Source organism: Tetrao urogallus (genome assembly GCF_951394365.1).
Source record: "Tetrao urogallus genome assembly, chromosome: Z".
Lineage (NCBI taxonomy): Eukaryota > Metazoa > Chordata > Aves > Galliformes > Phasianidae > Tetrao > Tetrao urogallus.
The window spans coordinates 66,110,525-66,170,256 of NC_136816.1; the positions used below are offsets into that span (position 1 = coordinate 66,110,525).

The following is a 59,732-nucleotide window of genomic DNA, read 5'->3' on the forward strand; positions in this document are numbered from 1 at the left end:
CCACCACAGCCCAGAGCACGCTAGCAGCACGGGTCTGTGCTGCCCTCCCGGCCAAATTCGGGGACGCCGGAGGTGCCGTCCTGCGGAAGAAAGGCTGAGGCACCGCCGCCATGTGGCCGCCGGACGCGTCCTGCAGCCGCGCAGCGGGCGCCCATTGCGCTCCGTGCTGGGAATTGCGCTGCCGCTGGGTGGGGAGGGCAGAGCGCCGCCTGGCGGCAGAAGCGAGCAGCGCTGTGTCCCACGACAGCCCTGCGGCGTTCAGCGCGGACTCCTGATCCGCGAGCACCGGCTGCTGGAGACTGGGGGGAGCGGAGCGGCTGTCGGAGCTCCAGGGCCCGACCGGAACACAGCTGCGGACGTAGTGGCCGGGTGCGGCTGCTTGCGCGCCGCACCTTTGAGTCCGTTTAGGAATGTGGCGTTCGGGAATCCTGCTTTTCACAGGTCGCTCTTTGCGGCATGGAGAGCGGCCTGGACACTCGTTGAGTGGTGTCCAGGGCTAAGGGCCATTCTGGAGCCCGGCTTGTTCCTGCACACGCCCTGCCGCCCCGCAGCTCGCACTGGGACCAGCGTCAGAGCGCACGGTGGCTCCCAGCACGCCGGCCGTGCTCACCTTGCTGGGGGCCGTGGGGCCGAGGCCGAGCAGAAGGCAGCATGGAGGTGCTCCGTGGCCGAGCTGCACTCTGCCTGCTGTTGCAGTCCTGCTTGGGCCTGTTTATAAGCAGTGGGGGCTGCACGGGGCCCCTGGAGTCCTGCCAAGGGAAATCTGCATTCTGTGCTCCCTTTTCTTCCCCGAAGTGCCTGCGTACCGTGACACACAGTGTGGGGAATGAACAGGAAGAGTCCGAGATCCATGGATGGTCGTAGGGCCGTGATATCACTGCGATCAGCACAGGGATGTGGTGGGAAAGCACATGACTAGAATGCTCTCAGGGATGGCTGTGTACTTTTTAGGACAGACAGCAGTGCGAGGTGGTGGATTTGCTGACTATGTGAGACATCAACACATGGAATGTACAGAGCTCTGCCAAGGGATGCATGATGAAGTGCCAGGTCCAGTGCTTTTTGAGCAGAGCCCCAGAGCCCCATGCCCCTGGCCCCAGAGCCACTGTGGTGTCTGCTCCCAGCACTGCTGGCAGCACCACCCTTTGCTTTGCTTGCGGATCACTCAAAGGGATTTGGGGTAGAGCTGGGCCAGCACCAGGGGCTGCAGGTAGCATCGGTGGCACATGGCAGAGAAGCAGAAGGAGCGTGCTATTTCTGCAGGCTTCTGGCAGAGCTGTTCCTGACAGCTTTCCTTGCATGCCGTGGGGATTGGAGCCCACCCACATGCACTGTGTGCCAGTGCACACCCCACTCCTGCACTTGGTATGCAATACGGCCCATCTTCTCTTTCTCTTCCCTTTTGGCTTCCTAAACTTCCTTCCCAACCGCTTCCCAAATGTGTGCAGTCTCAAAGGCATTGAGCAGTGCCTGTGGTGGCACAGGGGACATTGTGACGCAAGTGTCATTGCTGGCACTGCCACGCCATGGGGTGGGGGATAGGCAGAGGGGACAGGTGGGGGAGAGGAATTGGCATGTGACGGGGGGATATGGGAGCCAAAAGTGCAGCCTGAAGGGACGTGGCACGAGGCAAAGCTTTATTGGGAGGAATGTCACAAGCAGAGTCAGCACTCCAGCATTGTTGCTGACGTGGGACTTGTGGGGCCATCCACGTTCTTCTCTGTGTGCAGGCGAGTGAATCTGTTGTGGCCAATCCTGTGGGGGACAGAGGGGACATGTAAGGTGGTACAGTGCACAGCCTCTAGGTCACTGCCTGGGACACTGTGCCTCTGCTCTCGGCTCACCTGGTGGCATTCCAGTCATCGCCAATGTTCCTAACATTTGACCGCAGCAGCCATATGGTCTTCAGGACCTCCTCGCCATTCTCGTCTATGAAGCACTGACCCGTGAAGACAGTGGTGGTCTCTGTAGGAAGAGGGGCAGATGAGGGGAGTGGGGTCATGAGCTCCACACAGAGCAGGGCAGTGCCAGAGCCATGGTCCCTCTGCCCTGGGGACAACTCATCTGAGCTCTCCCTGCCCCTTGGGGACATCCCCAGCACCTCCCCTGATCCTGGGGACGAGGATGGTGACAGCAGTCCACAGTTCTGGGAGAAGAAAGGGCTGCTGGGAACACAGCAGGGATGGAGCAGCACTGGGGCCATGAGAGGCAGGGCATGACTGGGGGGAATACGGGTATGGGTAGGAAATCGTCACGGGCATCACAGAGAGGAGGAGAGATCATCAGGGTCACCATATAGAACTGGAGGAGACCAGTGGGGACATCGTGGGGAAGGGCAGGAGAGCAAAGGCGATGTCACAGGGAAGGGCAGCAGAAAAACAGGGACAAGGCAGGGAGGATGGGAAAGAAGCACCTATAAAAGTCCATCCGACCGTGAAGCCAAAGGTGGGCTGGCAGACCGTCATGTTTTGGATTCCAAGCAGCGGTGACCTCCTGATCTTATTTGGCATGTCTGCTACAGCTGTGAGGTAGGTGCCTCTGAACTCGCCCTTGTCATTCACAGTCTCGATGGTCATGTTGGAGCCCAGGTCGTTGGTCCAGTTCCCGGTCAGCGAGCACTGGGATGAAGGGGAGGACTCAGTGCCGGGCAGGAGGCAGGGGTGGGCACCTAGGGGCACCCTCTCCCAGCCCCATCCCATTACCTTTTTGGCAGAGTGTCCGGGAGCCAGCAGAGCCAGGCTGAGCAGCAGCAGCAGCAGGGAGGAGGTTGCGTGCACCATCTCTGCAGCAGGTGGACAGCCGGGTGTGCTGCTGGCAGGACTTATTCCTCCTGCACGCTCTCTCGCCTTTTTATTGCTCCCATCTCTGACTCTGCCCAGTGTTATGCAATCGGGGTGAGCCCACATCCAAATTTTCCAGTTGTGGGCACAACCCCAAAATTATGCTGGCAGGTCTTTTAGGAAGCTTGCAGGGATGGGGTCAGGAAGCCCAAGACCCGGCTGGAACTTTGGAATATCGCCTGAGGACGAGGTGATGCATGCTGAACGGTCCCCACTGTGCAATAAAGTATTGGAGATAAGAAATACGCCGTGCTCACTGAGGGCTCCTGTCGTAGGTCGTGCAGGCACTGAAGACGCAGGGCTGCTGGGTAGAGTCCTATGTGACGACTTGCAGAAACTGCTGAAGAGAAGGTGAAATGGGACAGGGTGCAGAAGTGGAGGCCACCCAACTGGCTTTAGGCATTGCTGAAAATGAGAAGAGGCCAGAGCTCTACCTCCGCACTGACTCCTGTTTGGTGGCCAGCAGCCTTTTGGAGCGGCTAAGCAATGCAAGCAAAACAACAGCCTGCACAGAGGCAAACCCATCTGGGCTGCTGCAGTGTGGAAAGACACTGCTGCCCCGGGAGAGAACAAGGCTGTTTTTCAGTTGGACCACTGTAGAATAGCAAAATAAGCGGCATGGTTTAAACACCCGCCCTCACCTTTGCACCTTCACACTTGAATATAGCACTTGATAATAAGCCTTAAGTAGCTCCTGAGTGGGGGGAAGCTAGCTGTGACCAGGAGTCACATCAGGTGAGAAACCATTGTTTCTGCTCATTGAGAAAGGGGAGGTTCTGCGAGCAAGCACAGCCCACGCTTCCCATAGGGCACTACATCTGTGCGTGTGGGAGCTGGGTCCAGTGGTGAGAACTGTGAGCTCTGCTCCCTCAGGAGATCGGCTTTCCTTGGCAATCTCTGAGACCACAGGCTGAAACATGGTCTCCTCTAGACAGCGGGCTCATTCTAAGAAGACCGTGGCGACCCAGACGGAAAGCTTACAGAGAAATGTTGCTGTTCAGGCCTCTGGCTGGCGGGAGTGCTGGAGCCTACTTCTGCCCGGGGAGAGTGGCAGGGACTTCACCTGAGCGAGGTGTGAGCAGGTGGACGAGCTGCTCAGCCTGGTGGTGGAGCTCAAGGATGAGGTGCAGAGACTTAGGACCGTCAGGGAGTGTGAGCGGGAGATCGACTGGTGGAGTGGCTCACTGGCTTACCAGAGGGAAGGGCCCCTGGAACAAAACCCCAGACAGGTGGTGGACCCCTGCCCTGTCACAGTTGGACAGACTTCACTGATGAGGAAGGTTGGAAAAGAGTCCCGACTCGGTGTCACAAGAGACATCCCTGCCTGCCTAGCCCGCCTCCACAACTCCCTCTAAGGAACAGGTTGCAGATGCTGGAAGCTGAAGGGGAGGTGACTGGAGAGCTGATGCAGGATCAGCCTAGGAGAGAGCCCAGGTTTACAGTTAAGAAAGAATGGTGGTCATGGTGGGTGACTCCCTTCTCAGAGGAACGGAGGGCTCCATATGCAGACCTGACCCGGGCTGTCGGGAAGTGTGCTGCCTTCCTGGGGCTCCGGTCAGGGACGTAACCAGGCAACTCCCCAAGCTGGTTGGGTCATCTGGCTCCTTTCCGCTACTCGTAGTTCAGGTGGGCAGTGATGAAAATCACTCAGACAAGCCTACGCACCATGAAAAAAGATTCAGGGGTTTAGGGCGTTTAGTCCAAGGAGAGGGAGCTCAAGTGATCTTCTGCTCTTTACCTTCAGGGCCAATGAGGGACTCCGAGCGGGAGAGAAAAGCACAAGCAATGAATAATTGGCTTGGAGGCTGGTGTCGAGCCAGAAACTTTGGGTTCTTTGATCACGGGGCAGTTTACTCGGCCCCTGGCCTGCTGTCTGCCTGTGGAACCCACCTATCTCAAAAGGGGCATGGATTACTAGCGAAGGAACTAGCAGGGCTTATTGAAAGAGCTTTAAACTAGCTATGAAGGGGGAAGGGGACAAAACAGGCCTCTCAAGAGATGAGCCTAGGGGAATGATGCTTGAGCAGGGACTGAGGCAGATGACTCGTCTGAAATGTGTCTATACCAATGCACGCAGCATGAGCAACAAGCAGGAAGAGTTGGAAATGACTGTGAGTCAGGCTAATTATGACCTTGTTGCTATTTCCGAAACGTGGTGGGACTACTGCCATGACTGGAGTGCTGAGATAGATGGCTACAAGCTCTTCAGAAGGGATAGAGGAGGAAAGAAGGGTGGTGGTGTGGCCCTTTATATTAAAGACTGTTTCAGGTAGAAGAGCTTGGGGCTGGGAATGATAGAGTGGAGTGTTTATGGGTAAGGACCAGGGGGAAGGCCTGTGGGGCGGCATCTTGGTGGGGGTCTGTTATAGACCGCCTAATCAGGACGAAGAGTTGGATGAGGCATTCTATGAGCAGCTCGCGGAAGTCACGCGATCGCCAGCACTTGTTCTGATGGAAGACTTCAACTTCCCTGATATATGTTGGAAATATAATATAGTGCAGAGGAAGCAGTCCAGGAGGTTTCTAGACTGCGGAAGATTGCTTCCTTACGCAACTGGTAGGAGAGCCTACCAGGGGCAGTGCCCTGCTGGACCTGGTCTTCGCTAACAGAGAAGGACTGGTGGGAGAGGTGAAGGCTGGGGACTGTCTTGGGCAGAGTGACCACAGAATTGTAGAATACTCCATTCTTGGGGATGTCAAAAGAGTGACCAGCAAAACTACCTTCTTGAACTTCCAGAAAGCAGACTTTGACCTGTTCAGGGCGCTTGTAGCGCGGGTCCCTTGGGAGTCGCTTCTCAAGGGTAAAGGGGTCCAGGAAGCCTGGACGCTCCTCAAGACCAGAATCTTAAAGGTCCTGGAGCGTGTGCAGAGAAGGGCAACAAAACTGGTGAGGGGTCTGGAGCACAGGGCTGATGAGGAGCGGCTGAGGGAGCTGGGATTGTTCAGTCTGGAGAAGAGGAGGTTCAGGGGAGACCTCATTGCACTCTACAACTTCCTGAAGGGAGGCTGTGGTGAACAGGGATCTGGCCTCTTCTCCCAGGCAACAAGCAGGACACGGGGCAATGGCCACAAGTTGTATCAGAGGAGGTTTAGGTTGGACATAAAGAAGAACTGTTTAGGTTGGACATGAGGAAGAACTTTTTCTCTCAGAGAGTGGTCAGGCAGTGCAATGGCTGCCCAGGGAGGTGGTGGAGTGGCCGTCCCTGGCAGTGCTCAAGAGGCATCTGGACGACGTGCTGCGTGAGGTGGTTTAGTGCTAGTGGTGGCAATGGTGATGAGGAGACAGTTGGACTAGATGATCTTATAGGTCGTTTCCAACCTTGTGATTCTTTGATCCTATGATAACTAGCAGATGGATTGGGCCTCCAGAATTCAAGGGTTTCAGGTAGGTCTGGACTGGTGAAAAAGACTGAACTACTTGTAGCTCAGTGGGCTCCTGACATGTCAGGCCATCTAGGAAGAGATGCAACATACAGATGGGCGTGGGATCGAGGGGTGGGCTCATCCATGGACACTGTTCCTCAGGCTTTCTGTGAATGTGAATGACGTGTGGCAATTATGGAAGTCAAGTGCATAAAGCCTCTTTTGCACGGTGGGTGATGGCTGAGATCTACGGTGGATGATGGCTGAGATCTACGTATGGGGAGGTCTGGCAGCTGGATTTTATCACATTTCCAGAAGCCTGTCATGGCAGGCACCACGTGCTTACAGTGGTGGGAGCAATGATGGGATGGCTGGTAATGCATCCTGTGCTCCGTGCCACTGCCCAAAGCACCATCCTGGGTCTTGAAAAGCAAGTCTTGTGGCAACATGGCACCCGAGAAAGAACTGAATCAGATAATGAATCATTTTCAAAACAACATCATGAACACCTGGGCCAGAAAGCACGGCATCCACACATCCCTTATCATGTACAGCCTCTGGGAATGATTTGATGGACTGTTAAAGACTACCCAGAGAGCAATGGGTGCTGGGACACTCATACATTAGCATACACGCTTAGCAAAACCCACTCGCTTAGTGGATCCATCTGCCAGCCGAGCTGGTCCTGCCCAATCAAATGTCTTACGTACTGCAGAAGGAGATGAAGTCCTGCAGTGCAGGTGAGGGCTCACACCTGCCCCAGGACCCCCTGCACTGCAGGAGGCTGCGAAGGGCGCAAAGCCCACCTGCACATGGGCTCCTTTTGCTCAGGGCTGGCGTGCGGGTTTATTGTAGAATAGCAGATTGGCTTTTCCTGGAGGAAACAATATTGTTTACAGAAAAAGAAAAAATCCCCAAATATCTTGGGTGTCATATTTTAATGCCGATGAATATCAGGAGTTGTCCTGGGGCTCTACAATCCCTATCATTGTGAATTTTCACACTTTCCTTCCATAACATTGGACCAAGGAGGTGGATGTAACTCGGTTTGCAGTGCGTTTTCTCATAGGTTCAATGTAGTTCCCTGAAACAAGTGTGTTTTATTTCTGTGGCCATCAGCCTATGGCCTCATGGTGACCCATGTACCAGGAAGCACTCCCTTTCTTGTAAGGGAGAAAAGGCAGCAGTGGTCTGTCTTTCCCTTCAGCCTCACTTCTGAGCTCCGATTGCAAACCTGATCCCAACTGTAGGAGTCTAAGCTGCTACACAGACTGGGGCATTTCAGAGGCCGCAGCAGTACCACGGGGGGAGGGGGCTTTCAACTCAAAAAAATGACCGTGCCTTCTTACCAGATTTACATAAGATCTCTCCTACCAGAAGGAAATATCCCTCCATTCACAGTCACGCCTCATTCACATCTTTGCTTTTTGGCTGCCACACATTAGAGAAAAACCACTTTCAGAGATAAAGAACAGGAAGAGTAAAATGGCTGTAAAACCATCAACAAGGCAAATAGCAACCCCAGTAATGAGGGCCAAGCTATATTATATAGCAATTAGCATCACACTGCTCAAAGCATTGGCTGTTCTCACCCAACATGAAGTCCCCTTGAGGCACACACAGGATGTTCCCATCCTTCCACATCACCCACCACGTGCACTCAATGCCTTGAGCAAAAGCAGCCCCACCGGTGGCAGGAATAACCCAGGCTGTCCTGCCCGGCACGTTTTTCAGGTGCACTGCAGGGACTTCATCTTCTTCTACGATCCATAGCATGTTTGATTGGGCAGGACCAGCTCGGCTGGCTGGTGGATCCACGAGCGTTGACTGAACAGGTGGGTTTTGGGAAACATCTGGGGAGGGACACTGCAGGGATGCTGCACGAATAACCCCAGCCTTCCGCAGGCTGTGATGGAGACAGAGCTGAAGCTCATTGAGAACAGGGGCATTGCTGACCACAGACATGATACGTGAGTGGTGAGCGGGGTCAGGAGCGCAGGACAGGAGTGTGGACTCGGTGGTGAGGGGCAGAGGAGGTAGGTCAGAGCATGAGATATATTCGCCAGGTGTCAGTGGAATTCTGAATATCTCCAGAGAATGACAGTCCACATCCTCTCTGGGCAGCCTGTTTCAGTGCTGTGTCACCCCTGAAGTAAAGAAGGATTTGCTCGTGTTCTGATGGAACTTTCTGTGTTCCAGTTTGCGACCACTGAACCTTGGTCTGTCCCTGGACAATGCGGAAAAAGCCTGGCCCTATCCACTTGACTCCCACACTACGTATTTGTAGGCATTGATAAGATTCCCCTCAGCCTTCTCCACACTACATGGCCCCAGGTCTCCCAACCGTGCCTCCTACAGGAAATGCTTCAGGCCCCTCATTATCTCTAAGGCCCTCTGCTGGACTCTCTGCAGTAGTTCTCAGTCTTTCTTGAACTGGGAAGCCCAGAACTTGACTTGGTATTCCAGACGTAGCCTCGCCGGGGCAGAGGAGAGAGGAAGGATCACCTCCCTCGACCTGCTGGCCACGTTCTTTTTAATAAACCTCAGGATACCATTGGCTTCCTCGGTCCGAAGGCACACTGCTGGCTCATGGCCCACGGCTTGGCCTCCAGGACCCACAGGTCCTTCTCTGTAGAGTTCTTCTCAAGCAGGACAGCCCCCAACCTGTACTGATGTGTGCGGTTATTCCCCACCCAATGCAAGACTCTACACTTGCCGTTGTTAAATATCAGAAGCTTCCTCTCCACCCTGCTCTCTAGTGTGCACAGGTCTTGCTGAATGGCAGCACAGCCTTCTGCTATGCCAGCTGCTTCTCCCAGCTTCATATCGTCAAAAGATTTGCTCAGGGCACATACTAATATCTAATAGGCAATTAGATGGGTCAAAAGTGATTTCCCCTTGGTGAATTCATGGAGAATTCTGTTCTCGATAACCTTCTTCTCTTCTAATTGCTTAGAGATGGCATTCAGAACACGCTGTTCCACTACCTTCGAGGCACAGAGGTGAGGCTGACCGGCCTGTTGTTTCCCAGTTTTGCCTTCCTGCCCTTTTGAAAGACTGGAATGACATTGGCCTTTGGAGGAAACGGTCCTCAGGCACCTCTCCTGCTTCTCCCTGACCTTTGAAAGATGATCAAGAGCACCTTGACAGTCACTTCTGCCAGCTCCTTCAGCACTCATGTGTGCACCTCATTGGTGCCCATGGATCTGTGTTGAGTTAGCCTAGATGACCTCTGATCAGATCCTTCTTGACCAAGGGGAAGTCTTCCTTTGCCCATGCTCTTGTCTCCAGGCTCTGGGATTCCCAAGGGGCAGTCTTTGCAGGAAATAATGAAGTAAAGAAGTTGTGCAGCAACTCCGCTTTCTTGGTGCCCTCCATTACTAGGCCACCCACCTCATTCAGCAGCAGACGCACGTTCTCCCAGTCTTCCTTTTGCTACTGACATACTAAAGAAGCCCTTCTTGTTGTCCATGGCTGGGAGGTCACCCGACTTGCTTCCCAGTGGGCCTCAGCCATCCTTGTGGCATCCCTGCATGTCCTGGCAACATTCCTATTTTCTTTGCAAGTGGCCAGAGCCTTTTCCCACATTCCAGAGGCGTTGTTCTTCCATTAGTGCCTTTCCGTGAGCTTCTTGCTCACCTCTGCAGGCCTCATGCCACCTTTGCCTGATTGCTTAGTCTTAGAGATGCACTCATCCCGAATTTGGAAGAAGTGGTGCTTGAATGACAACCAGCTCTCCGGGTCCCTCTTGCTTGTCAGCGCTCCAACCCATGGGAGGCCTCCAAGCATGTCCTTGAAGAGGTCAAAGTCAGCTCCCTGTAGTCCTGATTGCAATCCCACAAACTGCCTGATTTCTCCCATTCGAGATCCTGAACTCCACAGTCTCACAATCACTGCACCCAAGGCTTCCCCCAGCCTTCACATCCCCAACCAGTCCTTCCTGGACTGACTGGGGAGGAACTGGTGTTTGGAGCAGTAAGATCCAGCAGCATACCTCTCCTCACTGGCTCCTCCACGATCTTTGCCAGAAAGTTTTCTTCCACACACTGCAGGGACCTCCTGGGCTGTGTGTGCCTGGCAGCGCTGCTTTTCAAGCAAATATCAGAGCGGTTGAAGTCCTTCAGTGAAGTCTTCACTGATGCATGCTCATTAAGAGAATGCCGATTATAAGTAATTTATAGGTACTAAAATCGCAACATTTGCTCACTCAGCAACCAGCCATTATTTCTCGACACCTGCTTGATCCTGGATAGAGATAAGCTTGGAAGAAAGATAGAGGGGAGTACCTTGATGCCTTCTTGTTGCATCCCAACCTACCCACAGAGTGAGACAATCCAGCCTTGTGTGGAGGCCCTGGTTTCTTTGAAGTTTGATAAGCCTTCTGTTCTTTTGCTAAGGCTCTCTTATCCAAACAAACTAGCTTTACAACATGCTGTCTAGTCCATGATACTATACCCATACTACATTCAAAACCCATTCACAACATTCAAAAACCACTGCAGCTTTGCAAGCGAGAATTAATCCCATAATTGAACAACTCTATTTCTAACGTACGCCCCGCGCGCCGCCAGCGTCACCTTGGAGGGGAGGGCAGAGCGCCGCCTGGCGGCAGAAGCGAGCAGCGCTGTGTCCCACGACAGCCCTGCGGCGTTCAGCGCGGACTCCTGATCCGCGAGCACCGGCTGCTGGAGACTGGGGGGAGCGGAGCGGCTGTCGGAGCTCCAGGGCCCGACCGGAACACAGCTGCGGACGTAGTGGCCGGGTGCGGCTGCTTGCGCGCCGCACCTTTGAGTCCGTTTAGGAATGTGGCGTTCGGGAATCCTGCTTTTCACAGGTCGCTCTTTGCGGCATGGAGAGCGGCCTGGACACTCGTTGAGTGGTGTCCAGGGCTAAGGGCCATTCTGGAGCCCGGCTTGTTCCTGCACACGCCCTGCCGCCCCGCAGCTCGCACTGGGACCAGCGTCAGAGCGCACGGTGGCTCCCAGCACGCCGGCCGTGCTCACCTTCCTGGGGGCCGTGGGGCCGAGGCCGAGCAGGAGGCAGCATGGAGGTGCTCCGTGGCCGAGCTGCACTCTGCCTGCTGTTGCAGTCCTGCTTGGACCTGTTTATAAGCAGTGGGGGCTGCACGGGGCCCCTGGAGTCCTGCCAAGGGAAATCTGCATTCTGTGCTCCCTTTTCTTCCCCGAAGTGCCTGCGTACCGTGACACACAGTGTGGGGAATGAACAGGAAGAGTCCGAGATCCATGGATGGTCGTAGGGCCGTGATATCTGTTAGAAACTCCGTTTCTATCACACGCCCCGCGCGCCGCCAGCGTCACCTTGGAGGGGAGGGCAGAGCGCCGCCTGGCGGCAGAAGCGAGCAGCGCTGTGTCCCACGACAGCCCTGCGGCGTTCAGCGCGGACTCCTGATCCGCGAGCACCGGCTGCTGGAGACTGGGGGGAGCGGAGCGGCTGTCGGAGCTCCAGGGCCCGACCGGAACACAGCTGCAAAGACGGTGTTTGCCTGTGGAAAGTGGCGGTGTGGTTTAAATCAGTTTGCTCGCAGGCACAATGCTGTGTGCCCGTGGCCCTGCAGCGCTGTGGGTCTTTGATGAGGGTTTTGTAAAGAGAACAGGATGTGGCCCAAAATCTGGGCTGTGCACTGTACTGCTGTAAACCGTGCTGTGCCAGGTAACCAAGGCAGGCACTGTGAGGTTGGAGTGGCCAGGTATTGGCACTGCTGCAGAATAAGGCAGGAGATGCTTCTGTTTGGATGTTAGTAAAATTTTCTTCTCAAGAAGTAGTGGCAGAACAGTCTGCCTGGGGAAGTGGTGGAGTCACCTTTCTGGAGATGCTGAAGAGCCCTGGAGTACTAAGGGACATGCTTAGTAGGCACGGTGGGGATGGGTTGCTCTAAATGACCTTGGTCTCCTTGGCAGGGGGAGCATGGATGTTGCATGGCAGGATGCTGCAGGTATAGCTCACAGGCAATGGGGCATAATAGCACAGCTTGGGTCTCAGAGGTGCAAGGATCAAGGGGGTGGCTACAGCCACAGCACACCATCATGGGGGGAGTGAAACCACATCCTCAGTGGAAGAGGATGGCACCCTTTCAAAGCTTCCCTTCACTGAGGTGCCCCAAAGCACCTTCTCATCTCCAATGCCCCAGCACTTAGAAGGCCATGCCATCTTGCTGTGCTGCTGCTGGGATCCCTTAAGGGTTAAGGCATCGTCACAGCCATCAGTGAGGGCTGTCCTGGTGGAGCACTTGCCCTGGAACCTACATTGTCTTCCAATGCCAGAATCTCATAGAATCCTGGAATCATTTGTCCCCTACCATGAACAGGGACACCTACAGCTCCATCTCAGAGTTGTCAGGTTCTCAGAGCCACTCCACCTTGACCTGGAATGTCTCCAGGGTTTGGGCATCCACCACCTCTCTGGGCAACCAGTTCTGGTGCCCTCACCACTGACTGTAAAAAAACTTCTTCCTTAAGTCCTATCTAAGTCTCCCCTCGTTTAGTTTGAAGCCATTTCTCACTGTCTTATCACAACAAAGCTTGTTCCCATCTTTCTTACAGACCCCCTAATGGGAGGTCTCAGGGCTGCTCTCAGTTCTGCCTCAGCCTCCTCTTCCCCAGGCTGCACAGCCCCAGCTCTCAGCCCGTCCTCACAGGGAGCTGCTCCATCCTGACCATTCGTGCGGCCCTCCTCTGGACGCTCTCCAGCAGGCCCCCGTCTCTGCTGTGCTGAGCACTCCAGCTGTGGACGCAGCGCTCCAGGTGCGGTGTCACAGCGCAGAGCAGAGGGGCAGGATCCCCTCCGTCGCCCCGCTGGCCGCGCTGCTTCGGATGCAGCCCAGGATCCGGCCGGCTGCCTGGGCCGCAGGGCACACTGCTGGCTCACGCCCGGCTGCCATCCACCGGCACCCCCAGGTCCTTTCCGGCAGGGCCGTGCTCTGTCCCTACGTCCCCCGGCTCGTACTGGCAGCGGGGGTTGCCACGACCCGGGTGCGACGCCTCGCGCTTGGATGTGTTGAGCCTCAGGAGGTTCCCCTGGGCGCACCGCTCAGCCTGGCCAGGTCTCTCTGGACGGCATCCCGTCCCTCGGCCGTGTCGACCGCACCGCACGGCTGGGTGTCATCCGCAAACTGCTCAGGGTGCGCTCCGTCCCACTGCCGTTCACTCGTGATGACGTTGAAGGGCGTCAGTCCCAGAGCTGAACCCTGAGGGACACCACAGACTGCAGTTTGTGTAGGATTCTCACCCTGGAACCCCTCTTGTCCACCAGTGCTATTTTCTTGCTATTTGCTTGACATTTTGTCCAGAATGATAGTGTGCAAAGCAGTATTGAAAGCTTTACTGAAATGCAGAAGGATTACATGAACTTGTTTCCCTACATCAACTAGGTGGGTGATCTTTTCCTAAAAGGAAATTTAGTTAAACAGGACTTTCCCCTCATGAACTCATGTTGGCTGTGACCCATGATTGCATTATCCTTCAGATGTTTTTCAGTAGCTCCCAGCATAATGCCTCCATAATTTTAGTAGGAGCTGAAGTGAGACTGACAGGCTGTAATTAGCAAGGTCTTCTTGCTTGCCTTTCTTGAACAAGAACAACATATTCTGGAACAATATTCCCCAGCTTTCAGCCAACTGGAACCTCTCCAGATTTTCAAGACTGTTGAAAAATAGTTGAGGTCTTGTGATGACATTGGCCAGCACTCTGAGTGCCCTGGCGTGGATCCCATTGGGTCTCATGGATTTAGAGGCATCTGTATGGAACAGCAAATTGCACACAAGTTGGGAGTTGGTTGGGAGCTGGTTGTTACTGCAGCCCCGGTCCTCCAGCTCCAGGGGTCCCAGAGCCCATCTTCGGTGTTGAAAACAGACACAAAGAAGCCATTAAAGGTCTCTGCTTTGTCTGTGTCCCTGTTTGCAAGGTGACCATTCTCATCGAGTAATGAACCAACTTTCTCTCTGGTCCTTCTTTCATTGTTAACATATTTAACATTTAGTATTTAAATTTCTTTTTGTCCTGCACAGCACTGGCCAGCTGCAACTCTGACTGAGCTTTGGCCACACCGTTTTTTTCCCTACAAAAGCAAACAGCATCCATGTATTCTTCTCATGTTTCCTGACCTTGCTTTCAGTGGCCTTTCCTTCTAAGCTATTGAAGAAGATCCCTGTTCAGCCAAACCGACGTTGTGGCCCAACTGCTTGGCTTGTGACATTTTGAAATTGCCCATCTCATGGTCTTAGGAGATGGTGCTTAAAAAGTGGCCAGCATTGATGCATCCCAGTGCTTCAAAGATAGCTTCCCAGGGGGCTTCAGTGACTAGTTCCCTGAGTAGCCTGAACTCTGCTTTCTTCATATCCAGGGCTGAAATTTTGGTATCCATTTTCCTCCTAACACCAAGGATTTTAAATTTGACTACTTCATGATCTGTGTGGCCAAGATGGTCATTCCATCCACAAGGCTTCTCAAGCTACGTATCTAGGAGGGAAGTTTTCCTCATTGGCTCCTCTAGTACCTGCACCAGGAAGTTGTCAACAAAGTGTTTTAGAAACCTCCTGAAACCGTGTGGTGTTCCCACTTAACATCTGGCAAGTTGAAGACTCCATAAGGACAACGTCAGTTGATCTAGAGGTCTCTCAGTTCCTGCACTTGTGGTCCTGAAATACCATCCCTGCTAGGAGTGAATCCTGTTTAGCAGAGCTGAGGACCAGGCCCAGGGGCTCCTCCGTCCTCCCAGGACTTGTCCTCTGCTCTTGGAGCCAGGGAGAGCAGCAGAGGAGCAGGACCAAGCAGCTGTTTGTCCCCCGGCTGAGGCTGGAAGTCCCTCACTTCATCTGCTCAGGAGAGATAACAGCTGGATGGAGATTGTGGGTATGGACATGTCAGATGCCAAAATGTTGTGCAGTGAGCTGCTGGGCTTTGAAATGTTGGAAACTGGGAAGCTGGATGCCAGGATGTTCAGTATTGAGACACGAATGGTTGGTAGGAACGATGCCTGCAGAAGGTGTTTTACAGGCCGCTAAGGTAGGGAGCGTCTCACTAACAGCCCTGTCAGCCCGTGCCCTATTTCCTAATTCATGTGAAGCAGATACTTGGACTAAATATTAACTGAAAATGCAAGGAGCTTGTTAAAAGGTAACTCCAGACAGAGCAGCCAAGAAGGGAAAAGGCTGCAGCAGAGCAGCAGTGTAAATGCACTCTGCTCAGAAAGGCTGAGAAGGAACTGCAAAAGCTCAAAAAACTCAAACCTGGGAGAAGGAAAGCATCAAGGATTTAGCAATGTGTCAGAAGAGGAATAGGAATCCAAAAGAGAATGCTTTATTGGCAGCTGCAGGCACTCAATGGAAAGTTTTGTCCCCCAGCCACTGCTGCTATCCCTGCCCTCCCAAAAACTGCCCTGAAATGCTGCCCTGCCCTGCCCACTGGCACTAAGGATTTACTGTGCTCTGAAAGACCATGCTGTGCTGCGAGCAATACTTGCTGGAGGACTGTGATACAGAAAAGGTGCTCATCCCCCAGTCAAGTGCATCCTAGTTGCTGGTCCCCTGCCTGTCCCTCTTCCAAGCTCAGCTGGAGGGGAATAAGAAGCACATGCGGTACAGCTCTGCTGTTGCTTGAGGGTTTATTTGGCTCGTGGTGCATAGGCACAGGGATGCAGCAGGTGGGCAGCAGGACACAGTGAGGAGGCAGCAGAGATCCCAGGTGCTGCAGACAGGATCTTGAGGAACAGGCAGTGCTCCCCATCACTTGACACGGGTGAAGACGTTGGTGCCAACCCTGCAGGAAGAGAGGTCAGTGGGGTGGGGTGGGCATTGCAGGGGTGGCAGCGAGAGCTGTGCTCACCTGACGGCCTTCCAGGTGTCCTTGCGGGAGGGAACCTCTTCCCGCAGCAGCCATGCCATCTCCAGCGTCTCCTTCCCACGGCGGTCCACGAAGCACTGTCCCACAAAGACAGTGGTGGAGTCTGGGGGTAAACCAAGGGCTGAAGCCAGGGGAATAAAGACTGCCTTCTCTGATAGAAGGACACCCTGGGTGCCTGGGCTGACAAATAGCTCTATCAGACCCTTAGACAGACAGACACCTTGGGCAGAGCTGTCTGGCTATCTACAGCCTTGCTGGTGCTGCCATACCTGCAAACTGCCACTGCACAGTGAAGCCAAATGTGGGCTGCTGCCCCTTGGTGCCGGCGGGCTGCTGGGCCCCTTGCAGCGGTGACACCAGGATCTGCTTGTTGGTGACTGCTACCGCTGTCTGGTAGGAGCCGGAAAAGGTCCCAGCCACATCCAGGGCTGAGATGGTCATGTTGGAGCCCAGCTCATTTCTCCACAGGCCCTGCAGATCACACTAGGACCAGGGGACACGGCAGCGTGTCAGATCACAGCATGGCCCAGCACAGCTCAGCATAGCAGCTAGCCCCCAGCACTCGGTTCCGGCTGCCCTCACCTTCCTGGAGGCTGCAGGGCCGAGGCCAAGCAGGACCAGGCCAAGCAGGAGGCAGTAGCGGCGGTGCTCCATGGCGAAGCTGTGCTCTGCTCCAGTCCTGCTCAGAGCTGTTTATAGCGGTGGGGGCTGTGTGCGGCCCCTGGGCAGCCTGCCAAGGGTCACCAGCAGGAGACGGGCCACCGCCTGCAGTGGCACGGGGGATGTGGTGACGCAGGCATTACTGCCACAGCACTGCGTGGGGGCACAGGAGAGGCACTGGGAGGCCATATGGGGGCACAGGAGCCAGAACTGCTGCCTGAAGGGATGTGACAAGAACTAGAGCGTGGCTGCAGTAAAGTACTATTAGGAGGAGAGGCAGGAGCAGTGTTGGCACCCTGGCGTTGTCACTGGCTCGGGAGCAGCAGGACTGCCCTCACCCCACAGGTTGGGGAAACTGGTAGCAACCAGGGGAGGACAAAGGTCAAGGTGAAGGTGTCCCACCTCAGTGCTGAGCAGCCTGCACAGGGAACCAGGTACGCTGTCGCCACTGGGCCACTGCTTTTGGCCTGAGCTTCCCCACAGCTCTCCAGTCATCATCAGTGCGTGACTGCAAGAGCCACAGGGCCCTCTGCCCTCTTTCCCGGCAGCTGGTGGCAGCCCCCTGCAAGGGCTGGTGGCATTTCAGAGCCCATGTTGGTTTCTTTGCCTTCCTGCAGACATAAGTGGAGAGCTGGCCGTCACCCCAACTCTGCACACAAATCCCCACCCCTGCACCTGCACACACACCAGGAAGCACAAGGAGAGTGATGGACAGCTGAACAATAGTTTATTAAGAACTTCAAACAATTAATTTTCTAAAACCCGCTCCCCTGCCTACCCCAGCTCACAGCACAGTGCCAGACCAGGCTGGGCACTGTTGGGGCTGGGATTGTCACCATCCCCCAGTGATTGTCCCAGCTGGGCCCCCCAGCTGCAGAGTCAGCCCAGGGAGCTACACACTACAGCACCCATGTGTCAGTGTGGGCCGCATCCTGTCCCTGTCACATTCTGCAGGCCACATACCCTAGGACACGTCTTGGGGAATGGGGGTCCTGCAGAAGCCCTGAGCACCAGGGAGGGGACAGTCACATATCCCCATCCAGTCCCCTCCTCTCACCACAATGATGACAGGACATAACACGTGCCTCTGGTCTCCTGTGCAGCACAGAGGCTGGGGATCCCCCAGAGCAAGGGGCAGAAATGTGGGAGCCAAAGAGGTAAGAAAGAAAACAGCAATTTGAGCATTCTCAAGAGAGGGAGGCACAGGATGAGATCCCTGCAACTCTGCTCGGTGCCACCCAGTCTCAGGGGTGCAGAGGATTCTTCTAGGGTGGTGTGGGTTTGGGGGTCTGGCGGGCTTTGCTCTCCAGGGCCAGCTGCATGCTCCAGATGCTGAGGGGCCGCATGTATGCCAGCGAGCGGAAGATTTTCTTCTCACAATAGGCTTCAGGGGTCTGGAAAGCCATGCCCAGTTTCTCCCACACCGTTCGGTAGCAGCCCTCTGCTGTGTGGAAGCCCTCCTGCACCAGACCCTGTGGGAAAAAAACAGGCTGCCATTGTCATCTCTGTGGCATGGAGATGACACATGCCAGCTCACCCCCTGGCACACCTGCTTACCTCCTGGATCATGGTGGCAGCCAGAGCATAGACAACACCAACCCACACCTCACTGGACTGCAAGCTAGAGGTGTCAGGCACACCATCAGGCCGCATGCCATTCACAGCACCCATGGTGCCACCCGCAAAGCTCATCACATTCTTCTCAAAGATGGTCTTCAGTGCGCTGACAATGTGGCTCTTGGGGAAGACCTGCATAGAGACAGTGCCAGCAACTTGGTGACATTTCTTGCTAGGAATAGGTCAACACTGCTTGCTGGTAAGTGGGCACCTTAGGAAAACACCAGAAGGCCTTTTCCCCCAGAAAAAGTCAGAAAGGAGAGGCAGACCTTTTTGCCACCTTTCCCGATGGTGCCTAGTGACTCCTCCACAACTGCATCTCACTCCTGCTTTGGGGTTTGCTTTGGGGACAGGCCAGCCACACTCCTCAAACTTGCCCTACTTGAATTCCCAGCCTGCACTTATGGTCACTGCTGATGTTTTTCAAGCTATTGCCAACTCATAACCCAAGCTTTCTGCTGGTTAAAACTGCTGTCTCACCCCCATCATAGCTACTTCATCTAGCTAGTGTAGCCTGCCACCATCTACAACAGACATTACAATGCTGAGAAAAGATGAGACACAGACCAGAGGTGGACAGGAGAACGGGTCAGAGATGCTGGAGGGGAAGGCTGTGGCACAGCCAGGGTAGTGACACGGGGATACATCCTGCAGCTGAAAAGTGGGACTATGAATACCACAAGGCTGATTACAGTGTGTGTTGGGAATCCTATCAAAAGAGCTGAACATCGAAAGTTACCTATCAAACAGGATGCTCAGCTTTTGCACAGTGGAATAAGAAAAACCGAGCGTGTTTTTGACAGATTTCAGAAGGACTTCAACTTCAACTTCCTTCAGGTTTGCCATTGGGTGGCAATGACTGTGTCCCTGACCAAGGGTTGAGGCAAGATATCTTCATGAGATAGCATGAAGATAAAAGGTTGGACTGTGACACATGGGACACCTTGTGATTTTCTGCTTATGGCAGAAGAGCCTTGAGACTTTTACCACTAGCAAAAGGTCTGTGAAAGGTCAGCAGCGCTCACTGAGCAAACAGTTGCTTCAAGAGAATACAGAAGGAAAAACAAGTTATTCAACAAGCCAAAGCCAAGAGCTCACAAGAACTACAAGAACAAACTGAAGCACCATGCTGACTAAGCCCTCAGAAAACAAAACCAAACCAGAACAACCCAAGCATGAAAATGCCTGCCAATCAAACAGCAAGGAGAACTGCATAAAGATGGAAAGACTCTGCATGTAGCTGGAAGTAAATAATGCTTCTCTGTGGTGCTAAAACTAAAAAGTCATAAAAAGGGCATTAGGACAGGAAATAGGCAGTTTGCTTGCCTGGTCCCAGCACAGGATGCACCAACTTCTTCTGCACATTTGCTGGAAATGTTAAGGAAGTGGCAAGCATGCCACAGCAGCTTGCCAAAGCCTGGCAGAGATAACCCAGCAACTTCTGCAGTCTCATCAGGGGAAAGGCAGTGCTTTATCTGTGCTAAAGCCAAGCATGTGATACAGTCATGTTTTGCAGTGTGGATCTGGAGATAAGCAGAAAGATTGGTTGGGAAAGTCTTCTCCAGCAAAAAAAGTTTCAAGGCAAAATTTCTTCAGGACTGAGGTCACCAATTTATCTTATCTTTGCATTTCATTACTGACCTACATACACAGTAGGAAAGCATTAATGAAGTTACAACAGGAGAACTGCCAGCAGCCAAGGGATCAAAATACATGGAAAAAACTGGATGACCATAGTAAACAGAGAGAGTTCATCAGTGCAGCCTTCAGCAAGCTCAAAGCTCACCAGAGAGCAGGGGACAAATGATACCATAAGCAACAAAGTCAGACATCAACAAAAACATAGGCGAGGTTTCAGACTGTGCTACATTTACCACTTCCATCTAAAAAGGCTGCACAAGGCTGGAGGGCACAGCCAGATCCTGTCTTACCAAGTCCCACAGAATTTCCTACAGGCACACTGCTCCTGGGGAAGAAACTTTTGCATATTCTTTCCCACCACAGAGAGCTCTGCTCTGGAGCAGCGGGATCTGACAGCTTCCTCAGTCATAAGTTATCCACAGGAGTGCTCTCTGCTGCCATGCTGTGTTCCAATACTGTTACTGATCACTGTTCTTATGCCTCATCACACAGAGCTGCCTTTGGCCAATTCCTCCTTTGTGAGGTAAGAGCTGTGGGCTTTAGGGCCACAAATCAATCTCCATGTCCTCCAACGCTCATTTAGGACTTCAAACTGAGCAACAAACAGCATGTGGAAAGTTTCATGCATATTTTCACTGGTTTCTAAGCAAACACTATTGTGCTGAGAGCAGAGCCCAGCAGGACCCTCCTAGCAGCGTGCCAGACTTGACCAAGGTTACACACTCTGCTTGTGCAGCCCATTTCTGAGCTGGTTTCCATTCAGTGCACTGACGTGCATTAAGCCACCTCCATCCAAGTGCTGCCCAGTGCATACCAGCAGCTAGCACACAGAATCACAGAATTGTAGGGGTTGGAAGGGACCTCCAGAGATCATCGAGTCCAACCCCTCTGCCAAAGCAGGTTCCCTACAGCAGGTCACACAGGTAGGCATCCAGGCAGGTCTGGAACATCTCCAGAGAAGGAGACTCCACCAGCTCCCTGGGCAGCCTGTTCCAGTGCTCCGTCACCTCACTGTAAAGAAGTTCTTGCGCACATTTGTGCGGAACTTCCTATGCTGCAGTTTGCGGCCGTTTCCCCTTGTCCTGTCTCCACTCACCACTGAAAACAGTCCGTCCTCGCCATTCTGCCCCCCACACCTCAGATATTTATAGACCTGGATCAGGTCCCCTCTCAGTCTTCTCAAGGCTGAACAGACCCAGTTCACTCAGCCTTTCCTCATAGGAGAGATGCTCCAGGCCCTTCACCATCTTCGTGGCCCTCCGCACACAGCCCACACCAGGTGCTCACTCGGCTGAGCTTTCACAGACCCCTTCTCCTCACCTCCAGCTCCTTCTGGTTCAGGCCACAAGCCCCCAGGAACCACTGCCCCGCACACTGGTCTGACATGATGCTGTTGGAGGTGCTGCTCCCGCTGCTGTCATAGTTGTAGTATTTTCCTGGAAAAAGCCAGAAATATGGTATACTGACGGCTGCAGCTGATTCGCTGTTCCATCCCCCCTAACCTTCCCACCAGCCAGCACGCACCATTCCACAGCAGCCTTTCAAATGACTCCTTGCCCTTCTGCAGGATAGCATCATACTTCTGCTGGGTCTCGGTGTCACCCAGCACCTCTGCCATCTTACACATCATCCGAACAGCTGCCAGCCACAGCCCACCGCAGTATGCACTGCCAGAGCAAAAAGGACAATCGTGTTGGCGATGCTGGACACATTGCGCAGTGCTCTGGTGACGTACAGGGAGCATGTCCCCAGCTCTGAACTACCTCCCACCACTCAGCCCTCACTCCTGGCCTGCTCACCTGGCCCCGCTCACCACCCATACATCGTACGTCTGGTCAGCAGTGCCCCCGTTCTCAATAAGCCCGTCATTGTCAGTATCAAACTTCAGCTCCGACTCCATCACAGCCTGTAGGAGGCAGGAGGGGGTCATGAAGAATTCCTGCTGTATCCCTCTCCGGATGTCTCCCATCTTCTAAGGGCCCTCCCACAGTACCTGGCAGACAGGCCACATGTCCTGCAGGTACAGTGCATCGTGCGTCAGGTAGTAGTCACGATACACCTGCAGCACAAACTTCAGGTTCAGGTCCTTCCAGTTGGCAGTGTCGTGTACCAGATAGGCATTGACTCGCTGCCAGGGCTCATCATCTGCATGAGGACAGAGCAGATACAGCAGCACAGCAAGCAAAAGCTGTCCCTGTAAGGACCCAGAAGTGCCACAAACAAATAGCACCGAAGTGACACATTGTACCCACTACCACCTCCTCTGTAAGCATCTGTTCAGCATCCCTGTGCATCCCCCTCACCTGGATCCCCAATGTCATGGGGCACCACGTTCTTCGTCTTCACTGGGGCTGTTTCGCCACACACCAGGTACTGCCGTGGCTGCATGTCCTCGTTCAGCACTGTGACAGCTGGAAGGGTGTGGGATATTAGTAAGGCATCTAGCCCAAACCACAGGCATAGACAGGGCTATCAGCACCCTGCTGTGCCCTGCAACATACTGGGGGACACCAGTCTGCTCCCAGTCTCTTGCAGTAAGGACATGTCCCAGTGCTGGGGGAGATGCTGAGTGGTATCAGTGGGATGGGGTTTGCCAAACAGAGCTTAGCAAGGAGCTGGAAGGTAATACCAGCCCTTCAGCACCAACACCTATGGCAGAGGCCAGTCCCATAGCACCACCCAAGCAACTCACCAATGTCATACTGCAGGCTGATCTGCAACTTGGGCCACAGCATTACAAGGGCAAAGGATGCATAGAAGTGGACATCATAGGTGTTGTACATACGGTACTCCTGCCCTGGAAGCAGCAGAGGGGCAGTGAGGGAGGGAAGACACAGAAGGACAGGTCTCCCTCCCCATGCCATGCTTCATTCTGCAGGGGTGCAGAAAGCATCCTCGGAACAAGTAAAACAGGGAGGGCGCACTTGGGACATGAGGTGCATTGTGTCCCAGTGAGTTGTTACCTTCCAGATAAGCAAACCTCCCGTACTCCTGCAGAACAGGGAGGAGGTGGGACAACTTGGCAGCCGCTGGTCCCTGCAGGTCCTCGGGGAGGCAGTCAGGGTGTAGGTCCAGCCAGATTGTGCCCCCATCCGTCATGAAGTACAGCTCATTGAACAGGGCTGACTTGTACCAGGAAGGCAGCTGACTGCAGGGAGAGGGAAAGTCAGCCAATGACCCAGTCTGCTGTCCCCTGCTCAGTCACTATCCCCCATCCACCCCACCTGTCCTCCAGGATGGGCTTCTGCCATGCTTCAATCTTCCTCTCCCACTCCTTGTAGTGTGTCAGGGCATAGTGTGACAGTGCAGGAGCTGCATCGCCATTGCTGCCAAAGAAGCGTGTGTACCGTCTGCCAAGAAAAAGAACTCAGCTCAGGGGCGATCCAAGGAGCTCCACCAGGCTGTCACAAAGCACCCACCTGAAGTGCAGTCTCTCCTTGGAGCCAAAGTGAACACGGGGCATGTCCCACGCTAGGGCCAACTCCAGTGTCCCGTGGCCTCGTGCAGGCACTGTGCAGCTGGCACACACCGCAGCTGCTGTCACTTCTCCCTTCTGCGTCTGCTTGCTTTTACCTGCCAGAAAGACAATAAAAAAAAGGGTTCACAAAGTAACCAAGGAAGCTTACAAAGCCTGAGGGATTGCTGTCTCAAAGGGACAAAGTTTTCTGGTCCCCAAAACACAAAATGGGTATCTGATGCATTCTGGAGGCAGCACTGCTGTGCATGAGCAACTGTTTTTTGCAACCAGGATAGAACACTTACCATGGGACAAGGAGTCATAGGGGGTTGAAAAAAACAAAAAAAAACAAAAAAAACAGCATGGAAGCAGAGAGAGAAATTAGGCAGAAAAGCCAGCAGGCACACGTGGAATGACCCTGTCACCCAGGACTGCAGACTGCCAGCGCAGGTACCTGCACTTTGCAGTGACAGTCATCGCCTCCAGCTTTCTAAAGGGTGTTTGAACAGCACCTGCATTTAAAAAATGTCCTCAAGCAACTGCATAATTATACACCAGTCCTGACATGTGTACCAGGTAAACTCATTAAGGCAACAATTTTCACGGAAGTATAGATCCTATGATAAGGTCCAGCATGCATGAAGGAAAACCACATCCCAATAGCCTAAGAGCTCCAAGTGCATCTGCAGACAGCAGAAAGGAGCTTTCGTTTTCCTGAAATATTTAGGCAACTGGTGACATGAATCAGCCCTCACGAAACGTTGCAGAGGTCCACTGCCAGCATCACAAATCTGTCAGCAGTGTCAGCAATCTGTTCTCTCGGAAGGCAGGCAGGGCGCTGGACACATGCACAGCTCTACTGCAGCAGCAGGACAGCACAGACTGCAAAAGTGTCACCCTGCTGGAAGGCAATGAGTGAGCAAGCAGCTGAGGATGACGCGAAGTATCAAGGAAATTCCAGAGACCTTCAGGAAACCCTCGTGGCAACAAGAGGGCAGCAGGTTACGCCAGCTTCAGAACACAAGAGCTGCTAAGTGCTCCCTAAACAAACCAGAACCAGCTCGGCTGGCAGATCTGGCAGCATGAACCTAGGGAAGGTGGCTGGGCACCACTACAGCCACATAGCAAACCTCAGCCCGTGCACCCCCCAGGCCTCTGAGACAGCACTCACCAGTGGGGGACTCCAGCTTGCCATCCTGCAGGAGGTCCTGCCACACATCCCTGCCTGACCCCGCAGGGTCAAAAGCAGTAAGGTGAGTGATGACTGTGCCAGCCTGGGGATAAGGAGAGCATCAGGAAACAGCTCCCATTCCAAAGCAGCAGGTGATGCAATTGTATCACCCCAGAGTACATCTGAAGCTGGAACTTTCTCAGGTGGCCAAAGCTACCCACCAACAATCTCACAACCATAAGCTTGGTCTCATGCTGTACACCAACACCACCCCCAAGTCTGCTTGCCTGGCATCATGCAAGCCTCACCCACTGCATTACTTGCTGGAACCCCAAACAAGTGTTCCAGGGAGCCTGAAGACACCCTCCTGCTCTTATCCAGCTCCAGGGCTGTCCCCACACTGGGGACCACCCCACAGCCACCAGGAGCAGCACAGCCCCACTCCAGCCCTCACCTTCTCTCGGGCAGCCACGGCAAAGATGAAGGGGTTGACGGGTGTACAGTGGTGCAGCAGGACACCAGCCACCCGCTCCCCACTGTCCTGCAGGGCAAAGGGTTCATTCCAGTGGCCCCCACTCCCATCCGACTTTGTGCCCGTGCCATTCTGCAGGGTGAACATGATGGAGACATCCACAGGCTCCTCATTGTTGTTCTCCACCTCCCAGATGAACACCCCCACCGGCAGGCTGGAGTCCTGCAGGGATACAACACAAACATAAAGGTAGGAAGTGGGCAGAACACAGTGTCAAAGCACTAGTGGGAGGGGAACAGAGCAGCTGCCAGAGCAGAGCGCAAGCAGCAAGGGATGGCTCCTCTCAGCACTAGGTCTGGCTGCAACAAAGCCCACTGCAGCTGATACCAGGAACGGGATCTTAGGACAAAAATATCAGGCTGGAAAAGAAAATGATCAAGAAGGGAAGCCTGGCTGACAACAGTCGTGCCTTAGCAGCACCAGTGTGGCACTCCAGAAGCACTGGGACCATTGCCATAAAATACCACATCACTCCCCAGCTCCTTCCTGGAGCTACTGCAGTACCTCAGGGCACAGGCGTGATGCTTGAGGAACTGTCACCTCACCTTGTAGTCATGGGGGATGACTGGGGAGATTTGGCGGCACGTGAGCACCACGTTCTGCCCTGGCAGCTCATAAACCATCCAAGCACGGGGGTACAGTGCATGGTAGAAGGCATAGTGGCCACAGTAACCCCAGTTCCAGCCCTGAAGAGCACTGGGTTTCTCCACAGACAGGACCTGCTGGTAAACAGTCTGTCCCTTGCGACGCAAGCACACTGTGAACTGCGGAGAGAAAGAACACAGGGGAACAGGGTGAGCCCCGATGCAGGTGTCACGGTGCTGCAGGGGGCAGGTGGCACCATGCCCTACCTGGTCAGTGATGACTGTCTCATAGTGGTACATCCCAGGGTTCAGCTGCCAGCGGCAAAACTCGCCCCGCCAGCCACGAGTGATGGTACCGCCGCCAATCCCACCTAGCGGGCAGCCTGGTGGATGCAGGGGTCAGTACTGCCCTATGCCCCAAGCAGCCCCTTCCTGGCCAGAAGCACCCAAGGGCCAGGAGCAGGACAGTGCCTCTTACACTACCCCATGCCCAACCTGGGCTCACCATAGATCTGCTGCAAAGGGACGGCATTCAGGAGGTCGATGAAGGCAGTTTTCTTCTCAATGCGGGTTTTCTTGTACCACCACCTCAAGTACCTGCAGGGAATGCAGGAGGTGTGACTGCAGGTAGGAGCCAGCACCAGCCATCCCTTGTCAGCCCCACAAGGCAGCAGTGCCCATCAGATAAACACGCACTGTGGAGCTGGCCCCAGGCAGTGCCCTCTCACCCGACTGCTCACCAGGGGGCTGCACTGAGCCCAGCCTGCTGCCCCTAGGATGAACACATCTGCCCCACCTCAATGGTGGGTAAAGGCTTTTCCAACAAATCTGGAGGCAGTAGCAATACTGCACTTGGCTGCATGAGGATAGCACACAGAGGTCGGGAGAACCAGCCCATCCTGTGCAGCCACTGCCACTATCAGCAGTTCCATCACTTTGCTTTGTGGAGGTGCCCCGGAGCGAGGAGCAGGGAAAGCACAGCAGATCCCCACCTTCAGCTTTCCCACCAGCACACAGCACAGGCAATTGAGATTTTACAACCAGCAGAAAGCCTGCCTGCACTGAGCCAAACCAGGTCCAGAGGGCATTGCTTTCTGCTCAGCCTGGCACAGAGATTAAGCCTGCCCAGATAGCTCCCAGTGTGCCCCATCACCACAACTGTGCCACCGGTGCACCCAGAGTCACCCTGCAGAAAGCTGCAGCAGTGCAAAGCCCCATATTGCATCCTTCCCCTGCACCAAGGCCACGGCACAGAGCACGGCACAAGGAAATGGTCAGCGGTGACACAGCCTCAGGCACATCGCCTGCATTGCACCGGGCCGCGAGCCCAATCTTTCCCGGGGAGGCATGGCTATTCCCTCCCGCTGGAAGGAACCTTTGCCCCGCACACGTCTCGCAGGTGACAGCAGGGCCGCGGAGCCGGTGCCAGGTGCTCCCGTACCCCATCTGCAGCGCGGGGACGCGAACTCCGGACCCCGGCGGGGACAGCCGGCGCGGGGTCGAGCCCGGCACAGGGAGACGGGAGCCGCGCAGAGCGCGATGACACGGCCGCTGCTCCCCCCCGCCGCTCCCAGCCGGGGTCCAGAAGACTCCGGGGCGGCCCCTCTGCCCGGCCTCCCACCCCCCCCCACCTCTCTGTATCAGCCCATCGCGGCCCCCTCCTGCCGCATCCTATCCCCACCGCACCTCCCTCCCTCCGGCCCGCCGCCGGTGCCCCTGCCCGTACCGCAGCATCATGCCGACATGCCGCAGTACGTCGCTGAACGGCACGTCGCCGGCTCCAAAGGGCTGCCGCTGCTCCGGGAAGCGGTGCGCCAGGCACAGCCGCCAGCCGGCGGTCTCCACGCCGCGGCCCCGCGCCGAACCCTCGTAGCACTGCATCAGCAGCCCCGCGTCCGCCATGGCCATAGCCCCGGCACAGCCACGGCCTTGTCCAGCCACCAGCCGCCCGCCACCGGCGCCGCCGCGCCCCGCGCGCGCCCTCTTCACCGCCTGCCACCCCGCCCCGCCCCGCCCCGCCCACACCCGCAGGGCACGGCGCCCGCGCCTCCGGAAAGCCGGGCAGCCGAGCCGAGCCGAGCCGAGCGGAGCCGAAAATTACCGAGCGGGTTCGAGCGGCGCCCGAGCGCACCCGAGCGCTTCCGAGTTGTCCCGAGAGTTCCCGAAAGCCGCCGAGCGCAGCCGAGCAGTCCCTGAGGAGCGGGCGGCCCGGCGGCGGCGCGGAGCGAGCGGGGTTTCGGGGCGGTGAGTGCGGTGCGGGGCGGCGTTCGGGGCCGGGGCTGCTCCTGGGCCCTCGCCCCTCGCGGGGGTCTGCGGGAGGGTGCCGACGGCTGCGGCTTAGGCCTAGGGGAGGAGCCAGGCCGTCCCTGGGCCTCCTTCGTGTGTGTGTGCGTGACACCAGGCGCGTTTGTGAGCCGCCACCTCTCTGCTCACTCCGCCGCTCTCTCTGGCAGGTCCTGTCCCAGCCATGATCGAGGTGGTGGCCAAGCTGGGCCGCGGGCCCGTGTTCCTGGCTGGGGAGATGCTGGAGTGTGTGATCACCTTCACCAACCCCTTGTCGGCCTCCTCCACGTCCGCCAGCAGGTATGGCAGCGCTGGGGCTGCCTCCGGGTGTGCTGCGGCAGCGCGTACGGGGCGGCCGTGCCAGCTCAGCCCCCGGTGACTTCCCCGCCCAAGGTGTCCCCTAATGGAGCTTTGTGCCATCTCTGTTGCAGAGCGGAAACAGAGCTCATCATTCTGGTTTTCTGCCCCCGAGAAAGAGTCTGGGAAGTATGTGGGTAGAGATGCTGGGAGAGACGCACTAAGTGCCCCTCGAGTGAGCCCCTCAGCAGCAGCGTTGCTGGCAGAAAACGAAGCTCAGCTGGCTATCAGAGTAGGGTATCTCGTTACACCAGAGTGAGTCTTGCAGGGCAGCGTCCAGGCAGCATCATTATTTCCAACATTCACGGAAGGAGTTCTGCCTGGCAATGCAGTGACGTACTGGTGTGTGATCCCTACCTCCAGAGCCAGCAGGCAGAGGGGAAAGCGGTAGCTGGAGGGAAGGACAGGCGCTCTTCAGGCCTATATGCTGAGCGCTGCCTCACTTCTTGTCACGGCTGTGCCAAAGTAGCCTTTGAGGAAAGGTGACAAGATAGGAGCTTCCTACATTGGCTCACAGGGAGTGATTCACCCAGAGGCTCTGTGTCAGCTGTGTCTGCGGCCTTGTCTCACTTCCCAGGGGTGGAGATGGCTTTCCTATCCTGGGTCCTTCCGGGGAAATGTTTCCTGCCCCATCAGGTCCAGAACCTTTGCATCATCACCAGTATGACTTTCAGAGATGACTTTTGATGGAACCACTTCCAGTGCTCGCAGTCTCATCCGCAGCAAAGTAGTATATTGTCTTAACATCATAGGGCATTTTTTAATTGAGTTCCTTAACTTTCCGTTTCTGTTTCTTCCACGTTCCTCTTGCCTGTTGAATGTATTAGCATGTATTTCAAGCACAGGAACAAAAATTAGGGGTAGTAAATAAATGGCAGAAAGCAAATCTAGTTGTGATGTGTGAGGCATTTGGTAAAAGAATCTGTCCTGGCCAAAACTGTGTAGATTGCAGCCATTATGGGCTACAGAAAGAGCCGTAGGGAGAAGTGAGGGAAAGGTAAGCTTGGCTTTTGTATGGGGTCTGTTTGTGTCCTGCCAGCTGAACAAACAAGGTCTGCTGGTAGGAAGGAACATGCACATTTTGTTTGCATGTCTGGTTAAAAAACTAAAACAATCTGATGGCACATTGTTGGGCAATGCTAAAAATAAATGAAAAATATTCAAAATACCCTGTTTGAAGGAAGGTACTGTAATCATGCTAAGCTGACATAAAATTGTTAAGCACTGTCTTTTATGCAAGGGTATTTTTCTGCCTCCATGTAGCAGATATTATGAAAGAAGACCCTAGGACAGCCCTTAAATAAAGCCATGCTGGTGCTTTTGAAGAATGGCAGCTTGTAGGGTTAGAGGTAACTGGGCAGAGTATCCAGTGCACATTCAGGTAAAGTAGGCAGGATCAAGTAGCGCATAATTAGCTGATGAATGCAGCAAACTTCTTTCCCTGGTTCACTTGAACATTTAAGTGGTCTGATTAGTCTCACTGAGAGATATCCATGTGCCGCAGAGGTTCCCCATGCCACCTAAAGTTCTGTGTCAGTGCTTACTAATCAGACTGTGATGCTCGATAACAGGGGAGGAACCAGACACTGCCTGCATTCACAAGACTGCTACTGAGGTAAAAACAAATAAGGGTTTTGGGAACTGCAAAGTGTCAGTGTGTCTATAGTGTGACTCGCAAAGGGGTTCTGAGGGAAACAGCTGCTGAGAGGGAGCATGTGCAGGTGCAGCTGAATCCAGAGAGCAGGTATTACTTGTTTCTGGTTTAATTTGAATCCATACGTTTCTGTGATTGTTGTTTTATCGCCACACGCACCTCAGAGTGCTGCTGCATGTCACTGTTGGCTTGGGGTTTGGCTTTTTTGTGGCTAAATGTCCTTCATTAGGAGTGGCCTGTACATGACAACTAAACAAAAATTGCTGCTCAACAAGAGTTACAGAGCCAGGCCTTGGGTGATACTGCTATCAACAGCTGTTATCCAGCTGTGGTGGAGGGGACTTCAGGTTAGTGCCCCAGCTCAAGTATGCTCTGGAACCATATTTGGAGAGGGGCTTTAGGGATGGATTCAGTGGCAGTAAAGCAAGTCCTCCTTCCTTCTGGAAAAGCAGTCACCCATGGAGTAGGACAAGAAGAGCTGCTATTTTCCTGATTCATGCTCACTACAATCTGGATTAAAGTGTAGAGACGAGTGTTGCTTTTCTTTATTCTCAGTGAGATGCTGGCGTGGGCCAGTGCCCAGATCCACTGCCAGTTTCATGCCAGTGAGAACCGAGTAGTGCTTCCTCCATCTGATGGCAGCAAGCCTGACGTACAGGCAGAGAACGAGACGGTCTTTGTTCCCAACAGAGGTGAGTGATTCTCACAGGTGGTGGAAGTGACAGCACAGCAAACAGGAATCACATTGTCTCTGACATGTGTCAGAGGGCTGCGATTGCGAAGTCCCTGTTGCTTTCCTTGAGAAATTCCCTGGTGCATGGGCTGCTGGAGGACCTCCTTAATGCTGAGATCATAGTGGTGCTAGCTCCTCAGGGTTGTCAGTCCAGCTATCCCAGGAGTGTTGCGTGGTCTGACCAGGACATGAGATATTTCCTTATCAGCCCCTCTTCTTCCCCATTCCTCGCCATGGAAGTGAGACGTGAGTGAGCCTGCCACAATGAGTACCCCCTTGTCACCCTGGGGCTGGCCGGGAGAAACACTTACATGTTCTTTGTCTCTTCCAGGAGAGCGGGGTCAGTGTATCCTGTCCACACCACCAAAGATTCTTTTCTGTGACCTGCGACTGGATCCTGGGGAGTCTAAATCCTGTGAGTTCTGTCTTCTCTTCAAAGCATTCACCTCTGGGGAGCCCCACACTCAAGGTGGCTTTGCAGCCCTGAGTGCTGCAAGCTGTAGACCCTGGTGCTCACAGAAGGCAAGTGATGGGAGGGTAAATCCTAGGGAACTGCTCCTTGCTGCGTTGTCCAGAATTTGTTCTCTGTATGTCTTGCATTGTCCTTCACTTTTGCTTCTGGCCTGTGCCTCTCCCACAGGTCCATTGTATAGCTGCAAGGCATGAAAAGTTTTGAAATACTTGGCTGCAGCCAGAGCTACTCATACCTGTGTTTCCTTGCCTTTGTTCCTTCAGACAAATTGAAGCAGTCTGGGAATTTAGGCTGGCATCTGCCAAAGCTGTGTGCTTCCTCTTCAGGTTGTGGCTGTCCTGGAGACCATTCTACTTGTTGTAGTTCTTCTGAAAATAAAAGTGAGCACTTCTCATTTTCTCCAGTTGAAAACTCCCCATGTCACCAAAGCCCACAGACTTCTTCCAGCAGGCCCCCCGTAAGCTCTGCTTCATCACTGCTTTCCCTTTTGCTGTTCAAAATAAATTTGCAGCAACTGCTTTTCCTAACTACAGGCAGTGTCTTGTCTGAGAGCCTTCTACCTGAGCAGTCAGCTGTGCAAACACAAAAACGTGCTATTGTTGGTGGCTAGTGACCCAGCTTGTCACTTCATGCCAGATCTCTGTGTTCCAGCAGCCCGTGGTGCAGCAGCAGGTAGCATGCAGGCTGTGTATGTGTGCATCCCTCAGGTTGTCCCAGCAGAAATCTGGTTGGAATGGGTGATGGACACCTCCCAGCTCACAGAGTGAGGAAGCCTGGTGGAGGGAGCTCTGCTATAGCTTTCAGCAAAGCTGCAGGTTAAAGCAAGAAGCTGCAGGCTATGCCATGCTAGTTTTGAAGCTGGCACCTCTTGCTTTTCTTCGAGGAGCTTCGCTTGGGTAGGTGATTAATGGGGTGAGACAGTGCTCTGTGGTGCTTGACTGTAACGTCTGTCATTCAGGAATGTTTTGTTATACACTTAGTGAGGTGCAGCAGCACATGTGTGAGAGCAGCTGGCTCTACCACATTGCATCCGAAGATGCATGTTTTTTCTGAATGCCAGGGAGGAGGAGGATGCGAACATCTCAGGTGGCCTGAGGCTCCCCGGAGTGCTCCTGCTCTCCTTGCTGCTGGCATGTGTGGGGCTGGAGCATTCTTTCTGCCATGCATGGAAAGCCCTTTTTCCCGCAGCAGCTTGGGCAGGCTAAGCAGGCTCTGGGAGAGCAGAGCAGTGATGACAGTCCAACCCCTAGGTGGCTGGGATGGATTGAGGGGATTTACTTGAGTACTGGCATGGCAGACGGAAGCTGTTGAGCCTACGTCTAAGCCAGTGGTCCCTCTGAGTGATGATGTATGTTTGCATTCACTCCACTGCTGGGTGACAGTGGCACAAGCACAAGCCCCCTTACTTTTGGTCACAGCCACAGCTCCACAGGAAGAACACAAACTCTTCAGCAACTTAAGACTCCTTGTCTCAAGGCTATATGTGGCGCACACATTTCTTGCATGAGCTATGTGTGATGCTGCTGTATGTGTGACTCTGGACCCCATGACACCAAAACCCTGTTTCGCAGCCCCAGTTCCATCTAGCTGCTCACACCAATCTCATCGGTGTGCAGTGCTGTTCCCCTCACACAAGACTGCAGCTGGCATGCTTGTGGATCATTCCTGGGGGCTCCTGCCAGCTCCGTGGAGGCCAGAGTTAAGGCTGTGTGGGTGTGTATCTTAATTCTTCATTTCCTGTTTTTCAGAAGTTTTGAGTTTTCCTACACAGTTTGGAAAGGCAGAAAAAAAACCGAGCAATTTTAATTCTGCTTCAGCAAAGTACCGTATTAATAAACCATAGCCAGAGCTGGCACGTTTAGCTGAGGTTGTGTGAGGCTGTTGTTTGATAAAAGACCTCATCTTCAGTTGCCTATGAGATTGTTCCCCAATAACTTCCTCATGTTGTGGTGCCTATACGTTAAAGTTGACTCACCTCCCATCAGTTTGACACACTGCCCAGACCGAGCTCTTTAAATTCGTCAATGTAAAACATTTTCTTAAGCCCTCAAGTCCTTTCTGTGACTATTCCTGCCTCCTCTCTGGGGTTGCAATGCCTCTAAATATTTGGTAGATCATAGAGAGAGGAGGAAATGGAGGCTGTCTCAATGCAAGCCAGGAGCCCAGCCAGAGGGTACAGCCTGAGGGTCGGGGAAGCATGTGCAGTGCCAGGAATGCACTTCCTCCCGGGGCCTGTCAGGAAGCTGGTGCTTCCTGAGTCTCAGCATTCCTGCGCTAGGTAGCAGATGCTGTGCACTGCCCGTTTTCTGCCCAGACATGGTGATCTCTGCTCAGACTGTCCTGGCTAGGCATGGAGACCCTTGTGAGCATTTTTGCTAAACCTGCCGCAGGGGTTTGCAGCAGTCTGCTGTAACACTCTTGAACCTTCCTTGGAAATACCGGATTTTCTTTTCTGTTGAGACAGTTCTCAGCTTAATTTGCACCTCAGTCCAGTGGGACTGCCTTTTGTTTTTGTGTGTAAGAGCCTGCGGCCTCTGGTCACCAGCATGGGCTTTCTTGTCTGTCCAGTCCTCTTTCTTACATCCAGAAGTTATATTTTAAATGTAATTCTAGCTTTTAATCTAAACCTCAAAGTTTAGGATGTGCCAGACTTGGGGTAGGATCTGTGGTTTAACAGCAGGATGCTGCCCTTCCTCTGGCAGGGTGTATCTGCGTCACGGTGGGCAAGCCAGAGATGGAGATGTTCCACAGTCCTCCGTTTGTGTCTCTTCTTAAATGGTGTGCAGATTGGGAAAGCTGCAGAAGTGTTCATGCTGCATTAAGAAGCACTGGGATTTATGTGGTGAATGTGGATGGGGCTTTGAGAGGGCTGAATATGGTGCAAAGCCAGGCCCTGGCATCTGAGAGATCTCTGTCAGAGGTTTTGTGGTCCAAGTCATCAGTCTGCAGAGGGGATTACTCCACAGCTTGTTGTGAAGATCTCTTAATTGTTTCTTGGCCATTTAGCCCCAAGTGCTGGTAAGCTTAGAGAAAAACACAGGAAGAAAGTCATTTTCTTTTTTCTTTTTTTCCTGAGTGTGGGGCTTGTGTAAAGTGAATATCAGAAGAGGAATGAAGTATCAATCACATCTCTGTGCTTTCAGTATTATTTGTGCATAGATGAGGCAGAGCCCTTAGGAAAGCATAACATGTGACTGCTTCTTGAAAGTGTCATGTTTATGTGGTGCACAAAGGCAAATTCAGGTTGAACTCGTGATGAGTAAGTTCAGCTCTCATATGTGTGTATTCCTGGGTTCTACATCTTTCACATTCTTTTGAGGCAGAACTTGTGTGTTTGGCTGTATATGCTGGAAGCAATGTCTGGATGACAGCGCGTGATGTGAGAAGCAGAGAAGCAGGAAGCCAAGGATGTGCTTGAACCTGGGGAGAGGAGATAGCAGGAAACACCATGCTCTGCCCCTACCCCTGCCACTCTTCCGGACTCCGTGCAGGGAATCAGCATGCAGCAGCTTCAGTAAATTCCTTGCAAAACAATGCTTTCCATTGCAGATTCGTACTGCGAGACGCTGCCCATAGACGGCCCTCCCTCTTTCCGGGGACAGTCAGTGAAGTATGTATACAAGCTGACCATCGGCTGCCAGCGGGTCAACTCCCCTATCAAACTCCTGCGTGTGCCCTTCCGTGTCCTTGTATTGCATGGTAAGGCCACGCTCTGCCCTCTCCTCGGTGCAGGCTGGTCTGCAGCCTGCCGCACTGACTCTTGCCTTCTTCACAGGCCTCAAAGATTACCAGTGCCCACAGGATGAAGCCGTTGCACCCTCAAACCCCTTCCTGGAAGAGGAGGAGGGCTTGAAGAAAGACTCTCGCCTGGCAGACCTGGCAACAGAGCTGCTCATGGCAGCCACCTCCCGACGTAGCCTGCGTAGGTCACTTGTGTTCAAACATGCTGTCCTGACCTGTGTGTGAAGCAGAAATGCCTGCAGGCTTGCCCTCTTCCCAGCTCACTGCTTGCTGTGAAAGTCTCTTGCTGGAACAGTCTGGGGCTATAGCGCAGCTCCATCAGGGCTTGCTTTAGATCAGAATTTCTCAAATTCTTCCCTGCCAATCTCAGTAAAGACCTTCTCCCCAGCGTATTGCAGCCAGCATGTGGTTTTCTGTTGCTTGCTGCATACCTTTCCTAGAGGGAATGCCTGTCCTTCATCCAGGAGGTGCTAAAGGCCAGGTTGGATGAGGCCCAGGTAAGTGTGATCTAGTGGATGGCAATCCTGCCCAGGGCAGCAGGTGTGAAACTGTATGATCTTTACAGTCCTTTCCAACTCAAGCCATACTCCGAGTCTGTGATTCCCCAGCAGACGAGCTGTGTTTGTTAGGCTCTTTGAATCTGCAGTAAGCAGAGCCTCGTTATGCCCCAGCTCTGTTCATCTCTCTGCTTTCTGCTTAGACTTGTACAATATCAGCAACACGCGTGGGAAGGTGGGGACATTCTGTATCTTCAAGACTGTGTATAAGATTGGAGAAGATGTCATTGGGACCTTTAACTTCTCAGAAGGAGACATCCCATGCCTACAGGTCAGTGCTGACTTCATTACACTGCGTGGAAAGCCAGGTGTTTTGGGTGGGAGAGTGGGAGAAAGGACTGGAGTGGCACTGAGCTGCTGTGGGACTTCTGGTGAGACCTCAGTAAGACACAGCTGAGGTTCTTTTGGGGTTCCAGGTGGGAAGGGCTTTTCGTTCTGAGTGCTGCTGGGAAACAGGCCCCAGGACCATATGAGCATGAGCTTTCTGCTGATTACTGTCCAGTTTTCAGTGAGCCTGCAGACAGAAGAGAGCATCCAGGAGGAGTTCCAGAGGCGACGGGGACAGCCTGTCTCTTTCAGCACACATGCCCGCCATCAGGAGGCCTGCCTGCACACGGCCCAGAGCAGTTTCAGCCTGCCAATCCCACTGAGCTCAACTCCAGGATTCACCACCAACATCGGTTAGCGGCCCTGATTGTCCCTGTGGGAGGACCACAGTGTCCCCAGGCCTGCCTTTGCTGCCCTGTGTCTACTGGCAAACTCTCTGCAGGGCTGTATCATGTATGAGAGAGGGAGCTGGCCGTGTGTGAGTGGGCATGTTTGCTTGTCCCCTTGCCAGGACAGCCAACACTGATACAGTTGTTGTCCCTTGTTGTGTTGGCTGCTGACCTGCCTCTTGCCCACAGTGTCCCTGAAGTGGAGGCTGCACTTCGAGTTCGTGACTTCTGGGGAGACGGCAAGGACCTGCATGGTTCGTGGGAGCCAGTCAGAGGCCATCACCTGGACTGGGGTGGAGCAGATTGAAGTGGACACTTTCAGCTGGGACTTACCCATCAAAGTCCTTCCCACGAACCCCATCCTGGCCTCCTATGTATCTCAGTTCTCTAGTGCCAACTCTATCACCATCTGAAGTGGAAAGAGCGAGTAAAAGCCTGCGGTACTGGAGGGATTGGCTGGCAGGACCACAATCAACGTGCAGCAGGACATTGGTTCTTCAGGTTCGTTTGTAACATATGGGTGGGCACTGAGCAGGTCTGTCCTGCCTGTGGGCAGAGGAGCATTGTGCTTGATGCCATGCTCTGTGCCACGGCCTTCAGCTGGGGGCCTGACAATTTGTCTCTGTTGGAACCTGAGTCACAACCCTTGCTGCAACAACATCTGCTTACCAGGGGAGGGCCATGTGCTCCATGACAAAGCTGTCAAGAGACAAGAGCATAGCTGAGGGATTCTGGAGCTTTTCAGAGAAGCCCAATGCTGGCTTCGCATGAAGGTCCTGGCAGGTCAGTCTTGTGCTGCCAGTTTATGCTGGGCTGGACGTGGCCAAATGCTATGGCAGCTCCAGATGGAGCAGGATGGCAGCAGCATAGTGATGATCCAAAGCTGAGCACCTGGGCTGTTCTTTCCTTCTGCTCTTGTGTTCAAAGGCATCCTGCTGGTCTTGGGATCCTTGAGGAGCTGAAGTAAATGCTCAGTGTGCTTTTGGGAACTGGGACAAAGGTCTCTCTGCTCAATAGCTAGCTCTGCATTTCTACCAGACCTTTCAGAGAGTTTTCCTCTTTGCGTAGTAATCTAATAAATACCAGAAGATGCACGATTCAGCCTTAAAAAGACCGTTATTCCTGCACCCTTTCTGGGGGACAGGCAGCGTAAGCATTCGATAGTCACTGAGTGGAGACCACTTTGTTTAATACCTTTATTGCAAGAACAGAAACATCTACACAAGGCTCTGTACAGCACAGGCATGGCACCAGCTGGGGCAGGCTGTCAGGGCAGCCAGCTCCACGCTCGCACAGACAGGTTGCTTCAGCTCTCTGAACACCAGCGGGGCATCCAGCTTCCTGCAGCTGGAGTGGGGCAGCCTGCACAGGGGGCCAGGCTCCTCATGGGGACAGCTGTTTTCCTCATATGCCCAGTGTTCTGCCTACCCAGGGCTAGCACACAGAGTTCTGGTCACAGGAGCTGTGGGAGCATGGACATTAGTGGTTCAAGAAGCAGGTTACGCTTCTTGCACTCGGGCAGAGAAGGGACTGGCCAAAGCATGTCATGCTTCAGGACTGCTATGCTTCCCACCGAGATGCCAGAGGCTGCAGGCAAGGGAACTGGGGTTTTGGTGGGAGCTGCTTAACTTGCAGCTGGATGTGGTGTAATTTGGTCCTGTGGTCCTTCTGGAGCTGAAAATTCCATTTGCAGCTCGGTGGACAGCCCCGGGGATCTGCATTCCCCCCAAAAATCACAGCTCGGGGCCTGCTGGTTCTGCTGGGGGCTTGTGTGCCTGGCCCACCTCACCGCTCATCTTGAGAGCAGTGCCTTGCTGGGGAAGGGGCCCCAGCTGAGTTCAGGAAGCTGAAGGCAGAAGCAGAGCTGTACTGTGGCAGCGCTAGGGTGTAAATGTTAGCTCAGTACATGGACAGTGGTTTCCCTGGAAGGTGGCTGCAGTGATGTCTACAGGCTGGGGCAGGTGTGGAGCATGCAGGAGGTGTGCTCTGGGGGAGTGGGGCTGACAGCAAGGCCGTGCACTCTATCTGCTAAGCCCCGCATCCAGCACCTTGTTCAGTGGCTCAGGGGTGCCGGCTGAGCCCCACTCGTGCTCCACGCTCTTCACACATGGCAGGCTGGGGTTGGCTTTCTGTACCACCGAGATCTGGCAGGTCTGCGTGTCATAGTGGGCCTCGCACCAGTCGGGGAAGTCAATGGGGTGCTGGGTGCTGAAAAAGAGGGCAGAGTGCTGTCAGCTACTCTGGCAGGTGCCAGGGAGCAGCCCACATATTTCCCAGGCCAGTTCCTGCCTGTCTGATGTCCACAGAACCCTCTGTAGCACCTCGTACTCCACTGCCATCCCTTACTTCCTGCATACCCTGATCTAGTGCCTGATTTTCTGGTTGGCAACTATGGCTGGAACACAAGGATATTTATGGTCCCTTCCAACCCAAGCACCCAAGCCCTTCTATGACTCTACAATCCTCAGGACTCAACTGGTTGGTCTGTCACAAGTGCCACCGCCAGCCCTACTGCTGCCCATCCCCAGCATCCCTCACTCACGTCTCACAGCATCCGACGCCAATGGGGTGCAGGCAGGTGCACAGCAGGCAGTTGGTGCTCAGCCATGACTCCCCAAGGGAGAACTGCTTCCCCTCGTACTCACAGGGAGCTGCAAAGAAAATAGTGGCAATAAGCGTGAGGGTGTGTGGGAGCCCCACCGGCATCCCTCTGCCCTGAAAGGAAACAGGTATATCACTGCTTCCCCTCTTCCCTGTGACACGGGAGACAGTTGGTGGCCGCTCCTGCCATCTGTGCAGGTTTGGGAAGCTCAAGTAAATGCAAAGGGAGATGCTCTTATCCATCCTGCTGACTTCTGTGATTCTGTGATTCTGTGACTTGGGGCAGAATCAGGTGACTCTTGGCTCTCAGAGAAATCATATTCAGTGTCACTTTGAATTTCAGCATCTCTTCACCCCTGAAAGGACAGGAGGGCAAGCCCTCCTCCCTGTGCTACTGGTCCTGCCACAGCCGGGCCACATCTTGGTCCTGCCACAGCCTGCCACATCTTGGCCACAGCCTGGCTCCTGCCAGGAGCTCTTCATGGCCCAGCAAGCTGTTTCTCAGCCAGAACCCTGGGGAGCTGTTCTGTGGTTTATAGACTGCTCCTTCCAGTCATCACTGGCCCACGACTGTGCTCCTAGGCTCAGCACAGCCTGTGTAGCTCTTTGCAGGGCTGAGCCCAGCTGCCCTGGGGAAAGCCAAGGCATTCTCCCAGCATCCTCCCAACTCACCTCCCTGCTTACCTTTAGCCTGGAAGTAGCATTTGGCCTGGGAGCCTGGCAGCTGAAGGAAGAGGGAGAGAAGGAGGCAGAGCCTGCCCCAGGTGCATGCCGTCTTCAGCGCTCTCAGGGCCACGGCCATCGTTGAGCTGGGCTCTTAGCAGTCCTGCTGAGTTACTTTTCTTCTCTTTCCTTAGCTTCTTTCCCTTCTGTCTCTCTTTCTCTCTCTTTCTCTCTGCCTTTTTAATGCTCTTCCCCTGATCCCAACAAGAGATATTTATAAAGTTCAGCTTTACGACCCTGGCCACCAGCTGTGCCCCACTGGAAAAGTTGTAAAACTCATTTCCTGATTTGAAAGGCATGAAAACAAGAGGTAGGATCAAGATTTTTAACAAGCTGTGAAAAGCTGATTCATGCCCTCCAGAAATGTCTCCAGTTGGAAGCCCCTGTGGGTGCAGGGCTCGGTGGCAAGGGAAGATCCAAGGCACCCTGGTGAGGTTGCCCTTGGCATGGTGCTGGGCAGCCCTGGCTCCCAACCAGTGGGAGAGTTCCAGACACCCCTCTGTCATGCTGCATCGCAGCAAGGTTTCCGAGCATCCCATTGTGTGGAGGGGGATGGGCACCAGATTGACAGGTGCTTCCCTGGTGGGTGCGGAGGTGCTCACGCTCAGCTCATGGAGTGAATTCCCCCTTCTCCAAGCCTCTAGCGAAGGCTGTGGGTGAGGGCTGGTCTCCTTGGCCAAGTGCAGGCAGTGCAGTGGTTCCCAGTGGCACAGTGCCCTGCATGTCCACAATGTTCCCAAGGCTCAGCTTGGTGGTGCCAGTGTGAGCATGGGGCCATGCCATCCATCTGCAGCACCTGCAGATGCCAGAGGTGAGCAGTTCCTTCCAGAAGCTAGGCAACTGCAAAATTTGTGGGATGTGACAAGAGGGATGAAATTGGGTGTATTTGGCCAGCAGGTGACCTGAGAGCAGAACAAAGGGCTTGGCTGTATGTACCTGAAGGCTACCACAGTCCCTTGCCTGCACTGTCTGTCTGCAGGTTGCAGGATCAGGCTGTTACCTGCAGCCAAGGAGAGAGGATGGAAGGTGTGGGCAATAGGTGTGGGGCACTGGGAATGGTGACTGCCCAGAGGGGTTCGTTGCCCTCTGCAGAAGGTGCTGCCACAGCAGGGAGCAAGGCCACCGTCCTGCCTGCTGGCAGCTGTAGCAGCAGCAGCGTATGTGGGTCATCTGCCCAATGTTAAGCTGCCTTGTTTGGGATAGGTTTACACCCTGACGCGTGAGGCTTAATATCCCTTCCAGAATTTGTGTTGGCATCCACTGTTATAGCTGGATATTTCTGTTATCCGCATAGATGTCCAATCCTTCCTTGAATCCCACTAAATTTTGGCCTGAGCACTTTCCTGTGGCAGCCTAATTAAGCAGGGAGTGAAAAAAAAAAAACCACTTCCTTCTATCCGCTTTGGATTCGCCACCTTTGGGTTTCGAGGCACATCCCTCTATGGACACAGGTCCCCACACTGCCTGGCGTCCCCTGGCCCCTGCCACCGCCCCACAGCCCTCCATTAAACCACTGTGTTGGCCAAATGGGTGGGGGAAAGGGAGAAATCTCAAATCAAGGGAAGAAATGGAGAGGCAGAGGGCTGCATGTGCTATCGGCTGGAAGAGGTGGTAATAAATCAGAGGAGCTTGGGGTATCCATGGATAAACTACAGCCCACAGTCTGTGGGCAGGGATGGAGGAGTGTATCAGTAACAAATGAAAATCGCCCTCTGGAGCAGAGTTGTTACTATATAAGGAGGATAAAAGTCTCCGTCGTCAGAGCGGTAAATGAATATTTCTATTGTGTGTTTGGGAAAAGGAGTCTAGCACGCTAGCAACCACAGCGAACTAATCCATCTTCGTTTCACCACTGAGCAGAGAAAACGTGAAACAAAAGTTGTGCTTTTCATTTGGAGGCCCCGATGGTTGGTTCCCAGAGGGACACCAAAAATCTGGAGAAGGGGTGGTTGTGGGGTGGCCAAGCTCTCACAGCTGGGGATCCCGGCTCTGAAGGCAGGGGATGGGGATGGACAGAGCACACAGAGCTGGGCTGCGGGATGCTGTGGTGTGGTGCAACCCTGCTCTGTCCCTGAGGTGACATGGGGTGCCCAGTTCTGGTGTTTGCCATCAGCCCCGAGCATCCCAGGACATTGCAGGAGGTGACATCTTTGTCTCAGCAACCTGCCCGTGCCGGTGCAGCTCAGCCCCTGCACGCAGTGCCTGGCGCTGGGACGGGTACCCCATTGCCAGGGGCAGCCGGAGGTGGGCAATGGGATGGGGTGGCAGTGGCCCAGCCCAGCCTCACAGGAGGTGTGCGGGTCATAAAAGATGATGGACAAGTTGCCATCGGCAGGATCCAGGAGTGTTATAAAACCTGAATCTCCTGAGCCTTCAGCTTAGGCTGCAGCTGCAGAGCAGGAAGCAAACAGGATCCCGGCTGGCATTGTGAAAGCAAACACCATAAATCCAAGGAAGTGCTACGATTGCTGTTTTAGGCACTGGGGAGCTTGGCTCCTGCTCCCCACAAGCACTTTATTTTCTCTCTAAGCAGCAAAAAAAAAAAGCCTGACCCAACTTATCGCTGGGCCGAGCTGGGTCAGTGTCAGCCTGATTCGTGCGGCTGCTGCTCCAGAAAGAGGACAAAGTGGAGGGGGCATAATCAATACCTCGATGTTGCATTATTCACAGGGGCTGGGCTGGCGTTCAGGCTGGGCTCTGTTCTCCGGTACAACTTGGACTGCACGCTGAGCCCCCCCAGCTCTCTGATGCTCCCTGGTGCTCCCAGTGCTCCACCGCCCTCTGGCTTTTTTTCATGGTCTCATGTTCTACTGCTCACCCTCATGCTGCATGCCTCTTTGTCATGGTCCATCTCTCTTCATTTTGGTCCATTCTTGTCCTCATATTCCATTCCTGCTCTCATTCTCCATTCTTCTCCATCATGGTCCATCCTTTTTCAACACTGTGGTCCACCCTTCTCCATCGTGCTTAGCTGCTCACTCTCACAGCCTGTTCGTCTTCAGTATGCTCTATCTCTCTTCCACATGCTCCATTCCTCTTCCACATGGTCCATTTTCTCCATCATACTCCACTCTTTGTCCTCATGCTTCACCCCTCTCCAAATGCTCCATTCCTCCCCATTGTGGTCCATCCCTCTCCAGCGTGCTCCGTCCTTTTCTCCCATGCCCTCTCCAGCCTGTTTATCCCAGTGGCTGCAAGCACCCCTTATTCTCCTTTGCCACAGTTGCCCGCAGAGAGGAGCTGCTCGTCCCTCTGCAGCCCTACTGTACCTGTGTCACCCCATCTAGCATCATGCCCTGGAGACACCTGTTCCTGCAATGCTCCCACCTCACACCTGCTGACACCCAAAGGCACTGTGCACCTTACCCTGCCTGGGGCCACATTCTGGCACCAGGGGCTACCCTGATGTGCCCCACTGCTGCCTTCAGCCACTTTTCCTAAGAAGAATGATGGGAAGGTGCACAGTGTTTGGGAAAACAGGCCTTGGCACCCACCAGCCATCCCAAGAAAATAATAACATCCGGGTGGGCAGCAGTGCCGCGAGTGCGAGAGAGTGGCACTCCATAAATCCCCTGGAGCAGGTGCTTTGTAGTCGGCACAAGGAAATGAGCACATTATTCATCTCGGCTTAAACCTCTAAATGCTTCCTGTCCTGTGATTCAGAAATAACCCTGGGAGATCAGTGCTGGGCTGCGCAGGAACTGCACTATCCAAGAAAGTGCCACGAGCCTGCCAGGCCCAGGACCAAACGAGTGATGGGTGCCTGTGGCAGAGAAAGTGATGCAGGGATGCATGCGCTACAGTGACACCACTGGAACTGCGGCACGAGTGGGGCCAGTGTCTTCAAAGAGGCTGATGGCACTGATATGACTGGTGAAACCCCAAAGGCTAATGGCACCACCAAGGCTGGATGGCACCAATGAGGCTGGTGGCACCATTTTAACTGGTGGCAACGACAGAGATGGTGGCATCAGTATGGCTAGTAGCATCACTGCTGCTGGTGGTACCACAATGAGGCTGGTGGCCCCAAAACCGTTGGTGGCACCAATGGGGCTGGTGGCCCCAGTAAGGCTGGTAGCATCACCAGAGGCTGGTGGCACCATCATGACTGGTAACAGCAATGAGACTGATGGCACCAGTAAAGCAGGTGGCACCTTAGACTGACGGCATCTACATCTATGAGGTTGGTGAAACCCTGGGGTTTGTGGCACCACTGGTGCTGGTGGCATCAGTGAGGCTGGTGACACCACTGGTGCCGGTAGAACCACTTGGTCTGGTGACATCAACACTTCTATGTGCCGCAGGGCCAGCAACACCTGCAATGGACACTGGGGGTTTACAATCTCAATGGCTCTTGCTGATCTTTGCTGATTTTTCTCCAGTATCAGGATCAGAGCCCCCTGCACCATGCAGCCCAGCTCCAGCATTATCAGCCCTCTGCAGACCCACAGTGCCCCAGCACATCACGACTGATAGCCGGGACTCATGGCAGCACCCCAAGGAAGAGTGTTGGGCACCTGGGCACACCCCTCAGAAAGAGCCACAGTAGAGACCTGGACAGGACCCTATAGACAGAGGTGGGGACCCTCCTTCACTCTGGAGCATGGAAGGATGCTGGTGGCTCTTCCCATGGTGACATCAAATTCCAGCACACTGAGACCTCTGCCTGATCTGAACCTGAGGAACAGCACAGCTGCCACATTACCCATGCTTTTCTCTTCGCAAGCTTCTCTTCTGCTCATTTTTTCTCCCATTGTTGGCATGCAGAACCCAAACACAAACAAGGAGTCCTTCAGGTTACCCTGACAACTGCAGCACGCAAAGCCCATAATGCACAGGTCACTGCGCATGGCCATTCCTCTGTGGTGCTCATGCAGCAGCCTGTGAACTCTTGGCCAGAGCAGCCTCAATCTTTTGGAGATGTTCCCCTCATGGCAGGGATGAGGGGGTGTTTGGAGTAACTCAGTGGAGGGAGATGGGGACTCATGGATGAGCCTCTTCCATCCATGCTGTGCCTCAGCTCCAGCCTCCTGTACCCCAGTGTCCCACATCCCCACTATGTTGATGTCCCATGCAGCTCCTCCACCCAGCTCGGCTGTCCTGACCTGCTGCCTGACACACTTTACAGCCACCTCCTGGGGCTGACAGCTTCCTGGCCCTGCTCTCGGTGCAGAGGTGAAGGCACTTGGCAGTGTTCTGCAACCGCCTGCTCGCCTCGCTGCAGTCCAGGAGGTGGAAACACATTTTTAACCAATTAAACAATCAGCAGCTTTAAGGATCCAGCAGTTGTGTTTGCCTTCTGGGAACCTGGGAAATGAGATAGTGCACGAGCTCTGTGCAGCAGTGCTGTGCCCATGGTGCTCAACGCATGGCTCACTGCAGTCCACCAGTCCCACCGCCACCCACGTGTGCCATTAGGGACCACAGGATGCCACAGGCAGCAGGTTGGTTGGCACAGCTCCAGGATGGACGCTGCAGGCAGTGGGAGCAGCTGGGGGTGAGGGCAAACCCTTCCTGCACGGACACTGAAAAAGACAAAACTCCGTGTGAGGGGAAGGCGAGATGTGGCTGCAAATACTCAAAAGCAAGACGAGGAACACTGGGTGGAGAAGGCTCTGGGCACGCACAGAGCCCGCGCTTGGGTGTACGAGTGGCGGCAGCACGTGCGGTGCGCGCCGCTCCCCTCCCGGTCCCTGTCCCTATCCCTGTCTCCGCGGTGTCCGACGTCAGCGCACGGCCGCCGCTCCCCGGGCCCCCCCTGGCGGCACGGAGACATCACGAGGGACGGCGGCGGGGCTGCTTTTTGATGCTCTACGGAGAGCTTTCGGTCCCCAGCGCGCCGCTCCCGGTCGGGTTTCACCGTCCGCCGGTATTTATATCCGTAACCCAAGGCCGCGCGGGGGACGTGTCGGGGGACACCTGGAGAGGGACTGGCAGGAGAAGCCCTGTCCACGCTCGGGAGGAGACACGGACTCCCGTTGCAGCCATGTCCTCGCCGAGGGCCCCGCGTGGGCAGCCAGACCCACGCAAGCCCACCACGCCCCCGCCTGCGCCCATCCTCTCGCCGCGTTCACGCGTGGGGCGGGCGCGGGGCGCTGAGTGGGGGGCCCGGGAATGTGCGGAATGTGCGCGGGCACGCTGCCCCCAGCGGGGCCCCGCCAGATCCCCCCCCATCGCTCCTGCCACGCCGCGCCCAACTGTCCCTGCCCCGTGTCCCCCCGAGAGCTCTCGTGGGACCCCGCAAACCCACAGGGACTCTCCAGCAGGGACGCGAGGTTCCCCATTCCCCAACCACCCCCTGACGAGGTCCCCCAGAAACAGAGCATCCCCTCCCCGGTACCCCCACGCCGGGCACTCAGGGCCACCTCCACAGTGCCCCCACGCTGGGGACCGCCAAGACGTGCGTACCCCTCCCAGCCATTCCACGGTGGAGACCACCGATAATTTAGATGCTGCAGTTAATCGCCCTACGCTGGGGACCCCAGAATTTGCGTAATAACTCCCAAGTTCTCCCAAGTGACCACCTCCTCACGCTGCACCACGTCTCCCCCCTCCCCGAACTCGGCCACCCAATCCACCCCCAACAGGGACCTCCAGCAGTGCACCCCCTTCCGATCCCCAAGTCTTGTGGCACATTAACACCCGGGACCACCTCCCCAACCCACACGTCTAGGTATCCCCAGAACCGGGGCACCCCTCTCGATTTCCATATGGTGAGATCCCCAGCACTCCAGATCCCCTCCCCAGTACCTCCACGCTGAACACCCCCGTACCCCGATCATCATAACCCACTCAACCTCCTCTCTCCCCCAACGCTGAGAACCCCCAGCACCCGGAACCAACTCCCCACTCCCTCCACGCTGAGGTCTACCCAGAACCCGGACCTCCGTGGCACTCGGACCCCCAGCACACAAGCTCCCCATCACCCTAGCCCCCTCCCCGACTCCCCCACGCGAGAACTCGCACCCTCCTCGACACCCCCACCCTCTACCCACGCGCTTGCTCCCCATCTCCCGGCTCGGGCACACCCCCGCGCCCCGACGGCGCGACCACCGCCCGCCTCCGCTGCCGAGGGGCCGAGGGCAGGGGGCGGTGCGGGGCGGGGCGGCGAGGGGTGGGGGGGAGAGCTGCCCGTCCCGGGGCGGCCCCGCCCGGGGGAGGTGCACGCGGCGGGGCGGCGGACGGAGGAGCCGCGGGCGGCGGCGGGCGCAGGAGCCATCGCGGCCCATGGCTCCGCGGCTGCCGCTCGTGCTGGCCGCGCTGCTGGCGGCGGCGGGCGGCGGCGGCGGCGGCGGGCGGCGGGCGGCGAACCCCGACGGGGCGGGCGCCAACCTGACGGTGGCCGTGGTGCTGCCGGAGCGCAACGTGAGCTACGCGTGGGCCTGGCCGCGCGTGGAGCCGGCGCTGAGCCTGGCGCTGGAGGCGCTGCAGCGGGGGGAACCGCCGCTGCTGCCGCGGCCCTTTTCGGTGCGCGTCGAGTTCATGAGCTCCGAGCTGGGGGGAGCCTGCTCCGAGTACGTGGCGCCGCTGAAGGCCGTGGACCTGAAGCTCTACCACGACCCCGACGTGCTCTTCGGGCCGGGCTGCGTCTACCCCGCCGCCTCGGTGGGGCGCTTCGCCTCGCACTGGCGGCTGCCGCTCATCACCGCCGGCGCCGTGGCCGTGGGCTTCAGCGAGAAGCGGGAGCACTACCGCACCACGGTGCGCACCGGGCCCTCCGCCCCCAAGCTGGGCGCCTTCGTCTCCCACCTGCACGCCCACTTCAACTGGAGCTCCCGCGCCGCGCTGCTCTACGTGGACCGCAAGACCGACGACCGGCCCTACTACTTCACCATCGAGGGCGTCTTCCAGGAGCTGCAGGACGGCAGCAACCTCACCGTCCGGCACCACATCTATTCCCCGGACGAAGGCGGCCCCGACACCGCCATCCACTTCATCAAGGCCAGCGGGCGCGGTGCGTGGCGGCGCGGTGCGGGGAGGGGCGGCGGGGCCCGAACTGACGGGACGGGATGAGATGGGCGGGGGTCTCGGGGGGGGAACGTGGGCCCCGCGCGGGGCGAGGAGCCGCGCCGAGAGCGTGGCATAGTGCTCGGTGGGGTGCGGTGCGGGGATGGAGAGGGAGGGGGGGCTGCTCATGGGGCGTACAGCTGGTCCCATGCTTGGCACAAGAGGTTGGGCACACTTCTGGGGACCCCGTGGTTCACAGAATCTGAGCACGCAGTGGGACCCGTGTGAGTCACAGCAAAGCATGGGGACACCAGACTGGGCACCACAAGGGGATGGACACGCAGTGGGACCTGTGTGGAACACAGCTAGAAGCGGGCAGCAGGGAACCTTTGTGGGGCACAGCAAGTGGAAGGGCACACAGAGGGACCTCTGTGGGGCACAGTGATGGGTTTGGGATGCAGCAGGACCCGTGTGAGGCGTAGCGTGGGGTGGGTAAAATGTAGGGCATGGGTGGGGGGGAGGGAGGTTACAGCAGACTGGGGGGCATGGGGCAGCGGGTGCAGTGGGGGAACAAGGTTGTCCCTAGAGCACCTGGAGTCCACCTTGGTGCCATCGGGGTATCCAGGGTAGGGCGAGGAGCTGCAGGACCCCCAGTCCCTGCCTGAAGTCCCTCACAGAGCACAGGAGACATGGTGGCACCTTGGTGGCACCCTGTGGCTTGGGCCACCAAGGGCAGGCTAGACCTAGAGGTGGAGGTGATGGTGCAGACGTGGCCACTGATGGGCAGTGCTGGCAGTGGCTCTGGTGCCAGCACGGTGAGTTGGATGTGCCCTGCTCAGGGAGGACACAGCCTGGCACATGGATCCCCCCCCTTGGTGCTGGTCCCCAGCTGTGACCATGGCAGAGGGACGGGGATGAGGCTGGGAATGCCCCAGGAGAGTGGCTCTGTTGGGCGCAGTAAGAAATGGAGGGGCTCCGGAGGCAGCTGGAGAGCAAGGGCAGGCAGCTGCTCCTCCATTATTGATGAGCAGGGCATATCGATCGGGGAGGCAGTGCTCCTTAATGGATCTGAAGATGCTGTGTCATTAGGAAGGACATGAGGCTAGGATGAGAGGAGCCAGATGGGCCGGCAGGGCTGTGCCTGAGGGAGCTGTGAGCCCCCAGCCCTGAGCCGATGGCTTTCTGGGGTGAGGAAGCGCGCAGGGAAAAAGCTCAGCTCATCGATTGCTTCCAACGTTTCCGGCTTGGAGCTGTAAATCACCCTGATGCGATCGGTGCCCCTGGCTCAAGGCAGCACAGGCAGGGACGTGGGGCCCCTAGGTCTGCCCCATGCTGTGTGGGCCATGGGGCACACTGTTACTGTGCGCCCTGCAGTGAGCATCGCTTTGGCATCACCCAGGAGTGTGGATTTGGTGAGGCTGGGGAGAGCCTCGTCCCTCTTTGTGCCCCCCTGCGCTCCCCATCCTCATTGTTTGCTGCCCCAAATGCAGGTACGGGGGTTGGTGGCTGCATCCCCATATGGCAGTAGAGGGGCTGGCATGCACCTGTCCCTTAGGCACTGTGCTGCCATGTCCATTCTCTGGGCCTGAGGGCGACGTGCTGGGCCCCACGTCGCTGCTGCTGCTCACAGCAGGGCTGATATAATTAGAGCTGCAGACGAGGGAATTACCAGGGCATCTGCCTGCGGAGCGCAGGTCCTGTGCCTGGGGACATGGGTGGGCACTGGGGTTTGTCCCCTGCTGCTCGGTGATGCTGCCAGCCCTGTGTGTTTTCCCCATTTGGGTGGCACCTGTCACACATCCCCGACCCCTCTGCACATCTCTGGCCTCGGGAGCCACGCTAGCTCCGTCCCCCCCCCCCGCAATGGGGGCTGTGGCCATGTGAGCCCCCGCGCGGCCATGCCACCATCTGCTACCAGCTGTCACCGCCAGGGACAGTCCCACGTGGTGTCCCCAAGGACTGAGGGATGGGGCAAGAGGTGGCACAGGGGAGACATTGTGTTTGTTGGGGGGGGATGTCCCATTAGGAAGCCCCAGTGGTTTCTGCCCCATGGAGAAGCCCCCTGAAGGGACACTCCGTGTCCCTTGGGCTGCCATGTGCCACACTGTGTCCCAGTGCCTGTCCCTCCCCATGTGCAACTCTCCAGAGGTTCTGCACCCACAGATGGTGGCTTTCACCACGTGCAGTGTCCACCGATGCAGATGCCAGTCCTGGTCCCCCGTCGCTGTGCACCCAGTCCCAGCAGTGCTGGGGTTAGGGCTGTGCACGGGCCAGCGGCTGAGCGTGACATTCCTCCAGCGCCCGCCGCCTCCTCCCCCGTTGCTCAATCGTGGGTTCCCAGCCAGGCTGGCTGGAGCAGGGGCCCTGGTTTTCCGGGGGGAGGGAGGGAGGAGGCGGTGGCAGGAGGGCCCCTGCTTGGGGGGGTTCCGGACGCTCTCTGCACAGCAGCCCACGGGGTGCCTGGCTCCATAGCAGGGTACCTGCTGCCAGCGCCACACATCGCCCATCTCGGTGTCCCTGCGGCATTAACAGAGCCCCAGTCATGAAGCTGTGGGGTGGTGGGAGTGGTGGGACGGGGCCCGGGCACCCCCTTGGCTCTCGGGTCGCAGCAGCAGATGCTCTGTTTCCAATTAATGCCGTGGCCGGCCGAAGGTGCTGGAATCCGGGAACCTGCGCATTCCTGCCGCACGACCGACCACAAACCCAAACATGTTTTTGTCCCTTTTCTCAGCCTGGATTCCCCAGCGGGCTCTGGGGCATGGCCCTGACGCCTTTCCCAGCCCTATATTCCCCTTCTCCAAAGCCTTTGGGCTGAGGTGATGACACTCCACAGCGCGTGGCACACAGGGCATCCATCCACACCGTGTGCTGGAGTTCCACTTTCCCCCATAATGGGTGATGTGGCACAGGCACGTCCAGCCAGGCAGGACTATGGGGTGGCTCCGTGACTCTGCTGGGTAGGAGCCGTGCCCTGACACCCCACATCCCGGCAGTGGTGTACCTGTGTGGGCCACCGGAGATGCTGCGCCGCATCATGCAGCTGGCACAGCGTGAGAACCTGACCAATGGCGACTACGTCTTCTTCTATGTCGATGTCTTTGGGGAGAGCCTGCGGGGGGACTCTGCCCGCGATGCTTTCAAGCCCTGGCAGCAGGGTTCAGGGCAGGATGCGGGGCTGCGTGAGGCTTTCCAGGTGAGCTGCACCCTCCTGTGTGGGGGGGTGGAGGGTGGGGATGAGGACCTCAGTGTGACGTGGGCTGATGCGCTTGCAGACGGTGCTGGTGATCACCTACTACGAGCCCCAGAACCCCGAGTACCAGCACTTCCAGACCCAGCTCATCCTGCGTGCCAAGCAGAAGTTTGGAGTGCAGCTCAACTACTCCCTGGTGAGCAGGTCCCGCTGCGTGCCGGTGGGGGACTGTCCCTATGGGGTTGCAGAGGGTGGGATGAGGTGGAGGGTGATGACATATGCTTCTGGTGGGAGCAGTGCAACATGGCACCATCCCTGCGTTGCATGTGTGTGTGGGTGTGGTACAGCGTTATGGGGTGCAGGGTTGTGTATGGCAACACTGTGGGCTTATTGGGATATGCATGGTCACAGTGCAAGTCTGTGGGTTGCAGAGGTGTGCATGCCACCGGTTCAGGGTTACAGGGCTGCCAAGATGTGCGTGTGCCTGCTGCAGAGTAATGGAGCTGCAGGGGTGGGCGTTGCCCTGCTGTGGGGTTATGGGGCTGTAGAGGTGTGCATGGCTCTGGCACAGGGCTGTGGGCTCGCAGGGGGTGCACGCAGTGCTCAGCTCCCTCCTGCAGATGAACCTGGTGGCGGGGTGCTTCTACGACGGGGTGCTGCTGTACGCCATGGTGCTGAATGAGACCCTGCGGGAGGGCGGCTCCAAGAAGAACGCCACGCAGCTCATCGAGAAGATGCGGGACCGCAAGTTCCAGGGTAGCAGCAGGGAGAGGGGGTTGTGGGGGGGCAGGTGGGCTGCAGGGATTGGTCCTGTCCTCCACATCCCACCTGTGCCTCGCTTGTCCCATAGGGGTGACGGGACTGGTGAGCATGGACAGCAACAACGACCGTGACACCGACTTCAACCTCTGGGCCATGGGTGACCCTGAGAGCGGGCAGTACGAGGTGGGGGCAGCACTGGGGTCTTGCTGGGGGCTGGGAAACAGCTTGGGGGGAAGGGGCTGGGCTCAGCTGTCTCCCTGCAGGTGGTGGGACACTACTCGGGTGCAGAGAAGCAGATCCGCTGGCTGGGGCGGCCCATCCGCTGGGTGAAGGGGGCTCCCCCCTTGGACAACCCCCCCTGCGTCTTCGATGTGGATGACCCCTCCTGCGATAAAAGTGGGTGCATGGATTGTCCCGCTCCATCCTTCCCTGGGGGTGGGCAGCCCCATAGCAGCCCCCCTAACCTGAACCTTGAACCATGGCAGCCCCGCTCTCCACATTGGCCATCGTGGCTTTGGGCACTGGGCTCACCTTTGTCATGTTTGGCATCTCCAGTTTCCTCATCTTCAGGTGGGTGCGGGCTAGGGGGCAGCAGGTGGGGGGCAATGGGGATAGGCTGGCTGACCCACGCTGCCCCTCAGGAAGCTGATGCTGGAGAAGGAGCTGGCCAGCATGCTGTGGAGGATCCGCTGGGATGAACTGCACTTTGGGAGTGCAGAGCGGTACCATAAGGGAGCAGGCAGCCGGCTCACGCTGTCCCTGGTGAGATATCAGCCCTCTGCCCCTCTCCTGTCCCTGTCCTGTCCTCCTGCATAGCCCTTCTGTCTCCTACAGAGTAATATTGTACTCCCTATGTTCGTCCATCCCCTGCAAAGCTCTGCATCTCCTGTACAGCCACACTTCATCTATTTCCTACGGAGTGCTCCATCCCCTTCAGAGTCACATTTCATCCATGTCTTTCCATCTCCCCCACAACCTGGAGTCCCTGTGGAGCACCATGTTCCATCCAGCCCCTGTGCGGCCCTCCATCCCCTGTAATGCTGCATCTCCACAGCCCCCCATGCCCGCTAGCACACAGCCTATAGATTTCATGCTGACCCTACAGACCAGACCTTGTCCTGCCCCTCCCCTCCTCCATGGGTGCCACCGACCCTCCTGGAGTCCCTGTTCCTAATGCAACCTCTCTGCAGCGTGGCTCCAGCTATGGTTCACTGATGACCACACATGGCAAGTACCAGGTCTTCGCCAACACTGGGCACTTCAAGGTCAGTTTGCACCCTTATGGGATGATAGCACATCTCCCAAGGCTGCCTGGTGGGCATTTACCCCTCTGTTGTCCCCAGGGTAACGTGGTGGCCATCAAGCATGTCAACAAGAAGCGCATTGAGTTGACGCGGCAGGTGCTCTTCGAGCTAAAACATGTAGGTGTGGGGTCTGGGATGGGGTCTGTGCCCTGTTGGAGTGCAGCATCTGCTCCTTGTGGTGGTGGGGCGACTGGGTGCTGCCTGTCCCCACCAAGCTCTGCTTGCATCCTCAGATGCGGGACATCCAGTTCAACCACCTGACACGCTTCATTGGGGCTTGCATCGATCCTCCCAACATCTGCATTGTCACTGAGTATTGCCCAAGGGGCAGCCTGCAGGTAGTGGGGGGCATGGGAGGGTGGAGGAGGTGGGAAGGGAATGGGGAGAGAGATTGAGATGGAGGGGAGGCGGGGGGAATGGGGATTGGGGATTGGGGAGGAACAATGGAGATGGAGGTGTGAATGAAGATGGAGATGAGTATGAAGATGAGGTTGGGATGGGTATTGGGGTGGAAACATGGGGGTGGGAGTGGGGATGAAAATGGGAATGGGAATGAGGATGACAACAAGGGTGGAGATGGAGGTGAGGGTGGGGATGGAGTGGCCAACAAGCGGTGCTGGTGCCACTGTCCTGGTGCCCACTGTGCCTCTCCAGGACATCCTGGAGAATGAGAGCATCAACCTGGACTGGATGTTTCGCTACTCACTCATCAATGACATCGTCAAGGTACCTGAGCAAGGGCACATTTGGCTCGAAGGGGATGCTGAGGGGCGCTGGTGTCACAGTGTCTCTCTGTCGGGTACAGGGAATGGCCTTCCTGCACAACAGCATAATTGGGCACCATGGCAGCCTCAAGTCCTCCAACTGCGTGGTGGACAGCCGCTTTGTGCTGAAGATCACTGACTATGGGCTGGCCAGTTTCCGCACACCCTGCGACAGCGAGGACACTCATGCCCTTTATGCCAGTGAGCACTTACTGTGGGGATGGGGACATGGGTGGAAGGGGAACTGGGGCTTTACCTCACTGCTTGTGGCTCTGTTTCTACAGAGAAGCTTTGGACAGCCCCAGAGTTGCTGCAGAAGGGCCATCTGCCTGCACAGGGCATGCAGAAAGCCGATGTCTACAGTTTTGGCATCATTGTGCAGGAGATTGCCCTACGCAATGGCCCCTTCTACGTCGAGGGCATGGACCTGAGCCCAAAAGGTTGGTGAGATTTGAGGAGGATGGGAAGGTACTGGGTGGATTTGGGGGCATCTGCTCACCATCGGCCCCTGCTTGTTGGACAGAGATTGTGCAGAAGGTACGCAACAGCCAGAAGCCCTTCTTCCGGCCCTCCATTGACACTGGGGTGCACAGTGAGGAGCTGGCTGTGCTGATGGAGCGCTGCTGGGCGCAGGAGCCCGCTGAGCGCCCTGACTTCAGCCAGATTAAGATCTTCATCCGCAGATTCAACAAGTGGGTGCTGGGGAGTGGGGTGCAGCGGCCCGAGCTCCACCTGGGAGTGGGGACTGCCACCAGGGGGGTGTCCCCCTGTCCTCATGGCCCAGCTGCCCCTGTCTTTGCAGGGAGGGCAGCACCAGCATCCTGGACAACCTTCTGTCACGCATGGAGCAGTATGCCAACAACTTGGAGAAGCTGGTGGAGGAGCGGACCCAAGCCTACCTGGAGGAGAAGCGCAAGGCGGAGAACCTCCTCTACCAGATCCTGCCCCAGTGAGGGGGGCTGCATGGGGCTGGGGGCCGATGTGGGGCCGAGGGCACAAGAGTCCTTCCTTGCCCCCTGTGCTGGTGCTGGTGAAAGGAGCGGGGAGGAGGGGTGATTTGAGGAGAGGACCCCCAGCACCCACTGTCCCTGCTTTCCTTGGCAGCTCTGTGGCGGAGCAGCTGAAGCGTGGGGAGACGGTGCGAGCTGAGGCTTTCGACAGCGTCACCATCTACTTCAGCGACATCGTGGGCTTCACCGCACTCTCAGCCGAGAGCACCCCGATGCAGGTGGGAGCAGGGCTGGGGTGGGCAGGGAGCTTGCCATGCCTTGCAGTGCCATACGCAGGGCTGGGGACATCCTGCTGCCACCATCCCCACTGTGCTGCTTGCAGGTAGTGACGCTGCTGAACGACCTCTACACCTGCTTTGATGCCATTATTGACAACTTCGACGTGTACAAGGTAAGGGCTATGGGGCGCCAAGGTGGGTACCAATGGGTGCTCGCTCCCCCTGACCCCACTGCCACAGGTGGAGACCATTGGGGATGCCTACATGGTGGTGTCAGGGCTGCCGGTGCGCAACGGCAAGCTGCACGCCCATGAGATTGTCCGCATGGCCCTGGCCCTGCTGGAAGCCGTCAAAACCTTCAAAATCCGGCACCGGCCTAATGACCAACTGCGTCTGCGCATCGGCATTCACACCGGTGAGCCCTGGGGTGCTGGGAGGCTGCTGCACCATCGGGCTGCAGATGGTGGGATGCTCTCTGACCTTTCGCCACCCCTGAGCATCTCGGCGCCTCCAGGTCCTGTTTGTGCAGGAGTGGTGGGGCTGAAGATGCCGCGGTACTGCCTGTTTGGGGATACAGTGAACACGGCGTCCCGCATGGAGTCCAATGGACAGGGTGAGCCATGGGGCTGGCGGTACCCAACCCTGCCTTGAGCACCACAGGTGCATCCAATTCCTAGCTCCATCCATGTCCCTTTCCACCCCAGCCCTGAAGATCCATGTCTCCTCCACCACCAAAGAAGTCCTGGATGAGTTTGGCTGCTTTGAGCTGGAGCTGCGCGGAGATGTGGAGATGAAGGTGAGGATGCAGTGCTGGGGATGGCACCGTGGGGACCGCGGTCCTGGGGGATCTGACCATTCCCCCCACCCAGGGCAAGGGGAAGATGCGGACGTACTGGCTGCTGGGTGAGCGGAAAGACCCCAAAGCTGTCTGAGCCCAGCGGAGCCCCCCCACCCTTGGGGTGCACCAGGACCCCCCGCAGCAGTACTGGGGCACGGGGGCTCAGTGAGCACTGCACCGCCCGTCCCCTCCATCAGCACCAGCAAAGCTCCCTCCAAGCCTCCTGCTGCCCCTGGGTGGGAAGAGCCTCCCAGCCATCCCAGCCTCTCGGTCCGGACTCCCCATCCCCAATCTCCGCGGCTCGGCGGGTCTGAGCCGTCCCCAGGGCCTGGCTGCCCTGCAGGGCACTTTGCCTTCTCTTTTCAGTACTCAGCTCCCCCCACACCTGTCTCACCCCTTTCCCAAAGAGAGGAAAGGAGTGGAACAGGCTTAGACTTTGCTGCTCCTCTCCACACCTCCCTATGTATATAGCCCCCCCAGCCCTGTAAATATCCCCTTCCCAGGTGTAAATATAAGCGTGCGCACAGACTATTTTGTTGAAATACAAATTGCCCTTAGTCCTGCTGTTCCCAGCTCCTGTGCTTTGCTTTGTCCCAGTGAGGTGTGGACCTTGGAGGGCGGGGTGTGGGGCCAGAATTGCAGCCCTGGGGCAGGTGGGGATGGGGGCACATCACCCACCAAAGGTAAGGATGGAGGTGGGGACACATCACCCACCTGGGGACGGAGATGGGGAAGGAGACGTGTCATTAATATGGGGATAGGGATGTGTGTCACTAGTCTGGGAATGAGGACACATACCATCTGCCTGGGGCTGAGGACAGAGATGGAGACACTTGACACTCACCAAGGGTATAAGGATGGGGTTGCATGTCATCCTCTTGGGGACAGGGATGGGGGCACATCATTCACCTGGGGATGGGGAATGCAAGTCACCCACCTGGGAATAGGGATGGGGATATGTGACATCCACTGTGGACACTGTGGAGGGACACCTTCCAGGGGATGTGCCGCATTTTGTGGTGTGCTGCCCCACAGAATGCCCCTTTGCATTGGGATTTGGGGTCCCCGCAGCCTGCTCTGGGAACATCCCAGAGAACACCAGGGTGCCAGCAGCAGGGCTCACCCCTGCTCTTTATTGCATGCTGGGCTGCGGCTGGCAGGTAGCTGCCTCATAGGGCAGAGGCTGCTCCAGATACTCGGTGATGGGGGTGGAGAAGGTGGCGTTCCTACGGAAGGGACTGTCCCCAGTGCGGATGCAGGTGACACCCTGGAGGGGAGAGATACAGAGACCCTTGTGAGCAGTGGGTACAGCAAGGTGGTGGGGCAGGGTGTGGGTACTCACAGGCACGCTGTGGACTTGCTCCAGCCAGAAGCTGCGGGGCTGCTCCATGTGGTAGTTATGGGGCTGCAGAAGAAAAGGGGAAATCCCCTGTGAGTTGGGAGGTCGTGTAGAGACCCCCTCTTTGGGATGCAGGGTAGCAGGCACTACCTGGGTGGTCAGTGGGGGTGTGGGCTGGAAGCCTCCTGCCCGATAATCCTGGTGTGTGGTGGAGAGGGTCTCCATGGAACCAGGCGGTGGGTGGATCTCCTCCATCAGCTCCTGCCTACAGGGCAGTGGGAGGTGCACAGGTCACCCCTCCCCATGCCCAATGTTGCAGTCCCTAAGGACTGGGCCTCTCTTGGAGTCCCACAGGCTCACCGGTACTTCTGGTACAGCATCCTCTCCAGCATGGCTTCTCGCTGCCCTGTGGGGTGCCAGCATCCTCAGCATCATGTCCCCCCACTCTGCCCCAAAACCCCTCTCCCCTTTTTTGAGGCTGCACCTTGTGCCAGCAGTGGGATTCTGTGGGGTGGGCGGAAGGCATCCTTGGTGGTGCTGCAAGGCAATGAGACTGGCGCGTGCAGGGGAGCCAGCAGCCCGCGGTGACCGTGCCGGTAGATGAAGCCCTCGCTGCCCAACTCCAGTGGTACTACATAGTCCAGGTGGTTGGTGGCTCTCTGGGGACACAGTGTGGGGCGCACCATGGAATCACTGTCCCAGAATGCTCACAGCTCCTTTGGGAGGAAACCTCAGCCCTGTGATGTAGGGGTCTAGGGGCACCCAGTGGGTATTTTGGGTGTCCTCCATCTAATTTTTGCCTAAATGGATGCTTCTGGAACATGCACCATTGCTCCAGTGCAGCCTCCCTCTGAACCTCCTTGCCTGCGTTCAGCTGAGCCTCAGGGTGGGCGCTGTCAGGCTCCTTCCCCACCTGCAAAACTCAAGGGCATCCCCAGGATAGGGAGCAGGGGCTCGCGGTGGTTTCCGGGCTGGTTTTGGGGTGGGGGGTTTACCTCCTCCTGCCAGTTGCGGATCAGGCAGGTCCCCCGTGGCATGTTGCATCTCAGCTGCTCGGCCGGCACCTCAGGGAGATCCTTGTTTGTGGACACCAGCACCTTAGGTGAATCCTTGGTCAGAGTCAACGGCACCTCGTGTTGGTCCTCTTCTGTGTCCACCACCTTGGGTGCATCTTCAGTCGGGGTCGTCATCGCCTCCTGGGGCTCCTCAGCTACAGCCACCATGTCTCTGCAGCACGGGGACACCATGGGCAGCAGCACCTCACCTCGCAGCCCGATCCCACACGCGGGTCCATCTGCGGGGTCCACGGGAACGACGTGGCCGGTCAGAGCCACCCTGCGTGGGGACAAAGGAACAGCTGGTCTGCTTCCCATGGTGCAATCCCTGCTCCACACCTTCTGGTAGCCTCTCACCGCCCATGTGCCCTGTGTGCTGAACCCCCAAATGACCCCGGAGACCCCCAAAGGCCCGTGACCCCAATGAGCTCCCCACGGCCCCCCCCGGTGTCCCGGACCCACCCTTGGGGGGTCTCGGGCCCCCGCCGCGCTCCGCGTTGCATGGCCGCGTCCCGCATCTCCATGGGGACGGTGAACGAGCGCGCTTCCCGCACGCTGATTGGCGGCGCCGCGTGCGGGCGCGCTTTTCATTGGTGGGGATGAGCGAGGGGCGGGGCAGGAGGAAAAGGGGGCAAAAGGGAGCGAGAGGGGCAAAAGGGGCGTGGCCGGGGCAAAAGGGGGCGTGGCCAGGCCGGCGCGGCCGCGCCATGTGCGAGCTGCGGGGCCGGGCGGGGCCTTCGTGCCCGGCGCCCAGCTGCGAGCTCGACCCCACAGTGACAGCCCGGGGCAGGCAGGGCAGGGCCGAGCCGCCCTCAGCGCCTGCAGGACGCCGGCCCCGCTCCCCCCCCGCCGGGTAGAAGAAGGGCCCTTTGACGGCGGCGGCGGCCCCGGGCTGTTATTGCAGCGCTCTGCGGTGTGCGCCGGCGGTGCCACCGCGCTCCGGCTCTGGGGCCTCTGTTTATCCTGGCCGACCTCACGTCCCACCTCCTGCCCCAGCGCGGCGGCCCCTCCCCAGGCGCTCGGCCTTGCGCCAGGCGGGGGCAGCGGGGCTGCGGCAGCCGCTGGGGCCGTCCGTGCTGGAGCCCTGTGGAGGGGCCCGGAGCCGAAGCACATCTGGGCACGGCGTGCCGGTGACACATCCCCCCTGCTCCTCCGCCCCCCTGCCCCCGCGATCTCTTTGGGGAACTTGCGTCATTTGCGATAGTGCTTGGCTGAGGAGTGAGAACAGCTCTGGACCTTCGCCCGCCGCGCTCCCCACGGCGTGGCACGGAGACGGTGTCTCGGCGCCCGTGCATTTTTGGGAACCTCCCCAACCCAAGGAGTGCTTTTGGCGTTCGTCAACCTCCTGCTGCTGTGCTGCTGCTGCTTGCCAGCCGTACAGGAGGGGCCCAGCTCTTTGCTAACGGGAACCTCGGGGGGTCTGCGAGCAGCACGCGGAGAGCAGGGACCCGCCGGTGCCCCCCAGCCGGGCCCCAGCAGAAGCACCCTGCTGAACAGACCCCACATTATCCCCGGCGGCTGCGGTCCCCGGGCGGCTGGCGCGGGCCCAGGCTGCGGTGCCAGGTGGGCTGCGCGCTGCGCCAGCGCCCGCCCCGCGCTAAATTTAGAGACGGACGGAGCGGGAGGCGCGGGGCAGGGAGCCCACGGGCGCCTGCGCGTTGCGGCCCTGCACGTGTCCGGATGGACTGGAACCGCGCCCGCAGCTGCTCCGACAGGAGTGCGCTGCGCGTGTTCTGCACGTGCGGG

General features: G+C 56.5%; 6 protein-coding genes across 6 annotated transcripts; 2 read left to right on the forward strand and 4 right to left on the reverse strand.

Moving 5' to 3' along the window:
* Window positions 1-1,664: 1,664 nt before the first annotated feature.
* LOC306956980 (avidin-like) lies at window positions 1,665-2,780 on the reverse strand (the record flags this gene model as incomplete). Its single annotated transcript, XM_079548321.1, has 4 exons — window positions 1,665-1,755; window positions 1,845-1,965; window positions 2,414-2,618; window positions 2,703-2,780. 4 exons carry the CDS (start codon window positions 2,778-2,780, stop codon window positions 1,665-1,667), a joined length of 495 nt encoding a protein of 164 aa, XP_079404447.1.
* Window positions 2,781-15,942: 13,162 nt separating this feature from the next.
* LOC306956885 (avidin-like) lies at window positions 15,943-16,714 on the reverse strand (the record flags this gene model as incomplete). The annotated part of the gene is made up of 4 exons (XM_079548219.1): window positions 15,943-15,976; window positions 16,043-16,163; window positions 16,330-16,543; window positions 16,643-16,714. The coding sequence occupies 4 exons, from the start codon at window positions 16,712-16,714 to the stop codon at window positions 15,943-15,945; spliced, it is 441 nt and encodes a 146-aa protein (XP_079404345.1).
* A 1,271-nt stretch (window positions 16,715-17,985) lies between these two features.
* Window positions 17,986-27,630, reverse strand: GBA2 (glucosylceramidase beta 2; the record flags this gene model as incomplete). The annotated part of the gene is made up of 17 exons (XM_079549024.1): window positions 17,986-18,192; window positions 18,278-18,469; window positions 21,299-21,414; window positions 21,503-21,645; window positions 21,778-21,884; window positions 21,972-22,123; window positions 22,282-22,389; window positions 22,671-22,775; window positions 22,942-23,126; window positions 23,203-23,328; window positions 23,398-23,551; window positions 24,607-24,709; window positions 25,061-25,300; window positions 25,684-25,902; window positions 25,990-26,105; window positions 26,228-26,319; window positions 27,449-27,630. 17 exons carry the CDS (start codon window positions 27,628-27,630, stop codon window positions 17,986-17,988), a joined length of 2,547 nt encoding a protein of 848 aa, XP_079405150.1.
* A 559-nt stretch (window positions 27,631-28,189) lies between these two features.
* On the forward strand, window positions 28,190-36,648 carry RGP1 (RGP1 homolog, RAB6A GEF complex partner 1; the record flags this gene model as incomplete). Its single annotated transcript, XM_079548080.1, has 8 exons — window positions 28,190-28,305; window positions 30,572-30,708; window positions 31,081-31,164; window positions 34,771-34,920; window positions 34,997-35,143; window positions 35,663-35,790; window positions 36,022-36,199; window positions 36,425-36,648. 8 exons carry the CDS (start codon window positions 28,190-28,192, stop codon window positions 36,646-36,648), a joined length of 1,164 nt encoding a protein of 387 aa, XP_079404206.1.
* Window positions 36,649-38,256: 1,608 nt separating this feature from the next.
* On the reverse strand, window positions 38,257-39,638 carry MSMP (microseminoprotein, prostate associated; the record flags this gene model as incomplete). The annotated part of the gene is made up of 3 exons (XM_079548322.1): window positions 38,257-38,443; window positions 38,778-38,886; window positions 39,521-39,638. The coding sequence occupies 3 exons, from the start codon at window positions 39,636-39,638 to the stop codon at window positions 38,257-38,259; spliced, it is 414 nt and encodes a 137-aa protein (XP_079404448.1).
* A 7,148-nt stretch (window positions 39,639-46,786) lies between these two features.
* On the forward strand, window positions 46,787-55,686 carry NPR2 (natriuretic peptide receptor 2; the record flags this gene model as incomplete). Its single annotated transcript, XM_079548524.1, has 21 exons — window positions 46,787-47,513; window positions 50,500-50,699; window positions 50,779-50,892; window positions 51,317-51,452; window positions 51,547-51,641; window positions 51,722-51,854; window positions 51,944-52,028; window positions 52,100-52,220; window positions 52,649-52,879; window positions 52,996-53,100; window positions 53,417-53,488; window positions 53,568-53,727; window positions 53,811-53,966; window positions 54,050-54,218; window positions 54,329-54,475; window positions 54,631-54,754; window positions 54,859-54,927; window positions 54,995-55,169; window positions 55,269-55,367; window positions 55,459-55,550; window positions 55,624-55,686. The coding sequence occupies 21 exons, from the start codon at window positions 46,787-46,789 to the stop codon at window positions 55,684-55,686; spliced, it is 3,273 nt and encodes a 1,090-aa protein (XP_079404650.1).
* Between the last annotated feature and the right edge of the window lie 4,046 nt (window positions 55,687-59,732).